The sequence below is a fragment of the Lactuca serriola genome, chromosome 2 (assembly GCF_051521515.1).
Source record: "Lactuca serriola cultivar US96UC23 chromosome 2, Lser_US96UC23_V15, whole genome shotgun sequence".
Lineage (NCBI taxonomy): Eukaryota > Viridiplantae > Streptophyta > Magnoliopsida > Asterales > Asteraceae > Lactuca > Lactuca serriola.
In genome coordinates, this window is record NC_136409.1 from 72,438,111 (window position 1) to 72,510,199 (window position 72,089).

Genomic DNA, 72,089 nt, shown 5'->3' on the forward strand with positions numbered 1-72,089 from the left:
AGGGCCTGCCATTGCTTCCAAGTTGTTGTGCAACAAATTGAGAACTCTAAGAACTCATATGCAAAGCAACTTTAATTGGAATGGGCACAGAATATGTCAACACGATAGGTTATAAACCTCAAGTCGTGTGCTAGAGAAGAACTTCAGGTTTTATTCTTGATTAGTTCTTGAGACTTTCAAGACCTTTAAGACTCCCACTGTCCTCTTGACCTATAAGACTCCCTTGTCAAATATCCAAGAGATAGTGTGGATTCTAATCAAGACAAATACTTCACACAATTGGCCTAAGTTGGTCTTTGTTTTATCCAAAACATCACAACTTACCAATTTCAAATGAACAACAGTAGAAAACTTTTACTCTTACATTTGAAAAGTGTTTTAAACCTTCTTTAAGACATGTCACTCAAATTACAATCTTGGAGTATGACTCTAAGACTTGTAATATGACTCATCTTCTTGATTTAACCATTTCAACAATTCAAGTTCCTCTTCTTAGTCATAAGAATGCACTAAGATTTCCTTAGAGAACTAATTGTGCTATGGTTTCTTAATCATTAAGATGATCACAAAACTGATACTAAAGTACTCTCCCATCTTTTCAGATTTGAGAAACTTCTATCCTTCTGCCTAATTTGATTCTTCTTATTGGCTCTGTCATACATTGGAACCTTTTCCAATGTCTTAGAGTTACACTTAAGCTTGTAAGTATAATCATATTTACTGAACTTTTGTAAACTATGACGAATAGTTTTATCAATCTTTTGTGGTGGACTTGACCAGTGCACAAGAATGTGTACTCGATCCCTTAGTCCTTCACTTGACTCACACATCCATGTGAGCAAGTAATTAGTATTAATTTTCCAATACTTGAAGGTTCTCATTCATCATCCTATACAACTTGCATGATTCCAAGTTTCGGTCCAATTGAGACTTGGGTGATGAGAATCTTTCCTTATTTGGTAAGTTTAGACATTACCACAAATGAAAGAATCAATTTCATATTTCCACTGTTGCTCTTAATGGAATCTTTATAAGCAACAATTTTTCCTCAAATGCCATTGTAAGGATATTTTTAAAATAAATAAAATCAAAAACTTTCTTTTATTTTAAAACTTTGCGGAAAAAACTTATCCTTACAATCCATATGAAAACTTGTTGTTATCTATTCCTAAGCAATATCTCATAACTCCTAAGAAGTAGCTCAAGAATCCGATCTTCAAACTATGCGATAGAAATCCATCTATGCGATCAGATTTAGCATATTCTTTCTTTAAGTTTCTTTACTTTTCTTTGATTCTTAAAACATCACCATGTGACCCAGTCACATCATGTATCAAGAATCTCAGAATAGAAACTTAACAGAGTTAGATAGTGGACTTTACTTGAAGTAGAGTCAAACTTATTGACTTTAACATCCTTAGGTAAATTTGGCAGCTTCGCAATTAATGCCCCTTCCTTTGGCAATATAAACATATGGACCCTTTGATAAAGGTACACGGGACTATCATAGATTAGCTTTTCTCTTTACCATTTGGTCAACCGAGTTGACTATGGCCGATCCCTTTCCATTGGGAAGAGAATGCTCTTCTGGATTTCCTGTGTCACTATTGTCAATGTCCATTAAGTTTTAGGAAGTTGATCTTAGCAAGTAGATAAGATCATTAAGGGTCTTGTCATAGTCTGTTTCATAGGTGTCCCAAAGGAACTCACTATGTGACTTAGAAAGTGATTGAACCACTAACTTTCTCAAGACTTTGACACCTAACTCTCCCGACTTGTCAATATGTGACTACATCTCCAAGATGTGACCACACCTAGACCTTGCCTTGCCAATAGGGCTTGAGTGACCTTAAACTTTTCAACAACTTGTGGGTTAGGGAGAATAATTGGAGGAGGTGAAAGAAGTATGATTTCCAAGGGACATCATCTTCATTTAGGAAAGCTTGTTTCAAGAGATTTGGGAAGATCATAAATGTCTAAACCAGACATGTTTTGGGAGATATTCAAGATAGTTGATTTAAAGTCCTTAATATGACACCCAATATGAAATATTAAGGCTAGGACCCAACAAACTATTTTATAACTTAGAAGAGGGATGTCGTAATCCAAGCTATAAAATATTTGAAGGTAGGTGAATGACGATTCACCAATTTCCACCAAGATAAACGAAATGAATTATTAGGTTTTAATTGGTTTTGAAACTCCTAGATCTTTGAGATTCATTGAACTGTTCAATGGCATGTTTCAATCTCGAGTGTGCCCTTCAGGTTTTGTGACTGGGATGCCGAGGATCACAAAACAAGGTATGAAGTAACCATGAAAATTATTTGGTACCCTTAAGTGTTTACCCCTCAATCGATGTGCCGGTTAACCACACACGCTCCATCGATACTATGATAAACATTAAGTTACCCTTTGCCTACCTTGTTAAATACGAGTTAGTGTGCCGGTTAACCACACACGCTCCACTAACCGACTTAAACAAAGTGCAAAGTGTAATTTCATGGATTAGCACCTTATTCACATTTTCCTAAGTAACTAAGATTGGGTATTTATAAGAGTTTAGTTACTTAGTATTTATCATTAATACTTTTAATGAAGGGAGAATTATAGTCCTGTCAAACCCGTTCGGCTAACGACCCTCCACCAGTCAAGCAAGCGGTGGGTGAGAGTGGACACCCATTAAGTTGCCATTTTATAGGCAACAAACTTATACCCACCTTATAGACCGACTTCGTGAATGAGGCGTACTAGCGGTAAGACTGACTTTACTCTTATACATATATATATTATTAACTTATAATATTATAAAGTATAAGGATTGAATTTTAACTCTTTAAAATTCTAAGGGCTAACTTGGAATTAAAGTATTCATAAGTGAAAACTTTTCAAATTCCAAAACTTGAGGGCAAGTTTTGAAACTATTCAAAACTAATTAATTCCATAACTTATGTGTTTAAAGTAGTTTTAATCCAAAACTCTTCAAGTTCCATAACTTGAGGACAAGTTATGGAAGACTTTAAAATAATAAAAGAATTAACTTTTCTTTATTTTATAACTTATGGAATTAATTAAGGTTACACTTTATTTATTTATTTATTAATGAAGTGACTCTTGAACCTCCATAACTTAAGGACAAGACTCTTCATCTTTTGTAACCATTGCCAACTTTTATGAGTTTTATGAAACTTAAATGTGACTTTTCAAATAACTTGAGGACAAGTTACAAAAACACATTTTAGAATCAACTCTTAGATTAATTTGGATTGAAAACAACTATTTCACTCAACTTTTCTATTAATCTAAGCAACTCATAAGAACAAGATAATTCAAATCAAACTTTTTCATGTAATTAGTCTAAACCTTAAACTAATACAAAACATGAATCTATTGACAATTATCTTTGTAATTGGATTATCATGAACATTACCACTTCAAAAAACAAGTTTATAAGTTCAAAAACAACTTAGGGTAATGTTCCTAGTCCAATTCTAGCCAAAAACCTCGAAAATATGCTGTCTGGGGGTCCAACTCGTCGAGTGCATGAACCAACTCGGCGAGTTGGATCGATTTGATCACTTTTTAGGCATGGACTCGCCGAGTCTCCTGATGGACTCGCCGAGTCTGATGATCAGACAGCAACAATTTCGATTTTTTAAGCAGTTTTGCAAGTATAACAAGAAAACAAGCCTAGGCTCTGATACCACTGTTGGGTTATGAGCATTCTAACACTCCTAAGTGTACATGCAACCCTAAATACCTTGGATCTATGTTTTCTCTATTATACATACAAATAAGAACTTCCAAGGTATTATCCTAATCTAGCATACAAAACAATGAATGTAACAAGATAGAATACATACCTCTTTGATGTAGAAAGTCTTCATGAAGCTTGAGTGCCTAGTGCCCCAAGTGTGACACCTCAAATGGTTCACACAACACCAAATACACTTGGAATAACTTGAGAGAAATCTACACTTCATGAAATCGACTAGCCCTCTCTAGAATGATACTAGCGGCCAATTTTGTCAAGAATAAGATCTTTATATAGTGTTACAATTAGGGTAAACCCTAATTGTCATGACTTTCCATTTCCTTGGATCCATGTGTTCAAATACACCATGGAGCATCCATGGACCATCCTATGGGTTTTAGCCCAACTTGATTATCCATGGAGCATTAGTCCACTATACAAGTATGGATGATTTACACAATCAACCCATATATTTAATTAGTCTTCTTTTGATCACTTAATTAATCCTAGATTAATTCTTGATCAATACTAATTATATAATCTCATTATTCTTATTATTAATATACTAGAACTTATAATATATTAATAACCATAAGTGTCTTATTTCCCTCATTATAGTCTATCCAAATGCATGATGCCATGCAACCCAAATGGACCATGTCGGGTCGGGTCAAGTCTTACCAATTATAGTTATGGACTTAGACATTAATCCAACACTAAGTTTATGAAAAATGAAACCGAGAATGAAAAACATCTTATATCAGAAAACTCGGTTGAGTTTGCTCATCTGTCAAAAGAAAAAAAACCAAAACTCAAGGAAAAGGCCTTGGTCTATCAAAAAGTTCAGACCGTGCCAAATCAGGTTTATGCTGTGACTGGAGTCACTCAAAGGCAAATGCCAGATAAGAACCATAGTTGACGAAGATAATGCTGAGGGATGCGAAGACTATTTCTGGTTTGCTCCTATTGACAATGCAGACGAGACTGTAGGACTATCTGAGAAAACCACATGGAGAGTCAAAGGTAGATACATACCAGAACCCATCAACAAACCCTCCAGTTTCGACATTCCAAGCACAAGTGGAACCAAAGATGTTCCTGAGGAACCAATGGTTGAACCTGATGTTCCAATCAAGAGGGAAGAACCGAAAGTTCTACTCAAGAGAGAGGAAGCACCGAAAGTTCAAACTAAGAAGAGTACAGAATCTAAAATGGAAGGTAAGACAACTGTAACTTAGAAAGAGAAACCAAAGGTCAGCTTCAATGTCCACAAATCTCAAAAGGAGCTAGCTGAACAGAAACACTTGAGAAATCAGAGATATGCCACGAATCTGAATGAACGGAAAAGGCATTGGAATTCTCAAAATCCCAACTATGAGCCTCCCAGGAAAGAATCCATGAAAAGGGAAAGGACAAAATTGAAGGAAAATTTCAGTCCAAATTCCTATTATTCCAAATCCCAAAACCGAAAGTCAAGTCTCAGTCCTGAACCCACTTTCGGTCCTCGACCCAGTTTCGGTCCTAGACCTAGTTTTGGTCCTAAACCCAGATTCGGTCCTCGATCCAGATTCAGTCCTAAACCCATATTCGGTCCCAATCCTAGTTATGGATCCTCCAAGTCCCAAGATGAAACAAATTCTTTAAAGGAAATCAAAGGAAAAGGAAAGCTGGTATCAAACTCTGAGAAGGAAAATAAGAAATCCTCCACTAAACCTAGCAATCAAACGAAAAATCCTAAACCATCAAAAGCAACCCCAACTGATACACTAAAATTTAAAGAAGATAAAACAAAAATCAAGGTGTATACCATTAAAAGAAAAGATCAAACCACTCTTATTAAACGAACTTATTTAGTTGATGCTTCTGTAGTTATTCCTTTCTTTGTGAAAAACTCACCAGGACCCAAGAAACTTTGGGTTCCTAAATCTACTTGAATTTGCAGGTAATCAGTGACGAGCAGTTTGACGACGAATGATATATAGACAGTGGCTGCTCGCGTCACATGATAGGGAGGAAGGAGGAGCTAAGGGAGTTGCGGTCCCTGAAAGATGGTGGGTCTGTGAAGTTTGGAAACAATTCCTATGGAACAATCAAAGGATACGTGTGACAATAGTCAAATTCGGGTCAAGTCAAAGTCAAACAAAGTCAATAAGTTAAACCGAACGACTCAATTAGCTCTAGCATATTAGGGTTTACGTGGTGTATTTACTAAACAATCTGCTATTTTAATGAGAAAGCATCATTTGAAAAATCCATGTGATTGAATTCTTCCTAAGCCTTAAATGCGGTAAACAATGAACCAAAGCGATAAACCACAAATACACACTCATCGGGAGTGTGTAAGACCCTAAAACATGGCTTAATGAGGTTTACGGACTTTGCGTTGCGAAGCCGGACACTCAAAAAGGGCACAAACGAAACCTCTCTCAATCGTTTTCACTATATCTCTTTCTATTTGAAATCTATCCCAAATCTCTCTCAATGGTTCTCATAACTTTTTGAAGTCATTCGGGTCATTCCGACCTTTAACCTGGTCAAAAACCGCTTAAAACGGGGTTAAAACGAGTAAAATACCCTAAAAGAACCGAAAAACCCTTTATAGGGCCGAAGCCTCTTAGGGCTGAACTCCTTGGACCGAAAGCAGCAAAGAACCGAACTCCTTGGACCGAAAGCAGCAAAGAACCGAACCCTCTTGGCCGAACCCGAAGGATGCTCTCGGAACCGAACCTCGCGCACACCCAACCCGAAGTTACTGTTCATTTCGGTTCATTTCGCTCTCTAGGCCCATTTCGCTTCGGCTGCGCTCGGACCGAACCTAGCTTCGTTTCTGGCTGTTTCGCTTCTTGGGTTTTGCTCCTTAATGTTTCGCTTTGTTTCGCCTCTCGGCCAGCCTCAAGAGGACCGAACCTCCGGCTAGGACCGAGAGGTCTTGCTGGAAGACCAATTCTTTCCGGTTTTCGACTGCGACTTCATTTTAGCTTCGTTTTTCATGATTTTAACGCGGGATTTTCACTCAAACTCGTATTTTAACATAATAAACCCTAAATATTCATAATTTAATCATATTTTCATGAAAATCCTTATTTAAATAATAAAATCTAGTGGGTGAATAATTGAGGTGGAGTGTTGACTTTGCTTTACCTTATGACACAAGCAACCACCCCCATACCCACTCTATGACCAGCCACACCTTCCCACCTTACCTAGGTCCCTTCAATGTCCTTTCCACTCATTTAACAGCCCTCCCCACGTTCTTATAGCTGGAACAACCCATCTTCTCTCATCACTTCTCTCATTTGCTCTCATTTCACTAAGGATCCAACTCCACTTTTCCTCTCAAACTTCCTCCCTCAAATTCGAGATTCAAGGCTGATTATCAAGCTTTCTCACACTCTTGGTAAGTATAAATCATCCTCCTTGTGATTATTGTACTTCATTCTACTCAAATCATTGACTGCTTACACAAACTCCATCACTTCGATGTTAGATTCTCGAAAATCTTCAAGGCATCTTTAAGTGTTCTTAGGTTGATCACTTCCATTTTTCAACAACCATCTACTGAAATCACATAAGGTGAGTTCATACCCCTACATTTTCATATTTTCTTATGTTTTAAGGGGGAGAATACAAGTCAAATCATCAAGAACACAACTAAATATTTCTAACAGCTTACATCAGAAAAGTTGGACTCCATTCACGGACTGTTTTGGTCAACTAAAACATTTTTGTTTTCAAAACTGTACAAGGTGAAAGTATTTCAAGTTCTTAGCTTTAAAATGACTACTTGCACATCTCCATACGATTTTTCTACAATTTATGGTGATTTTTGCAAAACTGCCTATCATTTCAAGAACCAAACCGGACCAGTCTGTGTTTATGGATGTTTTCACTTAAGTTGGAGGTGACTAAAAATCATGGAAAAATTTATGAACAAACTAGACTCATTAACCAAACTCTCAGAATTTACAGATTCTGATTTGGATCTTTTATTAAGTTTTTTATAAATTTTCTAATAACAGTGATCGAAGCTGTTACAAACAGAAAAATGCTAACATATTATTATCACCTTGTATCATGTTGAGCAAGGTATATATCCTTATGTGAATGTATGTTATTACAAAAGAACGATATTTTATCTTGGTATATGAACATGCAACAATTAATAAATGGATTTTGATATAGATATACATATGAAATATAAAGGACAACACGATTGTTATAATCAAAGTACATCCATTTTACTCAAACAATTGAACGAACTACGTTGAATATAGATTACGTACGTTACGATTACTACCCTTATTTTTGATAAACTATAATAGGTATGGTTTATGATACACTACATAACACACTCATACAAGAATTGTACATTTATACGATAAGGGATTTTCATTACGTTACATGTAAATTCGTTAAGGACTTTGTGAGACATTCGCTTCACACTTACCATTAAGTCCTGTATTGTAACCAGAGTCTCCTGGAGGAAGAGCGTGATAGTTGTATATAGATCTATATTGGGTTTGACAAACCCACACCTTAACTGCATGCAACAGTTAGACCGGCAGGTCTGGGGTGACAAATGTCATAAACAGTTCCGACGCCTGAAGAACGTCGTTTCAGGCCAACTAGGTCATAGCATGGTTATAATAAACTCACAGAAAGTATTAACAAACATAAGAATTTATGGGAATTTCATTTAATTCAAACGCGTATATGTCGATTTAAACACATATCATTTTCTATTAGTAAGAGAGGTTACTTATACATTTTGGTCTTCGGTTATAAGACTACATTACACAGATTTTAAGGAAAATATCGGATTTTTCTGAAACAAACGTGACATTTACAAGAGAAAGACTTTTATCAAGTTCGAAAACAAAATTTTATGAACTCACCAACCTTTGTGTTGACACGTTTTCAAACAACTTGTATTCTCAGGAAATCACTAAACAGGTACCAAAGTTCATTTTGAGGATGGGACGTTAAGGCGTCAACATATCATGTTTTTGTTAACATATTGTAATTGATTTGGAAACATGTAACTCATACACTGATGTAAAATTTTCAATTATATATATGTTGGTTGTGTTTGCTTAAATTACTATTGCAATTGTGGTTATGATACTATACATGAAGTCCTCCACCCCCGGACGTTTCCGCCATCCTTGGTTTGGGGGTGTGACAATAAAGCATGATAACTAATGGAGACTTCTCGATCAGAAAGGTGGCTTATGTAGAGGGATTGTAGCACAATCTCATCAGCGTGTCACAATTAGTTGTAGGCACAGGTTTGAAGGTATCATTAGATGATGAGGGGTCTGAGATAATGGAAAAACAATCCAAGAAGGTTCTGCTAAAATCTGCACGAAATGGAGAGATGTACCCTCTGAATCTTAATCCAATTCGACGGACACCAGCTATCTGTCTGCTGTCAAAGGCAAACACCGATGAAAGCTGGTTATGGCATCGACGTCTATCACACCTAAATTTCAAAGACATCAACAAATTAGTGATTGGTGATCATGTTCGAGGCCTTCCTCTTCTCAAGTTCGATAAGGAGCATTTATGTGCAGCATGCGAGATGGGTAAGCAGAGCAGAAGAAGCCACCCTACACGCATCAATACTAAGATAGTGGGAGCACTTGAACTGTTACACATTGATTTGTGTGGACCTTGTGCTATAGAGAGTATCGGTGGAAGTAAGTAGATTCTTGTCATTGTAGATGATTTTTCATGCTTCACTTGGGTTTTCTTTCTTAAGCAGAAATCAGATGCTACTCCCAAGCTGAAGGCATTCATCAAGCAAGTGGAAGTACAACTAAAGAAGACGGTCAGAAACATCAGAAGTGACAATGGTCTGGAATTCAAGAACAAGGATTTTGAGGACTTTCTGGCTGATAAGGGGATAACTCACAATTTTTCAGCCCCTTATACACCACAACAGAATGGGATTGTTGAAAGACAAAATCGCTCGTTATGTGAAGTAGCCAGAACCATGCTCAGTTACGCTTCCCTACCTTTATACTTCTAGGCTGATGCAATTGCCGCTGCATGCTATACTCAAAATCGGTCCTTGCTCAACAAGAGATTCTCCATAACTCCCTATGAGATCTTAAACAATAGGAAACCGAATGTCAAATTTTTCCATATCTTCAATTCAAGGTGCTTTATTTTTAATTCTAAAGAGAACCGAAATAAGTTTGATGTCAAAGCCGATGAGGGCATATTTCTGGGTTACTCTTTGTCATCAAAAGCATACAGGGTGTTGAATAAGCGTTCCAGAAAAATTGAAGAGACTTATTATGTCACCTTTCATGACAATTATATGAAGAAGGTTCAAAGAACTGAAAGTTCCATAGGAGACATATTCCCAGAATCTGGACAGGTCTCGGTTCCAATATCCAACCTGTTTGAGGAATACATTTGGCTATTCGATGAACCAGAAAAAGCAATTCATTCAGAGGCAACAGCAGTAGATAACAAAATCAATAATCTCAAGAAGGTCATAAACGAAGCTACTAAAGAGATGGAAAGCGAACCACCAAGTCCTAAGAAGTCAACAGGCTCTCCAAACAAAGATTCAACGTTCCAGGGGGGAGAGCTCAACAACTTCAAAGACAACCGAAGTTTCTGTTGAGGGGGAGAATCCAACTTCATCCCCAGTATCTAAAGGTTCCGATAATAGGGAAAACATTGATCCAAAAATAACAAGTGAAAGTCAAATCGAGGGGGGGAAACCAACTTCCACTAGAAATGCAGACTCTGGTGCTGACAGAGATTTCACTTCGCCAGTCGAGGGGGAGAAGGAGAAAGAAAGTGATAGTTCTACTGACAAAGGTGAGGGTGATCAATCAGATGTTGAAACAGAAGTAGAAGCTGAATTGAATCTAGAATATGATCCAAGCTTTCCTCCATTAGTGAAATGGACAAAGAACCATCCCAAAGAGAAAATTATTGGTGAAACTTCCGAAAGTGTTCTTACTCGATCTCACCTGAAGGCGAAACAGACTGCATTATTCTCTAAAGTGGAATTTTGTATGTTTAATTCGTTTATTTCCAAAATTGAGCCAAAAACTGTAAATGCTGCACTTGATCATTCTGATTGGGTTCAAGCAATGCAGGATGAGCTCCATGAGTTCGAACACAACAGAGTTTGGAGGTTGATTCCTACACCGAAAGATGCTTCTGTTGTCGGCTTGAAATGGGTGTTTAGAAATAAGCTGGACAAAGAGGGGAATGTCATTCGTAACAAGGCTCGGTTGGTAGTAAAATGTTATTGTCAAGAAGAAGGGATAGATTATGAAGAAACCTTTGCTCCAGTAGCAAGGTTGGAATCTGTCAGAATCTTCCTTGCATATGCTGCTCACAAGAACTTCGAAGTTTTCCAAATAGATGTCAAATGCGCTTTCTTGAATGGAGAATTAGAAGAAACCGTCTATGTTGAGCAACCACCTGATTTTGTGAATGAAAAATACCCTGATCATTGCTATGTGCTGGATAAAGCTATCTATGGGCTAAAACATGCACCGAGAGCCTGGTATGAAACTCTAACTCACTTCTTGAAAATGTTAAAATTTAAACAAGGTTCGGTTGACCCAACCTTCTTTTGTAAGAAGGAAGGCGAACATTTGATGATTGTTCAGATTTATGTTGATGATATCATCTTCGGCTCCACGAATCCTAGCTTAACAGCTGAATTCAGGAAGTTAATGGAGACTAAATTTGAAATGAGCACAATGGTTCCAATTAACTTTTTCCTTGGTTTGAATATTAGACAGGGACCAGAAGGTATCTTTATAAACCAGGAGGCATACACCAAGAACTTACTGACAAAATTTGGAATGAAGGGTGATTCAAAAGTGAAGGTTCCTATGGCATTTGGCACTAAGCTAACCCCATCTATGGAGAAACCTGCTGTGGATATAACACTTTATCGTCAAATGATAGGGTCCCTTATGTATCTAACAACTAGTAGACCATATATTATGTTTTCTGTTTGTTACTGTGCCAGGTTTCAAGCCAATCCAAGAGAACCTCACATGCTTGCTGTGAAGAACATTTTTCGATATTTGAAGAAAACTTCATCTCTCGGTCTCTGGTATCCTGCAAGATCTGAGTTCTTCATCCAAGCCTTTTCTGATGCTGATTTAGGAGGATGTGGACTGGACGGAAAGAGTACTACAGGTGGATGCCAATTTCTTGACGGGAAACTTGTTAGTTGGCAGTCCAAGAAACAAACTTGTGTTTCGTTATCCACATCCAAAGCTGAATATATTGTTGTAGCATCTTGTACCTCTCAAGTGGTTTGGATTCAAAGTCAACTAAGAGATTATGGGCTGAGTATGAAGAACATTCCTCTCTATTGCGACTCTGAAAGTGCAATTAGGATTTGTCATAATCCAGTGCAACACTCAAAAACCAAGCACATTGCACTTACGTATCATTTCATCAAGGATCATGTAGAAGACGGGAACGTGGAAGTACACTTTGTTCGATCTGCTGATCAATTGGCTGACATCTTTACTAAAGTCTTACCAGAAGCAACCTTTAACAAAATCTTACAAGGCTTGGGCATGATGGAAGGAGAGTCGGTACCAAATCCTTAAATCTCTCATTAAAAATTAGACAACCGAAATGGACAGACCGCTCAGTCTATTTCGGCTCTAGACTTTTAGGGAACCGAAATGGACAGACCGCTCGGTCTATCTCGGCTCTGTAATTTTCTGGAACCGAAATGAACCGAATGCTCGGTCTATTTCGCTTCACTCACTTAAAGATAAGGTTTCGGTTGTATATTTTGTGAATATCTCTCTTTTGATTTGAACTTAATTATTTTATCTTTCTGTTTTTATTCTTTTTCAAAAAATTTCAAAAATCCAAAAATATTTTATTTTTCTGTTTTTATTCTTTTTCAGAAAATTTTAAAAATCCAAAAATATTTTATCTTTCTGTTTTTATTCTTTTTCCTAAAATTTCAAAAATCTAAAAATATTTTATCTTTGTTTTTATTCTTTTTTAGAAAATTTCAAAAATCCAAAAATATTTTATCTTTCTGTTTTTATTCTTTTTCAGAAAATTTCAAAAATCCAAAAATATTTTATCTTTCTATTTTTATTCTTTTTCAGAAAATTTCAAAAATCCAAAAATATTTTATCTTTCTGTTTTTATTCTTTTTTCAGAAAATTTCAAAAATCCAAAAATATTTTATATTTCTGTTTTTATTATTTTTTTCAGAAAACTTCAAAACTTTCACTAAGTTTTATTTGTCTCGTTTGTATGTCTGTTTGGTTTGTTTGGTGTGTTTCTTTATTCTTCTTAGGTGATATGAATACCAGTATAACCGACTGTGAATCTAAGGAAGGTATGATTCAATTTCAAAATGAACTAGTTAAGGGTCCCTAGAAGCATGTTGCTGCATGTTGTCTTAAGCCTCTACGATCTTGAGTAGGCCTTAATGATTCGATCTATACCTACCGTTTCTTCCAAATCAGGCTAATTTATACTACTCGGTCTAGAGCTACCATACTCTTCTCATATGAGTTAAGAGTTTCTCTGCTCTGTCAGGATTATCTAGCAGAAGGTACATTTGGTTCTTTAGCCACCTCCTTATATTCTTCATCTACTTTCGGTTCACCAATGTAACCCTTGAGACTCTCGGTCTTTACCACTGAGGTTTATGGTTACACAACATCTGTGTTTGTGGTCTTAGATACGTTTACCACGTGCTGAGTGAAACCCAATATCCAACACCAAAAATGAATTGACAGTGAATTATATATTCAAGAACTTACTGGTTACCTAAGGAAATCTCTCTTTTTATTTTTGTGTGATCTTTTATGAAATTGTCCACAGCCAAGGCATTTCTTCCCAAAGAGATCCAGTTTATTTTTTTTTTAGATTTCTGATTTCTCTAAAGTCACACTAAAATAATATATCCAACCTACCTGTTCTACAGACCACATCGGTCTCATAGGTACTTCTTCCAACGTTCGGTTTTATGTTAAAACTCGAAGTTCGGTTGAAAACAAGCTACCCTAAGCCTATGATTAAAAGAAGCCTTTCAATGTTTATTAACAAACAGTTTATCGTATTCTTCGGGAAACCACACAAGCACTTTAAGTCTCTCTTGATTTGAAGGAAGTGATTCTTGCCCGGAATCCTCTGCTTTATGTCTAATAATAAGACATCACTCACATCCCATACACATTTGATTTGTTTCTTTATCTTTGTCACACTTATGCACGAAAATTTTTATTTTCCAACATTCTAGTTACTGTTTGGTATGAGTTTTGGTTATCTATTGCAACCAAACAAGGGGCTATTGTGGAATTTCAAACGCCGATTGAAGATAAGATTTAGGCGCGTGAATTTGATCGGTTTTTAAACCCATGCATGCTGACGTATACCCGGGAGTAACCACACTGTCACATCGCGCTTTTTCAGGCGACGTTTTAGTGATCTCATCATTATCATCACGGTTTTCTCTCTCCAGGCAATGGTATATAAAGGGTTGAACGTTTATTTGTCTTTTACCAGCACTCAATTCTTTCAAACGTAAACAACAAGTAAACACTGTTTATCTTCTTCTCCATTCATTAATGGCGACTTCCTCTTCAGCACATGATCAGACGGCAGCATCATCCTTGCTTACCATTAAACCTAACCAAAATATGATCATCGAACTTTGTTCGTTCTTGTATGACTCATATATGCTGCAGGTTGTGGAATGTTTAAAATATTCCCCTTGGTTTTAGACCTAACCTAGGTTGAAGTAGTCCCAATGTCGCTGTTATCACAGGTCTATTCCACGGTGACTTATGACAAAAACAAAGATCGTATCTATTTTACCATCCACAACAAGAAGACTTTGATTTCAAAGGTGAAGTTCTATTCGATGTTGGGTCTTGCAGTCGATTCTTCTATCATCTCACCAGACTTTATCACCACATCTCAGTTATTTTCAATGATGTATGAGATGGGGTATACCGATGTGCTAACGACGATTACCAAAGTGAAGAAATCTTTTTTACCCTCTCAATGGAATGGCTTGCTCACTCTACTGATTAAGGGTTTAGCAGAACGAAGTGGTGGTTCCGATACTACAAGCAAGGGTTTTCTCGCTATTCTTTACGGCCTCTACAACGGAATCAATCTTGATTATGGCTCCATAATCTGGTCTCAGGTGGTGCAGAGTCTCAATACATCGACACGACATTTAGAAATTTCATGTGGGTGTTTTTGGACCCTGATTACAAGGAAGGCAATTGATTCTTTGGAGATTCCGATCATGAAGGATGCTTTACTTGCTTCTATTGCTACATTTCATACAAATAAGATCATTCTCTCTGATCCGCTCAAGTTTCCTCATTATGGAACTATTCTTGAAACCATGTATCATGGTGTTACGGAAAAGAGCATTGTCATGGCTGACTATAGGAAACTTCCTCTTCTCGGACCGAGAGTTCTGTCTCCTGAGCAGCAAGCAGCTTTGGATGCACTAGAGAAACCTGCCAACAGAGGAAAGAGAGTTTCAAAGAAAGAGGATCCTAAGGAACGTAAGTCCAAGTCCTCTAAATGCAAGTCAAGTGAAGGAGATTCTTCTCAACCGAAACAGAAGAAAATAAAGAAGATGGCTCGCAGACCTAGGGAGAACACTCCTCCAAGCACAGATCCTGCAGATGAGCAAAGTGAGGAAGAAGAGGTTCGTCATGTCTCACCCCGAGAGCCCACTCCTCCACATTCTCCTACTCCACCAGAATCTCCAAATCACAATAGAGTTCCAACTCCACCCCAATCGCTGAAACAGACAGTTCCCCTTTCTGTTCCCACTGTTACTACACCCCTTACCACTCAAGCAACAACTTTGCCAATCCCACCACCAATTACTTCAGTTCCTATTTCTACTGTACCCTTATCTTCTCCACTTATAACCGAATCAACAACCACTACCATTCCCAAATCCACAGTGGAAGTCAATGTATCTGATACAGGGGCTACTACTGAAACTGAACCTCCAGTCATTAACATACCACCTTCACCAACCCCAACATCTGATTCTGGTGCTACTCTTGGGGGAGACGATGAGGATTTTGACTCCATCTACTACAGTCCTTATAGACTTCCAACCGATGATGAAGCTGATGCTCCTGTCACAAGTCAACAAATACAGGGCATTCATGAGAAGTTGGATTGATTGCTTGCCGACAGCAAAGCCTATATTGGTGTTGTTCTCAAAGCATTTCTGGAGACAGCCATTAAACAGTATACTGACGCAATTGATAAATCTACGGTGGCAGTTAAAGAGTCTACCTCCACCTGTAAGCAGGCTACAAAAGAAGTTTCTAAGGTTGTTCATACAACTCAGATTTTTCTTGATTCATTGAAGTCTCATGTTGACACCAATGCAGCAAAATATCAATCCTCGGTGGACTCCTTTTCTAAGTCTCTTCATGATGAAACTACTAAGTTTGAGGCTATACGCTCTGAGCTCAAAACAGAAACCACTTCTTTCTTACAATCAGTGGATTCTCGCTTTGATGCTCTTGCTGCCAATCTTGCAACAGAGAGTGCCTTGAAGGAGGAACTAGCTAAACAGCAAGCAACAGTTGATATTCAGAAAGCGTAGCTGGCCCAAGCAGAGAAAGAAATTTCATTGCTAAAAACTCAGAGGGTTGTGTATAAAAGTTGTGTAGGAGATGTAAAAGACATGCTGACAAATTTGCTTGAAGCACATGATCCAATCTTAACTTTGACTATTCAGAATCATCTTCAATCCAAACTCCTCCCTGCTATTGCAATTCTCAGTGAAATGAAGGGTGTTTCAGAGGGAGTTGTACCTCCAAAACAAGGGGGAGAGAGTAGTGCACACCTGAAAGTCAAAACAGAACCGAAGGTTAATTTAGCTTCGGGTTCTGGTTCTCAATTAAAACAAAAAGAGATTATTGTGGAAAGTGAAAGTGATATTGAAGAAACTCTAGCCGATGCTCTCAAACGAAAGAAAAGAGACAGAGAGCTTGATGAAACAATGAAAGTGGCTAGAGAAGCAGAAGAAAGTGAAAGGAAGAATAAGGAAGATGAGGATGCCTTGCAATGCAAGAAGGCTTTGTTTCCTGAATGGAACAGAGATACACTTATTAATCAAGCAATTGAGTTTCCTTCTGTCTATTGGTTGGAACCAGTTGCTTCGTTTGATTGAGATAACTCCAAAGACTCGTAGTTTGATATGCCTATTACCAGAAAAGCTTTTACATTTCACTGCTTTGAGGCGACTGCTGAGGTTCCACATCCACATCCGAAGGTTGAGAGGGAATTAATTGATTTTTACTTGAAGAATGGTTAACCACAGTACTTGACTTGGAGTGCACAGAAGATTACGAAAGTCAAGGTACTGAAACCTTCACCTGCTGGGAGATTCATAAATGTCAATTTCAAAATCACCCGTGGTTCAGCAAAGACAGAGTCTTTAATCTCTCTGGCAGATCTTCCTAACCTCAATCCGCATGACTGGATTTTGCTATACAACATTCTGCTCTCTAATCTTAAGGAGTATGAGCCGATTTTAGAACATCTTAAAAGTATGTTGGCCTCCTATATTCATGAGCTTGCAACTATGGATCAGGAGATAGCAAAGGTTATGAATAAAAAGCCGACTGTGAAGCCAACACCTAAACCTGGTGATATAAACAAGATGAAATTGGGACAGATAGATTATGCAAATCTAACTGTCATGTTCACAAAAGGTGATAGACACAAGTTTCTGTTTGCTCTGGTTGATTAGCATCTGTTTTCAATAGATTGTTTGGAGCATATCATCAGTATCATACACCGATGCAAGCAGATTTCAGCGGCTGATAAGAAGAACTTTACTGACATGCTTCGGTGGTATATTACTTTTCGCCATCATATATTAGCCATTATACCGAAGGTGTTCAAGACTGTGAAGAAGCCTCCAACTGTTAAAAAGGAATGAGGTTTCTGCTCCAAAGACGCAAAGGGGGAGATTGTTGAGTCCATTTGTGTTGCGTCTTGGGCCATACATATATTTTGTATCCGGATTGGGCCTGTCCATCCGTGTCTATCTAGATTAGTTTCATTGTTATCTAGATTAGCTGTTAGGGTTTCAGTATATATATGCATGCATGTATGCGTATATTATAAGTTAATTTTTACGTTGATTCTTGTAACCCTAAATACCTCTACAGATTGAAGTTTTTTATCGAGCTCTTCTGAGGTGTTATTGCATTAATCATTCGACATATTCAACACCATACTTGTGTTCTTTATTACGTTCTTATTTAATATACTGCTTAGAATCATACGATCCTAAAAGAACATTCTTCTAACAATGGCCACCCAAAAACTCAAGGATTAAAGGTATGCAATTCATACTTGGAAATGGGTGTTACACGATAAGCCTCAACATGTTCAGTCGAAGGTCTACTAATTTCTGTCAAACCAGTCAGATCCAAATGATCATCCCTAATTGAAATGATAATTTAGGTATAGAACCATAAAAAAAAAGTACATTGTTTTAAGCTAATGCAATCAAATCTCTCTATCATCTTTCTAGCATCTTCTATTAGACCTTATGCTAGGCTTTGTATATATTTTTTATGGAATTTTATAAGTTTAATTTTGTACCACAAATCGTGTACAAATATATTTTACCAACTACCAATTGGTCTCTATATTGAAATTTAATTTCAAAACTATAGTGAAAGATTGAAAGTATTCATTAAAAAACTCAATAAACCTCATTTCATAACTCATAAAAAAACGATGCAAATATACATAAGGTAGGTGTCGAAGTAAGTTTTGGTCTAATAAAAAAAGCGCGGTATCGGTACTCAATAGGGAACTTAAGGGATAGGAATGTACTTTGAGTTCTCAATTCTATTGCATTATCAAAACAAATTATTATTTCTTATTCATTATCTATTTTTTCTATAAATAATATCCTTAGTGTTCCTAGCTATCCACTCATTTTTATCAATCTACTTTAGGGTAATACATATGAAACATATTCGAAATACATAGATGTTGGAGATGAATAACGAAATCTAAATTAATGTGTTCAAAAACAATAGAAATAAGCTCAAAATTAAAGATTTTTATAAATTTTATAATTTTATTACTCCTAAATTATTCTACTGATGTCTACTATGAGACTTGAACGCTCAACCTCAAAAGAGGTACGACAAAACTAAATACTGCTAGGCTAAAAATTCTTTGGTAGAATTCAATATTTATTATTTATTAAAGTTTAAAGGTTAATTTCTACTAAAATTGCGAGGGGATACATCGCTTTTAGTTGAACAAACTGCTAGTTATATAAATGTAGTACAGACTGCTAGTTGTCTTCAATTATAGCTAGATTTATAAAGACTTTGTTTGGGTCAACCCAAATTTACAACCACACCAATTTTACATCACACAATAGTCTTATACACCTTATCACCAAAAGACTCTCCTCCAAAATTTCATTACTCACACTCTTTTACTCTGCAAAACTGGAACTGTTTTTCTTTTGAAGAAGATAGAAAGAAACAGGTAATTTCTTTTACGAGGTATTTACTTACATATTGGCTATACTTTATGCCATTTCAATTCTCTTTCACTATACTATTCTTGTTAGTGTACATGTATTATTTTTAAGCAAAACTCAAATTACGAAATTGATTACGTCTCTTCATTTTTAGTTGTTTTATCTAAAACTATGGCAATAGTTTAGGTTTGTTTAAAAACATAGGACAAAATATATAAAGCCAATTGTACAAATAATAATGAAGATGTTAAGATTACCCTCTTTTGATCTAAACACTTTTCTCCCTTTTATTATTTTTTTGTTTATGTGTTGCATTGATATCCAAATAGCTTGCTCAAACGCAATTGAAATCTTTAATTATATATTGTTAGCTAGTTACAGTTGGTTTGGACTAACCATCTTTTAGTAAAGTTTTATATTATTGTGATCCGTGAAATTGATTAATCTAACTATTTTTAAATGTATAATTTGAATTATATATATATATATATATATATATATATATATATATATATATATATATATATATATATATATATATAGGAAAGAGTTATATGGAAAATGAATGATTAGAGCAACACATATTTGAACCAATGAAAACATGACAACACATCACTTCAACAATAACTTCCAAAATACATTACTTGTGAAGAAAGAAATAAACACGTGTCATTTGATTATTGGTTCCGGTAGATGTTGCCCTAGTTATTTGTTTTCCATAGAACTCATTCTTATATATATATATATATATATATATATATATATATATATATATATATATATATATATATATATATATATATATATATATATATATATATATAAAAGTTAAATAGAGAACCATAATTATTGGTTTTTCAAGGAACCAAATCTTTTTTTTCAATTTCTAGAGCTTATTCTTTATCGAAAAAAAATCTAAAAATATCTAAATTCATATATTAACATTGTGAATGTGAAAAATATTTTTCAGATTCACCGTGTGAAACCGGATTCACGTTGTGAATTTTCAAAGATTCACATTGTGAATTTGACGTAAAAAAATCGAATTTTATATCATTGGAAAAATAATAAAAAGTTATGAATTTCTGTATTTTTAGTTTTTTTTTTTTTTTTTGATAAAAAATAAGTTCTAAAAGTTGAAAAAAAGATTGGTTTTTTGGTTCCTTGGTTAATTATGGTTCTCTATTGAATCTCACCTCTTTTATATATATATATATATATATATATATATATATATATATATATATATATATATATATATATATATATATATATATATATATATGCAAAAATAACCACCCCTTATCCGAAATGTACATTTTGGAACAAGAAAAAACATTTTTCTAACTAACTCCGGATTGACACCTCGGATTCTATCGGATTATAAAAATAAATAAAATAATAAAAATAAAATAAAATAAACTCTAAAATTTAAAGAACATTTCCGAAATCTGAAGAACAATTCCGGAAATTTGAGAAAAAAAATTTATTTTTATTTCAATTTTAAAAAAAGTTAAACAATTATATATATATATATATATATATATATATATATATATATATAATCATGCATTTTATTAAAAAAATTATTAATATTAATACTTAGAAATGAACATTTTGGATATGAATAAGAATATTTTTTCAAAACTAATTGGTAAAAACCCAAAAAAAAAAATACCTGAATTTAAGGATCAAACCCGAAGTTGAACATTTCGGTATGGATCACTCCTTAAAAAAAATTGAAAAGTAGTCCCGATTATGAATAATAGTCCGGAATGAGACACTTAAAAGAAAGTAGTAACTTTTCAAAAACTAAAAAAATTTATTAAAAAAAAGATTTATAAAAATTAGTTTACTTAATTTGCGTAATTTCTTTTATGTGGATTATAATCTCATATACTATATTGATCGAGTAATATTGTCTTCCTAGCTAGTTTAAAAATGTCAAAGCAATTGAAAAATATTATAAATAATATAAAAGTTCACTTTACTATTTCATATCTTCTATTATAATATAGAAGTTAACTTTACATCAACCTCACATTATACATATATTTTAAGGAAAATAACTTTGGCTTGATATTATAAAAGCTCTAAATTATTAATTTGTAATTGAAAAAAACCATAATATTTTTTTTATTATTGCTATGGTCACAACTTTCTAGCAGAATTATCACTCTAGCCCATTTAACGAGTTTCATGGTTAACTTGGTTAATTTTTTTTACAAAATTAGTCATAAAAGTTCATATTTGGTTCCTGAGATTTGGAAAAAATTACACTACATGATTTTTTTACTTTATTTTTCGTTTTTTGTATACTTTATCTATTTTCGTTTTTTTTATAAATATATATACATTTTTTATTTTGCTTTTTTGTATATATACTTTATTTATTTTCATTTTTTAACTTTATTTTTCATCAATTTGATTTATTTACCTTTTTACCTTTTGTTTTCTATTTTATAGTGTATATATAGAGTATATTAGAGTTATTTTTTGGTTTTTTTTCATATTTCTTTTCGTATTATATTTTAATTTTTTCATCTTTTTATTTTTTTCTTATTTGTTTTCCAGTTATTTGTTTTTATTATTATTATTATTATTATTATTATTATTATTATTATTATTATTATTATTATTATTATTGTATTTTTAACTTATATGGACCGTGTATTTTGAAAATCTTCCAAATTTAAAAAGCATGCACTTCCTAAGCCATTTTACAATGTAATATACAAGAAAAACCGATATTTATACATGAAATATAGAATATAATTCCTACATAATATATGAACTAAAAAACACACATCACTATTTGGTTTCCTAAATGCTCGATTTTTACTTTGCAAATCGTTGAGTCCATTCTGCAGCTAATGCATCATGTTTATTTCTGTCTACCAAGTACGAATGAGCAATTTCTGGAACTTGAGGTTTATCTGCAACAATTGAAAAACAAAATTATCAACTTTATCCAAATTTCATATTTTTAAAGATGCTAAAAGATTATAATATAACAATTCAGATAGGGAATTTAAGGATAAAAGAATGAAATACATACAAGGGTTAGGGTTGGTGAAGATTGATCTCAAAGCAAGTAGCACCTTTGAAATTGTTAAAGCACGACTCCAACTATTTCTTCCAAGATATCCAAGCTAACATTGTCTGTTGAATCTACATTGCAATGTTATATTCGTGTTTTGAAATACAAAAAATAAAAACAAATAACTGGAAAACAAATAAGAAAAAAATATAAAGATAAAAAAATAAAAATATAATATGAAAATAAATATGAAAAAAAAAACTAAACAAAAAACTCTAATATACTCTATATATACACTATAAAATAGAAAACAAAAGGTATAAAAGGTAAAAAAAAATTAAATTGTTGAAAAATAAAGTTAAAAAATGAAAATAAATAAAGTATATAAAAAAAGCAAATATATATATATATATATATATATATATATATATATATATATATATATATATATATATATAACCGAAAATAAATAAAGTATACAAAAAACGAAAAATAAAGTTAAAAGCCATGTGGTGTAATTTTTTGCAAACCTCAGAGACTAAATTTGAAAATTTTAGAACTGATTTTGCAAAAAATTTAACCAAGTTAACCATAAAACTCGTTAAGTGGGCTACAGTAATAATTATGTGAAAAAGTTGTGGCCATAGCAATAATAAAAAAAATATTAGGGTTTTTTCAATTACGGGTTAAAAATTTAGGGCTTTTATAATATTAACCCAAAATAACTTTCGAGGGTAATTAACTTTTGTGTTTGTACTCATTTGGTCCATTTTTATTTTTTTATATTCAATATACCATCGAACTTGTTGTTTGTGTTCACCATAACCCTTTTGACCGGCTTTTGACCCGTGATAATCGGTCAAAGGGTTATGGTGAACACAAACAACAAGTTCGATGGTATATTGAGTACAAAAAAAAGGAAATGAACCAAATGAGAACAAACTCAACAGTTGGTTACCCACCTGAGTCATTTTCCATTTACTCATCTCTTACTGATATTAATGACTTTATGAGATTCATTATTGCTTCTCTTCAAAACATAACCCATGAAAAAACACTATTTATACATGTACAACTTCGTAATGCACTTGAATATTTATTAGGGGAATCTTGACTAAGCAGGCACATTTCATGACTACATTTACATTTCCAATCGAATGATTTATCATATCATGGATTTTAGACAAGTCTACAAACGAGTGGAATCACAAGTGCTGTGATTTTTGAGTTTACTTAGCTTTAAGATTGAATTCATGGGATGAGATACAACATCAATATGTACAATATCATGCTGCTTTTACAGACACATCACCATAATATACCTTGAGGTAAACGTTTATGCTGATAAATATAACTCTCATACACAATCATATCCTTTTGAAGAGAGGTGTTGATAGCTAACCATAGTAAGCATAGCATAGACCATGTTTTAATAAAGTTACCCCTCTGAAACGCTCTTCATATACGTTATAGCCAAAGAAGGTTGTAGTCTTTGATAATTTTGCAACTTTAATTTCATTTAACTTTCGGGGGAAATAACTCAGGAGGATAACCACATGTTGAGTTTGTTCTCATTTGGTCCCTTTCCTTTTTTTGTACTCAATATACCATCAAACTTGTTGTTTATGTTCACCATAACCCTTTGACCGACTATCACAGGTCAAAAGCCGATTAAAAGGGTTATGGTGAACACAAACAACAAGTTCAATGGTATGTTGAATACAAAAAAAAGGAAAGGAACCAAATGAGTACAAACGTAAAAGTTAATTACCCTCAAGAGTCATTTTCCCTATATTTTATAAGAACTGCGAAAATTATGTTAACCCACTAAAAAGATGTAGAAAATAACACATTACACACAAATAACAATATTAAGGTTATAAGGTCAACCAATTTACTTATCTTAATTAGTGGAGAACCCATATTTTGCATGGGGTAAAATTATAAAGGCATAAATATAAGGACTAAAAGTGGCAACAAAAGAAAACTATTGTGGTTAAAATCAAAATAAAAAAAGTTACTATAAATATAGAAACTAAAAGTGACAACAAAATAAAACTATTGTGGCTAAAACTATCGTCCCACTATTTTGGCAGAGTTTTTTGCGTCCGCTCCTCTCACACCTCTACTTAAACCCGACAACGGGATCCGTCCGATTGCAGTAGGCACTATATAGAGACGCATGGTTTCCAAGGTTGGCATGAAAGGTGTGGGTAAAGAAATGGCCAAGTACATTAATGATTTTCAGTTCGAGGTTGGTGTATCCAGCGGTGCTGAGGTTATGTTACACAGTGCCAATAGGGTGTTGAGTGAACACCATGCTGATGGGTCTCTTGTAATGCTGACTGTAGATTTCTCGAATGCCTTTAACCTGGTAGATCGATCAGCATTGCTCCACGAGGTTAAGAAGATGTGCCCTTCCATTTCTTTGTGGGTGGATTTCTTGTACGGGCAAGCAGCGAGGCTTTATATCAGAGACCAACATATATGGTCTGCCACTGGGGTGCAGTAAGGTGACCCCTTGGGCCCTCTTCTTTTTGCCCTCGTTTTGCACCCGCTTGTACACAAGATTAGAGACAATTGTAAGCTCCTTCTCCATGCTTGGTATCTAGATGATGGGACTATCATTGGGGATTCAGAGGAGGTGGCTAGAGTGTTGAACATTATTTGATTGCATGGTCCAAGTTTGGGTCTTGAGTTGAACATCAAGAAAACGGAGATTTTTTGGCCCTCCTGTGATGGTAAGAATCTTCGTGCCGATTTATTCCCAACGGACATATGGAGACCTCCATTTAGGGGTGAAGCTTCTTTGGGGGGGGGGGGGGGCTGTTAGTAGAGACGCATGGTTTATTAGCGGGATGACCATGAAGAGAGCGGTCAATGTTGTTGATTTGATGGGCCTTCTTCCACAACTATGTGACCTGCAGAGTGAGCTCCTTTTGCTTCGATCATGTATGGGCATTGCAAAACATTTCTTTGGTTTAAGCACATGCCAGCCGATACATATAGAAGAGGCAGCTTTGTTCTTTGACAAAGGATTGTGCAGGTCTATCAAGGATATGGTGGTATGTGGATGCCCCTTCTTTGGAGACATTCAGTGGCGCTTGGCTTCCATACCTATTCGTTTCGGTGTTTTGGGTTTGTACTCGGCATATGAGGTTTCTTCCTACACATTTGTAAATCTTGGGGATTACAAGACCACATCTTACGTGACAGTGGCGTATGTAGTATGGACTCGGATTACCTATGTGTTATGAATCGTCTTCGCAATACAATTCTGGGATTTGACTGTAGCAGTTTCACTAATAAGGACACTGCCCCCCCTAAATCCCAAAAAGCTTTGGCGTGTGCCCTTTTTAGCAAAATCGTCAAAGATATGGAAGTCGACTTCGACATGACTGTCAGACATAAAGAAGTCTTTGAGTGTCTGTGGGCATCTCATGCTCAGGATTTTCTGCTAACTATCCCTATTGATGGTCTTGGCCAGCATATGTCTCCTATGAAGTACCGAACTATCCTTCGGTACCGTTTCATGATTCCCATATTCCCAATTGACGAGATATGCCCAGTTTGCCGCAAGGTATGTTTGGATACCTTTAGGGAACACGCGGTTCATTGTAGAGAGCTCCCTGGTTTCTAGTACAGACATGATATATTTTGGGATGTTCTCTTTGATGCTTGTTGACGTGCTGGTATTTCTGTGAAGAAAGAAGCGCTGGTGAACTCTTTGACGGACCCCGCAGGATAGAAGGTCCACGCTTTGAAAGCCGTTGCGTGCAAAGTTGTAAAGCATGAGAATGCATGTACAGAAAATCAACATGTGTTTGTTCCTTTTGCATTCAATACATTTAGTTTTCTCGCAACAGAAGCGGTGGAGCTCCTCAATAGAGTCCAATGGGTCATGCATTCTAATGTCATATCTCCTAGATCCACAAATATTATTTTCATAAGAATTGGTTTTGTCATCCAGAAATGGCTAACGGCGCAGCTTGTTGCCCGTTTGCCTTCAATCGATATGTATTGAACTTTAAAATTAAAAAATATGTGTATAAAGAGATTTTAAGTTTACCATTAAAATGTTGTTCTATATATATATATATATATATATATATATATATATATATATATATATATATATATATATATTGCTCTTCGGTTGAGGTTTTTCGGTTAACCGAATAAGAACAGTTATATTCGATTTTATCAGTTAATTTTCTTTAATTTGAGTTGACCAAATAACATATAAACTCTTTCCAAGCCCGTAACACTGTTGTCTTTTAGCAAGTCCACAATCTAAATTAAACTTACATTTTGCTTCACCTTGAACCATAATAAAATTTCACACATACACACACACATAATATATATATATATATATATATATATACACACATACATACATATAGGGTAAAGTAAATATACCTAACAACCTTATATAAGCTTAGGTACCTAACCACATTATACTACATTGTTTTGCATTATATTTCCATTGCAATCGTCTAAGGTTCTTAAACTTCAACTCTTAACTTGATTTACTTCCAAGATTTTCAAACATTCACCATTATATTCTTCCTACACCATTTGATTTGTAACGTAGTATATGAAGCCCACCAGGGGGTCTCCGATAGAAATACATCATTTGAAGGAAGATAATGGTGAAAGTCCAAAGATTTTGGAAGCAATCAAGTTATGAGGTTAAATTTTAAGAACTTTGAGTGGTTACAATGCAAATATGATACAAAATTACGTGGTATGATGTGGTTAGGTACCTAAGCTTATATAAAGTTGTTAGGTATATTCACTTTACCCATATATATATATATATATATATATATATATATATATATATATATATATATATATATATATATATATATATATATATATATATATATAAGGAAAAGTGAATATACCCTTGAGGGTATATAAACTTAGGTACCAAACCCACCAAAATACGTCGTTTTGTTTGATATATTCGTTATAACGTTCTTAAACATCAACCTCTAACTTGATTTACTTTCAATATTTTTGAAATTTCACTATTGTTTTCCTCTTACATCACCTCTTTTTGGGGAACACCTACTAGTCTATATAAGACTGTGAGACGCAATCATTGCCACTCATTTGATAGATAAAAATAAACATTTTTAAAATGCAAAATAATTGAAGATTTTTGGAAAAAAAATTCAAATATTATTTTCGGAATTTATATTTTCCAAAAAAATATATAAAAAAATATTTTTTTACATATTCTAGTAGAATATTAGAATATTCTTCATATCTGACAAATCAAGTAAAATATTCTAACATTCTAAAAATCACATCAAAATATTACAGTGTAATATTCTACTAAAATAATTCACGTATTTTCAAAAAATACGGTAATTTTTATTTATTTATTTATTTTAGGTAGTTAAGGTTTCGAAAATAATAATTAAAAAAAGAATTTTTGGATTTTTCTTTTTATTTTGCATTTTAAAATTATATTTAGATTTGGTCTCACAGTCTCACAAAATTAATATGACTTTAAATGAACCTAAACATATATATATATATATATATATATATATATATATATATATATGTGTGTGTGTGTGTGTGTGTGTGTGTGTGTATGGGCATTGCAAAACATTTCTTTGGTTTAAGGACATGCCAGCCGATACATATAGAAGAGGCAACTTTGTTCTTTGACAAAGGATTGCGCAGGTCTATCGAGGATATGGTGGTATGTGGATGCCCCTTCTTTGGAGACATTCAGTGGCGCTTGGCTTCCTTACCTATTCGTTTCGGTGGTTTGGGTTTGTACTCGGCATACGAGGTTTCCTCCTACACATTTGTAGCCTCGAGGGCCCAATCTTGGGGATTACAAGACCACATCTTACGTGACAGTGGCGTATGTAGTATGGACTCGGAGTACCTATGTGTTATGACTCGTCTTCGCAATACAATTCTGGGATTTGACTGTAGCGGTTTCACTAATAAGGACATTGCCCCCCCCCCCCCCTAAATCCCAAAAAGCTTTGGCATGTGCCCTTTTTAGCAAAATCGTCAAAGATATGGAAGTCGACTTCGACATGACTGTCAGACATAAAGAAGTCTTTGAATGTCTGTGGGCACCTCATGCTCAAGATTTTCTGCTATCTATCCCTATTGATGGTCTTGGCCAGCATATGTCTCCTATGCAGTACCGAACTATCCTTCGGTACCGTTTCATGATTCCCATATTCCCAATTGACGAGATATGCCCAGTTTGCCGCAAGGTATGTTTGGATACCTTTAGGGAACATGCAGTTCATTGTAGAGAGCTCCCTGGTTTCAAGTACATACATGATATGGTTTGGGATGTTCTCTTTGATGCTTGTTGACGTGCTGATATTTCTGTGAAGAAAGAAGCGCCGGTGAACTATTTGACGGACCCGCAGGATGGAAGGTCCACGCTTTGAAAGCCGTTGCGTGCAAAGTTGTAAAGCACGAGAATGCATGTATAGAAAATCAACATGTGTTTGTTCCTTTTGCATTCAATACATTTGATTTTCTCGCACCAGAAGCGGTGGAGCTCCTCAATAGAGTCTCATGGGTCATGCATTCTAATGTCATATCTCCTAGATCCACAAATATTATTTTCAAAAGAATTGGTTTTGTCATCCAGAAATGGTTAACGGCGCAGCTTGTTGCCCGTGTGCCTTCAATCAATATGTATTGAACTTTAAAATTAAAAAATATGTATATAAAGAGATTTTAAGTTTACCATTAAAATGTTGTTCTATATATATATATATATATATATATATATATATATATATATATATATATATATATATATATATATATTGCTCTTCGGTTGAGGTTTTTCGGTTAACCGAATAAGAACAGTTATATTCGATTTTGTCAGTTAATTTTCTTTAATTTGAGTTGACCAAATAACATATTAACTCTTTCCAAGCCCGTAACACTGTTGTCTTTTAGCAAGTCCACAATCTAAATCAAACTTACATTTTGCTTCACCTTGAACCATAATAAAATTTCACACATACACACACACATAATATATATATATATATATATATATATATATATATATATATATATATATATATATACACACACACACATACATATAGGGTAAAGTAAATATACCTAACAACCTTATATAAGCTTAGGTACCTAACCACATTATACTACATTGTTTTGCATTATATTTCCATTGCAATCGTCTAAGGTTCTTAAACTTCAACTCTTAACTTGATTTACTTCCAAGATTTTCAAACATTCACCATTATATTCTTCCTACACCATTTGATTTGTAACGTAGTATATGAAGCCCACCAGGGGGTCTCCGATAGAAATACGTCATTTGAAGGAAGATAATGGTGAAAGACCAAAGATTTTAGAAGCAATCAAGTTATGAGGTTAAATTTTAAGAACTTTGAGTGGTTACAATGCAAATATGATACAAAATTACGTGGTATGATGTGGTTAGGTACCTAAGCTTATATAAAGTTGTTAGGTATATTCACTTTACCCATATATATATATATATATATATATATATATATATATATATATATATATAAGGAAAAGTGAATATACCCTTGAGGGTATATAAACTTAGGTACCAAACCCACCAAAATACGTCATTTTGTTTGATATATTCGTTATAACGTTCTTAAACATCAACCTCTAAGTTGATTTACTTTCAATATTTTTGAAATTTCACTATTGTTTTCCTCTTACATCACCTCTTTTTGGGGAACACCTACTAGTCTATATAAGACTGTGAGACGCAATCATTGCCACTCATTTGGTAGATAAAAATAAACGTTTTTAAAATGCAAAATAATTGAGAATTTTTGAAAAAAAATTCAAATATTATTTTCGGAATTTATATTTTCCAAAAAAATATATAAAAAAAATATTTTTTTACATATTCTAGTAGAATATTAGAATATTCTTCATATCTGACAAATCAAGTAAAATATTCTAACATTCTAAAAATCACATCAAAATATTTACAGTGTAATATTCTATTAAAATAATTCACGTATTTTCAAAAAATACGGTAATTTTTATTTATTTTAGGTAGTTAAAGTTTCGAAAATAATAATTAAAAAAAGAATTTTTGGATTTTTCTTTTTATTTTGCATTTTAAAATTATATTTAGATTTGGTCTCACAGTCTCACAAAATTAATATGGCTTTAAATCAACCTAAACCTATATATATATATATATATATATATATATATATATATATATATATATGTATGTATGTAAATTACACGCATGGTTCCTATGGTTTGAGGTAATTTGCACGCATATATATAAAAAAGTTTAATAGATAACCATTATTATAAAGGAACAACGGAACCAATCAAAAACGTCAAAATTTAAAGCGATCAACGGCAAAAAGAAAAGTTGTAGACTTTTACAATAGACGCACTTCCACCAGTTATAACAAAACTAACTTCGTTTTTTAGTTTAATATTTTTAAGCCATATTTTTTATAAAAAAAAACCGAATATATCATTGTTCGTGATTTTTCGTTCTCTTCCCATTGAGATCCATATTGATATATAAAAATTTATTTTTTTTCTTCAAAAAACCGACTTCATTTACTTTGTTTCTTGAAAATTACATCTATTTTTTTATAGAAAAAAATTAATAAATATATCAAAATTCATACTTATGGTTCTCTTTAAACATAGATTCAGAGTGATGTTAAAAAAATCGATATTTCAGTTCAGAATTACATTGTGAACCTGTTTAGATTAATATTGTGAACCTATTTAGATTCATATTGTGAACCTTTTTAGATTCACAGTTTGCATAATAGCATAATATTGTGAACCTATTCAGATTCATATTGTGAACCTGATCGAGCTTTTTCACATTGTGAATGTTCAAAATTGAAATATTTATAGTTTAGACTCACAGTGTGAATCTACACTGATTGAGGTTTTTTTTTCGGTGTTGATGTTTATTAATAAATTACAAAAAATTAATATTCTTGGTATAATTAGTTTTTTCTATAAAAATAAACTTAAATATTGAGAAAACCAATAAAATGAAACGAGTTGTTTCCGAAAAAAGTTTATTTTTTATATATCAACATTGATTTCTATGGAAAGATGAAGAAAAATCGAGAATAACGGTATATTCGGTTTTTTTCCGATAAAAAATGTGGCCTAAAAAAAGTTTAAATGAAAAAAAGAGGTGTGTTTTTTTGGTAAAGAGGTTGATTTTTTGGTATAATCTGTTGTGTGTATGTTCAATGTACAAGTCTACATCCATTTCTTTGGCCGGTTATCATTATGATTTCCGACGCTCACGATTGGTTCCTTGTTAATTATGGTTATTTATTGAACCTCATCACACACACACACACACACACACACACACACACACATATATATATATATATATATATATATATATATATATATATATATATATACACGCTTCCAGTGAGAACACAAAAAACTGGTGATAATAGCGAGAATAATTCTTCACCACTTATTTCGTTAATAACACAAACGTTAAAACCCAAATACTATGCCGTGGTGCATTCGCATTCGACCCACGTCCGAAGTAAGTAATACGGACTCCAAGATTTAATCATGCGCGACGAACGTCTATCAAACGTCAGTTAAGTGATTTTTGTTATTTATTTTCATTTATTTTTGTTTATTTACAATTTTTAAATTTTTGCTAAATAAAATTCAAAAAGTATTAATAGATATATTTTTCTTTATTTTTTATTTTTTATTTTTGATTTTTTAAACTCAATATCGATTTGAATTTTTAATATTTAAAAATTATATAATTTTAATTAAGAAAAATATTAAGGGTTACAATATTTTTGTCGGGTTTTCTACGCATTAAATACACTCTAAAACTAGGCAGCAGAAAAATTGAAACAACGATGTACTTGAGTGTACATGCAACCTATGGATCTATGGCTGCATGCTAATTACATCAACCCTAGAAAACTAGAAACAAAGAAGAAAAGATACCTCTTATGTAACCCTTGATCTTTATGCTTGGGATCTGAACCTCCATGAAGTTGCTTGGATGAAATGACCCAAACCATAATCTCTTTAATGGTATCACACCCAACGACACCAAAGAGTATAATAAAATAACTAGGAGAATGGCCAATTTCCCAAACCCAAAGGGGATAGAAATCGTCCCTAAGAGGGAGAGGATGAAGGGTTGGCGAATACTTCAAGCCAAGGTGCAAGGAGGAATGAAATCCTTAAGGCCTTATTTATAGCCTTGGATGCCTCCTAGGGTTTTGTACTCCTTCCCATGTGGGATGGAGGCATAACCACGAAATTTCACCCATTTCCCATGTGAGATGGAGTGAATTTCATCTAACCCTAATTCCATAAGGTTGTGGAACATTCCTGATTCTCCAACTATCGATTAATGAACATTCAACCCTTTAATTAATTAAACTGTTAATTAATTCAAATACTATATTTCCAATTAGTTTCTAATTAATTACTAACCATAATAATTAATAAACCAATTTCTCCTTTAATTATTCTACTCAATTTGGGTCTTGAGGGAAACTCAAAAGGACCCTGCTTTTATTAGAAATATTACCAATAGTTAATGACCTTGGATACTATTCCAACAATTTTCTGTTTATACTTTTTTTGAATCATATTATTTTTGGTTCATAAAATTTTCATTCAAATTATTTTGAATCAAATCATTTTTTAATCGTATTTGTTTGGATCATTATATATTTTGAATTATTTAATTTTGAATCATAAAAGATGTAATTAAGGATTTTAACATATTTAAGTCTAAATATTTTTAGATCATAACAAATGTAAGGATCATAAACAAATTGAATCAAAAGTTTTATTTGAATCATAAATATTTTGAATTATTACATTTTGGATCATATTATGTTCAATAACTTTTAAAAAAAAATTATATTTCTTAAAATTAAAATTGAATATTTCAAAAACTTATTTTTCAAAATTTGTTTTTACGAAGTCACTAGTATATTAAGTAGAAGTATCCCTTAAACTGTTATGATTTTTGGAGAATTTTATTTTCAGGGTTTTTTTTTCATAATAATAAAAATTTAGAAAAAATATTTTTTTTTCAAAATTTCATGATTGTGCTCTTTTTGTAAGAATTAACTTTTAAAAACTTTGGTTTTTTAAGATTATTTTTTCAAAGAAAAAAAAGTTAATGAAAAAAAATGATGTGGGTGGAAACAAAACCCACCAAATAATCAAGGGATGGAGAAAAGAGGAGGGGGAATTGATCATGCTTAGAGGTCTGATTCTGACCGAAAGAGTCAAGGGATACACATAAGTTTTCAATAGGGATGAGCATTTGGACCGTTCGGGACGGTTCTAGGAACTGATAGGAACCAAAAGTGGTAGAACTAGCAAAAACTAGAACCGTATGTTGCTATTTGTCGATGACCGATTCCAACATTGAAGAAACGGCAAGAACCGATTGGAACCGAGAACCGGCGGTACGGTTCGGTTCTTAATTCCGGCCGACTTCGGTTCTCGGCCAGGTCCGGCCGGTTCCACACGGGTTGGATCCTTTACTCATTAGTAGTTTTCAAAGCAAACATGTTTCCTTATACTATGTTAATTATTACCTTAATATATAAAATATATAGATTTTTTAAAAAAAAAAATTAATTTTCAAGGAGCTATTTTTGTCAAAAAAATTATTTTAAACATATCAAAATTCATAATTTTTTCATTCTCTATAAACAGACATCCATATTGATATAGTTTTAAGATAAAATAAAATTTTATTTTTTTATAGTTTCAAATCTCATTATTCATAAGTGAATAAAAATACATCGGATTCTTATTATATTATTATTGTAATACATTCGTTATTCACTTATGAATAAAACATATAATTATTATTATTTCGTTTACAGATTATGTATCATTTATATATAAATTTAACATATAATGGAGTTTTCTTACTTAAAATACATTTTATGTACATCATATTTTATCACATATTATACATTCTTATATAAATAAAACGTGTATTAAGTATCACCATATATTATAGAGTATTCTTATATAAATAAAATGTGTATTAAGTATCGCCATATATTATAGAGTAAATTACACGAATCGTCCCTCGTGCAAGTGTCAAAATGCATGTTTGGTCCCTATTTTTAAAAATTAACTTGGACCGTCCCTCGTTAGTTTAATACTTACACGCTTCATCCTCCGGACATAAAACGACCATTTTTCCCTTATTTATTTCTTGTTTAATTTAATTTAATTTGTTTATTATTATTATATTAAAAAGAAAAGAAAAAACCAATAAAATATCCATACCCCGACCCTTTATCCTTTTGTTCATTCCCTTTCCCTTTCCCAACTTCATCTTGTTTTGATTCTAAACCTTTCGTCTTCCTCTCCATTTCCAACAAACACCATGAGAAACAACACTACCACCGGTCAACACCAACACCACCACCGGTCAAGACCATCACCACCGTAGCTCATCATAACCATTGTAACTCAATTTTTAGACACAAAACAAAGAAGTTGGGGTTTTCAAAACTTAATCCTTGAAATATAACTTCATTCCAAGCCATACCACCGACATCCCTATTAACCTCCGTCGGCCACCACCAGGACTGTAGGTAGGAGCACAAAGGTGGCCGACGGTTCCATCTCTATCGATCTTACAAGAACCACCACAATTAATCTTCGTCTCCCTTTCCCTCTTTCTCTGTAATGCATTAGCATAAACACAGAATCAAATCACCGACGTTCACCACCACCAATCCTGTAAGTCGCCGCTAACATCCTCATCACACCAATGTTTTGCCTTAGCAACCCTAAAGACGAGTTAAACGATCCCAAATCATGGTCAATCAGGATACTCGTTTTCAGGTTAAACTAATTCGAGAGTTGAGACTCATTGAACGGAACCTGTAAATCGAAACCTACATATGGTCAGAGAAGAAAGAGCAACGACCCACGCCTGAAGAAAGAGAAACTTGCATCTTGGCGGTCATCACACATGATCAGAGAAAATGGTGATTAAGATAGGAGAAATAGGTTTAGATCGAACCCCACCAAAATCATCTCCGTTGACGGTCCTCCCCTAATGCGATTCAAAGAACAATGACAGTTGGTGGTGGTCAGGGCTTGGATTTCTTGATGTAAGGAGATGGGGAAGAGTTTCCGGAAGAGTACATATTCAGTGGCTGGATTTTGACATCAAGGGGTGTGCTTCGGTGGTGGTTTTTCCAGAACTAGTGGATCGGCCATTCTTGAAGATTTCAGTGAAAATGGAGAAGAGAGATCGGTCAAATGGAAGGTGTGGGGTGGGGTGAGCCTGAACTGGGTAGGTTAGGGCTAGGGATTAAGTAAGGCATGGTTTTTTTAATTATTAAATTAATAATGATAAAAATAACATTAAATTAATTGGAAAAGAAATACAAAAGGGTATAGTAGTCATTTTATATATCATAAGGGATGAAGCGTGTAAATTTAAAAGAACGAAGGATGAAGTGTGCAATTTTTAACCAAACGAGGGACAGTTCGAGTTAATTTTTAAAAATAGGGACCAAACGTGCATTTTGGCACTTGCACGAGGGATGATTCGTGTAATTTACTCTATATTATGTATATGAGTAAACATTTATCAGACTTTTGTTAAAGTTGTTTGTTATTTATATATGAATAAGTATTATGTCAAAAAAAGACATATTTACTGAAAATATGTTTGGTTGGAAAATACATGCGTATTTGTATTCTTTTCCGGCCAGCACCATTGAAGGTTTAGCAGCAAAAATAAGTGTTTGTCAAAGAGTGATTCCCCTATTCTCAATTTTTTTTATTTTCTCACTTGAATTTACTTTCTCTCTCTCTTTCTCTCTCTGACTTTATATATATATATATATATATATATATATATATATATATATATATATATGGAAAAGATCAATATAATTTGTGCAAACATAAAAAAAAATCTAAAAACCATAAAAATATTTAAAAAATACTTTAAAATATCTATTTTTTTTTAATTTACAAACCTAAAATTTGCTACAATCTAAATAAAATCAAGGAGAAAAAAAATTATTTTTTAATAATTTTTTTTCAAATATTTTGAGTGATTTTTAGGCTTGTAAAGTAAGAAAAAGAATAGATATTCCAAAATATTTTTTTCTTTTCTAAGTTTTAGGTTTCTAAAGGTTTACTCATTATATATATATATATATATATATATATATATATATATATATATATATATATATATATATATATAAAGTTTCCGTTGATATTAGGAAAAAAATAGAGATTTTAAGATTCCACTTCAGTCATATATTTTTTATTTGTCGCTCTAGAGCTCCAGCGTACTAGTGCAACAGGAAATAAATAATCAGAAAAGATTATTTAAGACTGTTCATTCCTTTATCTCTCTTATCGCCACCACCACCACAACTACCACCACCTCTACCACCAACCAACCCCACCACTGTCATCTCAATCACATATTCAATCGCTACCTCAACCACTACCTCCTTATTTGCCACTAACCATCATAATCATATATGGCGACTCAATACGTGAATATACATATATGTATAATCATTTATGATTAGACATATATGTATAATCTTATATGATTATACATGATGCTGGTACGCTGGAGCGTTAAAACGGCAAATCAGAAATATGTGACTAGTGTTAAAACTCAAGATCTCTATTTTTTAGAAACTCTAGTGAAATGTCACACACACACACACACACACACACACACACACACATATATATATATATATATATATATATATATAGGTTCAATAGAGTTTCGTTATTAATCAGGGAACCATGGAACCAATTAAAAACTTCAAAATTTAAAGCGATCAATTACAAAAAATAATTATTGTAGACTTTTTCAATAGATGCACATGCACGGATTATAATAAAACTCAATTCCTTTTTTTAGTTTAATTTTTTAGGCTATGTTTTTTATTGTAAAAAAAAACCAATATACTGTTGTTCATGATATTTCGTTCACTTTCCATAAAGATCAAAATTGATCTATATAAATGAACTTTAACAAAAGTGTCGTTTCATTTTCTTTGTTTAAAAGTTATGGTCTATTTTTTATCAAAAAAATTAAAAAATATATTAAAATTCATGTTTTTATGTTCTCTTTAAATATAGATTCATGTTGATGTTTAAAAAAAAAATTCAAAATATCAATTCAGATTGTCATTGTGAATCTGCTCAGATTCATATTGTAAATATACTTATTTTCATGGTGTGAATTCTGAAAAGGAAATTATATATTGTTCAGATTCACAATGTGAATAAATCAATTTGTTGATTTCACAAAAGTAATTTACATGTGCTCGAAACATTAAAATGTTATAAAACTACATCAAAATGTATTTCGATTCATATGTAAATTTCACTTAATTTGTGAATAATCAAAGAGTTGAAATAGTAAGTTAGATTCACATTGTGAATGTTAAAATTAAAATATTTACAGTTTCGATTCACGATAGGAATCTGAACTGATCTGGTTTTTTTATTTTTTTTAAATCGATGTTGATTTTTATTAATAGAGGACAAAAAATAGAGATTTTTTTGTATAATTAGTTTTTTTGGATAAAAATTAACTTAAATATTAAAAAAAAAAACAACAACAAAACGAAGTGACTTTTGTTCGAAAAAAAAAGTTTTTTTTTTATCTATCAACATAGATCTCTATTGAAAGAAGATGAAAAATCATGAACAACAACATATTTGATTTATTTTTCGAAAGAAAACATGACTTAAAAAATGTTTAAAAGAAAAAAGAGTTTTTTTTTCTTTTTTTTTTGTAAGGGCATCTCCGGCCCACCCCAAACTCCATTTTTTCCTCATTCTTCTCTAACCTAATCCATTTTCATCTCCATTTTTAGAGATATGGATAGTATTCCTTAATATTTGAGATTATACTTTTCATATCTCCAAAAACTGGAGTTGAAGTTTCGACTGCCAATTTTAGTCCCTCTCCTTTTTATTTTATATAGTTTAGTTTATTTTTGTCTACTATTTATAACTTAAATGCAATATTTAATATTTGTAATTTTATATCAATTAATCGTAAATATAGAATTTAATATTTATTTATCGAATTCATATAAAAAATTAAATCTATACTAAAGACTTGAAATACTGTAACATAATTTATAAAATATTATAATCAAATATGATCGTGATCTTGATATATTTATTATAAATATAATCCTATTTATTTATAATTATTCATAATAAATTAATATTTAATTTAAATTTATTATATATAAACATTTGATTTATGATAATATAATTTGTAATATTTTTGTAACGAAAAAATATAACATATAGTATTTGTTAAAATCTAATTATAAGAGGGGTGTATTTGACAATACATATAAGTTATAAAAATGGAATATTCTAGGAATATACTTTTTGGAGTAAAAAATATGACTGAAAATGGAGTAGGGTTGGAGATGAAACACTATTTATCCATTTTTTACTCCATTTATGAGAGAAAAATGGAGATGGTTAAGAGATGGTCTAAAGATGTGAGTTTTATGGTATAAACTAATGAATGTGTGTCCAATGTACAAGTATACATCCATTCCCTTGGCTGTTTATAATTATTATTTTCGATATTCATGGTTGGTTCATTGGTTCCTTCTTAACAATTTTTCTTGATTGTAGGTCACCATATATATATATATATATATATATATATATATATATATATATATATATATATAGAGAGAGAGAGAGAGAGAGAGAGAGAGAAAGGTATAGGTTCATTTGAGACTATGCTAATTTTGTGAGACCGTGAAACGCAATCTAAAAAAAATGAAAATGCAAAATAAAAGAAAAAAATACAAAAAATCTTTTTATAATTATTATTTTTATCAATTTATTTACATAAAATAAATAAATATATAAATAAAAATTACCATTTTTTTAAAACCAATATATGAAATATTCAATAGAATGTTATATTGGAAATATTCTACAGTGATTTTTACAATGTTAGAATATTTTAATATTCTGCTAGATTTATCAAATATAGAAAATATTTTGATATTCTACTATAATATTTTAATATTCTAGTAGAATATTTCATAGTTATTTTAACAAAACAGTATTTTTTTTATTTTTTATTTTTTTTGTAAAATATAAATAATGAAAATAATATTTAAAAAAAATCAAAAATTTTCAATTATTTTGAATTTTAAAAATGTTTTTTTTATCTACAAAATTAGTGGCTAAGATTGTGTTTCACGGTAATACAAAATTAAGTCGGCTCACATGAACCTAACACAAACATATATATATATATATATATATATATATATATATATATATATATATATATATATATATATATAGGTTTATGCGAAATATAAATATTTTGCAAAAACGTGAAAACAGATTTTATCTTATAAAAATCACACACATGTACTATAAAAATTAAGTTTATTAGCAATAAATTAAAGATAATAAGTTTATATTGAATTATGTTATAATAGTATAGATTTAAAGGCGATTTTAACAACTATTTTTTTTTCATGTCTTTAACCCTTTTAAAATTCATGTTTTTATGGTAAAAATGTCAAAAACCATGCTCTACTAATATGAAAAAGTTTCTCATGTATCATCGATTATTATCATATAGTTCAAAGTTTGGATGAATTATTGTCCAAAATGTAAGGTTGATGTGACACAATCTCATATTTTTTTACTTGTTTTCGGGTTTTCGTAAATTATTTACATTTTCGCATGAGCGTTTCGCTATATATATATATATATATATATATATATATATATATATATATATATATATATATATATATATATATATATATATATATATATATATATATATATATATATATATATATATATATATATATATATACTCAATTTATTTTAAATTTATTAAGGTTTATTTGATCACATATACTCAATTGTCCTCTAAACTTTCGTCTAACTAATTTGTTACAGAGGGAATCAAACTAATAATTTCAATGGCAAATAACGATATGGAGGTTGGAGCAGGAGATAGAATTGGGCGTACTGTCCAATTGCTACTTGATTTAAAAGAAAAAGGACGGGATCTTGACAATCAACGTCTACCATCAATTTTCATGGTTCCTAAACTGTACCGAGATATCAGCCCAAGATCTTTTAATCCTAGGCTGGTCTCTATTGGGCCTCTTCACAGAAAAGATGAAAATTTGCAAAAATTTGAAGTTCAAAAATTGAGTTATTTACATAATTTATTGGATTATTCTGGTTCCAACCCAGAGCACACGTTACAAGAATGTGTGCAAAAGGTGAATATGAAAATTAAAGAAATCAAGGCATGCTACGAAGAGTCAACGACCTACGACGACGATGAGGAACTTGTTAGAATGATGGTAATAGATGCTTGTTTTGTCATTTATTTCATTCATCTTATTTCAGGAGAAGGCGGATTTCAGGGAAACTGGTCTATTATCCCATTAATAATTAATGATATGGTGTTGATAGAAAACCAAATCCCATTTTTTGTTCTTAAAGACATCTTTGAGTCTACTTTTCTTCAGTTTAAACCAAATACCTCTCTCGCCAACCATCTCAAAATACTTCTCCAATATTACAATCTTTTTAGTGAATATAAAGTAACAGACAATATCAACCTAGATAGGACTCATGATCATATACTTGGCCTTCTGCACAACTGTTTCGTGCCTGTGCGTCTCCCATCACCATCTTTTTTTCTTAAAGGAGACTCAGCCTTGGAACAAGAAAGACACTCAGCCATGGAACTGGATAGAGCAGGGGTGAACTTTAGACCTAATCAAGATGCAAACTGGGCAATGGCAATGAAGCTGGAATTACCTAAGTTTTCATGCTTCCCATGGCTTTGCTGTAAGCCTACTCTGTGGATGCCAAAACTGTATGTTCATGATTATACTGAGGTGATTTTAAGGAACCTCATACTATACGAGCAGTCTAGTATAGTTCCTGAGTACGTTACATCATATATGTGGGCCATGGATATGCTAGTAGATACTCCAGAGGATGTTGCCAAGTTGATAAATTCAGGGGTCCTGATCAACCACTGTGGCTCCAACGAAAACGCTGCAAATATGATAAACAGCATATGCCAGGATGTGTCCTTAGATGGTTTTTATTACCATCAAGAGTGGGAAGATCTGGATACCTATTACAAGAGTTGCTGGCCCAATGCCGCTGCAGCGTTGAAGCGAAAGTATTTCAGCAGTCCATGGACTATAATTGCGCTCTTTGCTGCAATCGTTTTGTTTGTTCTTACCCTTGTTCAGACCATCTATACAGTCAAGCCCCAAGGTCCATAGTTGTAACTAAACAGTAGTTTCTTATTATGTTTTCATCTTTCGTTGTTCACGTTTTACTTCAATGTTTGTTTTTTTTCTTCTTTTCGTCAAGTTTGTAAGTCACCCATATTCAACAAGTATAACTTTAATATTTGTCGGTTTCAATATATTGTTATTATTTTAGCATCGAAGCAGCTAGGTTTGAAGTCGACATTCACATTTCTTTTTTGAGTTTATGATGAGTTCCGGTATCAATAACTAAAACTTAGTATTGTAAGTTGCAACATTAATTATAACTCGAAAAATAGTCAATTATATCAGTATTTTTTAAGACAATACTTTAATAAGGTAACGATTCAAAAGAGTTTTGTTTTTAAAAAATAGTTAGCCATTAGTGTACTTTAAAACATATTTACTTATTAATTATATTATATTATATTACTTATTAAGAAACAATTAGGTAACCAAATTAAAACTCGTTTGGCATATAACCAAGTGAAACTTTGAAAGACTCAATAGGACCATTACCAAAAACATAGATGCAGCAGCTTTACGAAAAAAAAAACATATTACCCTACGACCAATAACACTAAATGGTTGCCAGTTGCCTAGCTCTGATGTGTATTGTGATGAGATTCACTATTTTCTTTGATACAAGAAGGCGTTACACATACTGTGAAGTGTGAAGAGACGAGACTGTAAAAGTTATATGAAGAAGGACGATCCCAAGCAAGAAATTACTGTTATCTTGTACACAAACTCATCGGTACCACAGCTTGGCTTCTGCATGCATACATGGAGCTATAATCATCAACGATATGGAAACGTTAACAACGAGGGAGAAGATCGTTTGAGGCCTCAAAGCAATGATGGGATAAAAAGTGCGACTGGTACATTGTGGACTATTGGTTTCTTTTCCTTTTTATCTTTAAAACTAATACAATACAGTAAATAAATTCTGAAGTACCATGCATTAGTTGGTAAATATTATATTAATACAATACAGTAAATAAATTCTGAAGTACCATTTAGTTGGTAAATATCATAATTTTGTGATCATTTTAATTGTAAAAGGATAAACGATGATTTATGTGAACCAGTGATTAAGTTTGTCAAATTAAAATGAAAGTTATTGTTTGCAACTGTTAATGTTTTGATTTTATTATTATGTATAATGTTTAACTTGTTATGAGATCATGAGTCATATGCATGCAATTTCAACATTTTAAAGGTTAGTTTTATTTTACTTTTATTGAGAAATATTTTATTTAATCGTATAAATAAAAGTAAATGAAATTTTATTTACTCAAAAAATAAATAGAATTTTATGTACTTATAATGGAATGCGTGCAAATATTAAACGGGAAATTCTAAAATATTAAAATGTATACGATCATTAAAATAAAATGGATCCAGAGAGATTTCATAAACATTTTTATCCTCAAATTTTGCAAATAACTTGATGTTATGTTCTTTTAGCATTACAGATGAGAAATATTTTCTTTCTTATAAAAATAAATTTACGCACCCAATTATTCAACAACAAAAGCAAAGGGAATAGAATATGGACAAAAAACAACCCAGAGATAGCTACATAAACAATTTTCATTTCATTTAACACCATTTGTAGATATGTATCACTCTTTCTCAAGGTTGCTTGACGAATAACCTATAAATCAGACCAAAGAAAGATTATGAACATCACAAAAGTATCGGTCCACAGATAAGTTTAATAGGAATTAATAAAACTTCAATCCCACTGCTATGTTATAAACAACATGTATTTAGTGTTATGTATACATAAACAAAGAACATACATGCAATGGTATCTCACTGGCATCCATTGCATAAATCTGGTGAAGCGAGGTTTGAACAATAAAAGTATCTACTACAATCAAATGGAGCATTAGAATGGAAAGAAGAAACAGGTCGTTTATGCAGCCAATAGACAATAAAATAGGGCATTAGAGAACCATGATAAATCCACATGAAACCTTAAATCCAATAAACACAATATCAATAAACAATATATGTGATTAAGGAGAATGAAGAGACAGTGAGACTCCCATTCTGTGAACCTTATACATATAAGAGAAAATTACAAAAATAGCCAAAAAAAATCGAAATTACAAAAATAGCCACCCATTTCGCAGATGAGAAGGTCCCATCTGCGAAATGGGCTTCTCATCTGCGAAAGTACAAGTACCTAAAGCACAGTTGTGCTTTAGGTACTTGTACTTTCGCAGATGAGAATTTTTTTTTTTTTTTTTTAAATTTTTTCTGTATAAATAGGGTTAATTTCGCAGATGGAATAGGTCCATCTGCGAAATCCTCTGAGCCTATCTGCGAAATGGTGTAATTTTTAAATTTTTTTTTTTATTTTTTATTTTTTTTTATTTATTTTTTTTTTTTTAAGTTTGACTATGAAATGAATTGGTTTGACTACGAAATGGGCTTTGCTATATAAAAATTTTGTAGAAAAAATATCATTTTGGTTGTTATTTGTTTGTCTTGTAAAGAAATACTCTCTACAATTTGCTCAAAAAATTATTGAATATTTGGTTTGTCTTGTAACCGGTGGGAGATGGCAAGTTAATGGAACTAATCTGGAATACATATGTCCACAGGGAGGTATTTCTGAACTTGCTTTGATATTTTCTGAGTATATTAGTTATAGTGATTTTGTATCTTTGGTAAGAAGCAAAATTGGTTTGTTAGACAAATATAGAATTAGTCTTCGTTTCCACCATCCTGAATTAAATTATTATATAGCTATAGTTGAAGACGTGGATGTTAGAATGTTGATAAACGTAATCAAATATAGTGGAGGAAGGGCTGTGAAAGTGTTTGTGGTGGTTGATGAAGTTGAGGAGGTTAATGGGGGCGGTGAAATTGGAAACCAAGTTGTTGGTAATTTATGCAGTTATCAAGGGAGCAACGATCCGATAGGTACTTTCAATACTCCTAGTGTACCTCAGTTTCACAGTGTTGCTGAAAATGTTAATGTTAGTTATTCACCTATTCACTATGTGGATCCCGAGAATTACAAGTATGTTGGTGATGATGATGTTGGTACATATCTTAATCATGTGGGTGGTCGTTGTGATGATGTTGCTGAACAAGTAGTTAAACTTATGAATAGGCGTGTGGTAGATAAAACTAAAAAGAAAAAAAATTCAACTCAAAAAAATGAAAAAAATCATGTTTACGGGCATTATGTTGATGTTGGTGATGTATGTTTAGATATAACCGAGCTACAAAGTAATTCCGATAGAGATGAGTTGGGTGATGAAGTTAAAGCTAAGTATCCCGATAACCTTTTTCACGGTATGCCCCCTGTACCAGCATGGCCAGTTGATATTAATGAAGATATCCCAACACAGATGGTAGACATTAATCTTCAAAAGATTCAATGTGAGAGTATATTTAAAAACAAAGAACTTTTAAAGCGGTGTATTGGTAAAAAATGTCTTCGAGAAGGTTTCCAGACGAGGACAAGTAGATCCACCAAATCAAGGTATGAAGCTGTGTGTGTTTCGAAAAATTGTTCTTGGTTACTAAGAGCAAAAGCAATTAAAAATACTGATGGACTTTTCCAAGTGAATAAATTTGTTGATGTACACACATGTTCTTCAACATTGTTGCAACCTAATCATCGACAAGCAAACAAATATGTTTTGGGTGAATATGTTGCTGATGTTTTGGCTGAAGACTATAGTAGAGTTTATCGGGGAAAAGAAATTGTTAATGATATGAATGCTCAATTGAATATCAATATCTCATACCATCAGGCATGGCGTGCGAAGCAATATGCATTGTTGTCGTTAAGGGGTACGAAAGAGGATTCTTTTACCAAACTTCCGGCGTATTGTCACAACTTGGCCAAACATAATCCGGGTACTGTCACACATATTAAAACAGATGCTGATGATCGGTTTGAGTTTTTGTACGTCGCACTCGGTTGCTCGGTTAGTATTATCATGTCCTAATTTTTTTTTAATATTTATTTTGGTGTATTTGAATAGATATACAATGTATTGTAGGTACGAGCTTTTGTCAATTTTTGTAAGCCGACCCTAGTAGTAGATGGAGCTCACCTAAAGGGCGAGTTCAAAGGTATCATGCTACTTGCAGTTACTAAGGACGGACAAAATCAAATATTACCGGTTGCATATGGTATATGCAAAAATGAGTGTACTGATTCTTGGACATGGTTTTTTCAAAAAATACGTGATTGCATAGGAAATATGTAGGAGCTTACAATTATATCTGATAGGTCTCCATCTATAGCAACATCCGTTGCCAACATTTTTCCTCACGCTCATCATGGAATATGTGGTGTCCATTTGTATTTCAACATAGTATCTAGATTCGGCAAGAGTAAGACGGTTAAAGGAATTTTTTGGGAGGCGTGTAGGGCGTACACAGTTGATGCTTTTGATGCTGCCATGGATGTTATGAAAAAGACAAAAGAACCAGTATGGGAGTACTTAAAAAGTATAAATCCAGAAACCTGGTCAAGGGCACATTTTAAAGGGAACCGATACAATCTTATGTCGTCCAACAGTGCGGAGTCTATAAATGCATTATCTAGACACGCACGTAAGGTGCCAATACTTATGTTGATTGATTTTTTTCGTGCTACAATGCAACAATGGTGGTTTCAAAGACGTAACTTTGCAGGTATTACGTAAATTTGTAATATTAATGTTTTATTAGTTTCGATGTTATTGATTTTAACTTCTTCATTTTGGCTGTTTTTTTAGCGGAAGCAACAACAACACTTACCCCTTGGGCGGATGAAGTTGTAAAAGAAAACAAGAAAACTTTTACCAAATGGGATGTTCGCATGATCTCAAATATGAAATGCGAGGTCAAAAAGGGGGCACAAAATGTGATTGTTGATTTTCAACATATGACATGTACATGTAGGCATTGGCAACTTGATGGGATACCTTGTGGTCATGTCATAAGATGTTTAACAGTGAACAATTACCAAGACTGCTCGAGGTTTGCATTAAATGCTTACCTTACCGAAACACTGAGGAAAACATATGAGGAATCAATAAACCCTCTGCCGAAGCCATTCGAATGGGAGATCCCCGATGATTTGATGATTGTTAAGCCACCTATAATGGATAAACGTCAGCCAGGCAGACCAAGAAACACAGACCGCATTCCATCCCAAGGCAAGGGTCCAATTATAAAAGAGTGTTCTACATGTGGTCAACTAGGACACACGAGAAATAATTGTACTGGAAGGACATCTGGTAGCAGAGTAGGTCACATAATTTCTACTGCAGAAATGGCATATAATATTGGTGGTTCAGCGGGTTGCTCACAAACCCATAACGCTGATTTTGATATAAAACAACCTTGAAATTTAGAGTAATGACGAGTTGTTAGCTTATTATGTATTGTAATATTTTTATTAACTCTTACAAGACATTGCTATGCTTTCATATTTTAGTTAAGTTTGTTGATTATAACAATGAATGAAGCCTTTATATTATAAAATATAGTTTGCAGATTTATTTTAACAGTTACAACATGTTATTTAAAAAAAACAACAAACGATCCTTTGGCAACCTAATCTGTTTCATGATAATATTACAACAACTTTATAACTAATTTTTAAATTCAGGGAACTGCAACGGGTACTTCTCTTTCTCCATTGTTATATAGTCATCCCTAATTCTCATTTTGTCTTCGAAACAATCCTTTTTTACCATAATGTGTATCAACTGCTCATCCTTCTCAGCAAGCCGTTTTTCAGTCGTTTTGATTGCCTTCTTACTCTTTTTTATCCAATCTTTATGATCTTTGATTTTGTTTTTATTGAGGTCAATCCATTCTTCAGCTTCTTTGCATTCCGAACCTATATCATTAGCAAGTTCAGTGAGAAGTCGGGATGACTCTTTGTCCTCTTCTTGTTGTGCTTCAGCCTTCTTTAATTCTTCAAAATTTTCATGTGACATATATGACCCAGCTGAAGAGGGTGTAAAAAAAGGGTCTACCGAATCACAGTAGTAACAATCTACTTCGTTGCATGAGCAAATTTCGAATTTGTGTGAGGAACTCATAATAAAATCGATATTGTATTAAACTGGAGCAATAAGTGGTATTTATACATACTAGATAGTAATGAGAAGTCCAACTTTGAAATGACTAGACAGTAATGACAAGTCACTGTAGTAACCTGCACATCCCAGTGGGTCCCTTAAGTGACAAGAGATAAATGACAGTTTGACATGACAAAACACTGCATAAAGCTGAAATTCGTAGTCCAAATATAACCATTTCGTAGTCAAAGTATTATTTCATAGTCTATTTATTTATATAAATAGATGTTTAAGATCTATAAACCAAACACCCAAATCACCTAAACGAAACGAATTCCCATTATTAGAAATGTCGTCGAGTGCAACAAGTTCTTCGAATGAAGTACCTGGTTCCAATTCTGAAAGGCCATGGACGACAAACGAGGTGTTAGTTCTAACACGGTGCTGGCTAAGTGTTAAGGATGGTGAACCGTTACTTGCTCCCCCGCATTGCCTAATTGGTGATGAATGGAGTCGCATCACATCTTTGTTTAACCATGAGATGGGAGAAGGGCAAAAAAGAGAAAAAATCAGATGTTGTTACTAAGTGGACGGATGTAAAGGAAGAAGTGACATGGTTCAATCGAGCATGTAGTTATGCGAAACGTAACAATGTTCGTTGTCGTGACGAAGAAGAGTTCTTGGAAGTTGTTACAGAGTGTTACATCTTTGAGCATGACGGCAGAGACTTCGAATATGAGGAAGTTTGGAAGGTTGTTAGAGATAAACAGTATTTCAAGTAGACCGCTCTAATTTGTGTTAAGAATAAGCCATGGACTTGTGTTTTACGTTAATGCTTTGTTCGTATTATGTCGTTGTTTTTCATGTAATTGTTGTGATGTTTTAATGGTTCATGGAATCTTGTTACTAATGTATTCTAATATATTTTGATAACTAATGCAATGGCCATTTATTAACTCAAGTTAATCATACGAGTTTCTCACATAATAAACTAAAATATATTAACTCAAGTTAATCATACGAGTTTCTCACATACTAAACTAAAATATATTTTAAACATATGAAATACATACGAAATACATGAAAATAACCTAGTACTCACATAATAAACTAAAATAGATTTTAAACAAACGAAATACATACGAAATACATAAGAAATACATGAAAATAACCTAGTACATGAAAATAACCTAGTACTCAAATAATAAACTAAAATAGATTTTAAACAAACGGGATATATTTCAAAATATTCCAAGGGGCTTCAAATTGGAATTCCAACCCGTTACTTAATGACTTGTATTCCTCCTTAGCATCTTCCAAGATGACATCCTCAGTAGCATTTAAACGGGTGTCGTTAATTTTGGTATAAAGATCGTTGAATAATAGAACTTCGGTTTTCATTTCATACCATCTTGCTAAGATGTCTAGTTCGTCACGATCGTTTCTTGTAGCCATTCGGTTTTCAGCATTGAAAATATTTGTTAAACGGCTCGAAAACATTGGATCGTTCAACTTGCTTGTCTCGTACACATGAATATAAGCATGTGTAAGAACCAAGAACTCTTCATTGCTCCATGATATAGAAGTCATTTGGATTGAAACAAAGAGAGTAGAATCTAAAAAACAATATTTGAACAACTATATTGGTTAATTTAATAAAGTATTGCATGTAACTTAGGGTCAATTTATAGTAGTTTCTACACAAAATCGCAGTCCAATCTTCTAATATGTCTGCAATTCATAGTCAAAATTAACTGACGAATGCAGTGTACTATACTTATAACACAACAGATCACTGTTCGAGTTGACAATTCATCCCCGGTTGAATGACAACACAATACATTGCTGTTTGAGTTGACAAGTCATTGCACCAGGAAAGTAAGGAGTAGTTATAAATAGATTTCAATATCCGTTGTGATTGTATTCTATTACTTCCCTCCTTGCAATTATGGACTCACCACGTATATGGAGGAACGCAGAGGAGGTCGCTTTGGTTCAAGCTTGAATTACAACTGTAGAGGTGGATTTTCCACCGGGTCCCCCACAAGTTCGTGCTGGATCATTTTGGTCTCGTGTCTGTCATTTGTTTCACCATTTAATGAACCGCACTCAATATCGAAGAAGAAGAGATGTCAAATCGAAGTTTCTGGATATGAAAATGAAGGTGAAACAATTTCAACGTATTTATAACGAGTTGGATAACGAACATGCAAATACGGATGAAGACATTCTACGGCAGGTGGCTTTGGAACTATAGCGTTTTCAATATGATGGTAGCGAGTTTACCCACTTAGATGCATGGAATGTTTTAAAGAATGTCCCTTATTTTTAATATGCATGTTGGTTAAGTTAATTGTTTTTCGTTATTTAAGTTGTTTGTTGTTGTATGTGTCTAGTCGTTACTATTTAATAAACGTCCATTTCTTTTAATGTATGTTGTTACCTCAATAGCAAATATTTAGAACGCAATAAAATATAAATGGGGTACATAAATAACTAACACATAATACGACATAAAAAATAAACTGGGTACATGGATAACTAATACGTAACACAGCACTAAAATAAAAACGGGGTACATAAAAAACTAATACATAATACTACATAAAACATAAATGTGCTACATGAATAACTACTGCATTGAGGGAAGTAACAGGACCACCGTTTCATTTGGTATTTCCCAATGCTCATGTGATGGTATAGCATTCACCAACTCAGATCCATATGCAAGTCGATACACATAATTAGTGAACTTGTAATCAACCATTCTCTGAATGAACTCAGATGTACGGGTTCTTAGACATGCTATTGCGTGGCCACATGGTATACCGCTTTTTTGCCATTTACCACAACTACATACCCTTCGTTCAAGTTGTACGTTGCTGGTGGCAAAAGTGTCATCGACTTCAAATGTATCCCCATACAAACGTCTTGCATTACAATTATAAGACTTGTTGAGACTTTTTTGAACCTTACTCTCAACGTAAGGGGTCAACCCACCAGGCAACCTCCCTGTAAAATTTGATATTTTAATAAAAATAGTAGCACAATAAAAAAAACAAAATATAACAATCTCCCTTACCAGCCAGTTCGGCCCGTTCAGCATACTTTGATTGTATCGACGTGGTGGTTAACTCAATTATCGTTGTTATAGGAAACTCACGTGAGGATATAATTTGCAAAATTTTAGGGACGTCAATCGATTTAACATTGTAACGTATTTTTGGGAAAAATGCTCTTGTCCATTTTGAAATCGGTATATCGTCAAACCAGTAAATTGGACTCATAAGCAAGGTGCAGAAAGGTGGTTGCCTACATGTACTTTGCAACCTTTCGAAAACAAGTAAAAATCATCAACGCTATATGCATTGCATGACTTCCAAAACAACGATTCGACTTCCGTATTGTTATGTCCGATAGACTCACGTATCTTTCGAGCTATATCTTTAGGACAATATCCATGATAGGAATCCGGGTAGGCACTGTCAACACCAAAGTCTATGTTATCACACAGGTTGCTTATGAAACCAACCTCTATGTCCTCACCTAAACAATCTCTTAACCTCATCATGAACCATCTCCATGATTCTTCACACTGTAAGGTTCCGAAACCAAGTGCTAAGAGTAGTGGTTCATGATTTCCATCTAAAGCCACTGCGAAGTACATTGTTGTCAGAAAGCTCCCAAGAAGGGGTAAATAACCCACATATATCAGCGGTATCATGCACCTAAGGAAGGTACGAATCTACATAAAAACGAACACATATTAGTGTTATGTAAGAACTAATCGACATACATTACCATGAAATATTGTATAACTCAATAAAAGAAGTATGTTATACCACGCAACCTAAAGCCACAAAACAGAATTGAAAGCGGTTGCTATCGGTTTTCTTAATGGCTGTGAAGGTATTAGGATTTGTTCTTTGAAGGTTATGCAAGAAAATTGGTAGTTGAGAAAAGGTTCTTTTGCTGTAACTACTCATTTTCAATACCGATAATTGTGCTCTACAATGATCACACAAATGGAATTATAAATAGAAAATATTGTATCTCTACTGATCAAAATTCATTGTTTAACCTTTTAAATTCGTAGTTGAACATTTTGAATTCATAGTCAAACCAGTTCATTTCATAGTCAAATTTCACTGACCGACATGACAATATTACAGAATGTACTTGTCTGCATTTCATAGTTGACCTTTTTGAATTCATAGTCAAACCAGTTCATTTCATAGTCAAATTTCACTGACCGACATGACAATACTACGGAATGTACTTGTCTGCATTTCATAGTTTACCTTTTTGAATTCATAGTCAAACCAGTTCATTTCATAGTCAAATTTCACTGACCGATATGACAATACTACGGAATGTACTTGTCTGCATTTCATAGTTGAAATTTTTGAATTCATAGTCAAACCAGTTCATTTCATAGTCAAATTTCACTGACCGACATGACAATACTACAGAATGTACTTGTCTGCATTTCATAGTTGAACCTTTTGAATTCATAGTCAAACCTGTTCATTTCATAGTCAAAAAGAATTGTCCGTAATATGATTTATTCTATAAATGGGTGTCACTCATTATGAAAAAATTTAACTGAGAAAGTAACTCCGATTTAAAAGAATAAGAAGGCTAATGGCATACTGCAATTGCGGAGGAGAACGTATCCTTAGGATTTCGGGTACAGCTAAAAACCCAGGAAGATTGTTTTACGCTTGCCCGTATTTGGTATCATGTTCTTACCGTCATTCAAATTTAAACCCTCGTGTTTACATCACACAAATTTATTTTCTTACTGTGGATATTAAATTTAACAGGGACCAAAATGCGGGTTTATCAGTTGGGTTGATGAAGAGAAGGACCAATCTTCTATGGTAATAGCTAAAGTAGCTAACTCTAATAAGCTCTTTCAATCAGAAAATAAGAAGTTAAAGATAGCGTTGGTTTGTAGTTGGGTGTTGTTCTTGGCAGTTCTTGTTTACAAGTTGTAAGCTTTTCAATATTGTTTTTATGGTTTTGAAGTTGTTAGGTCAATAAATTGTTGTATTTGTAACGTTAAAACAAATGTTGTAGTCGTTCTTATGTTGTATGTATCGATAAGTAATTAGTAGGTCATTAAATTGTTGTAATTGTCGTAATGTTATATTTTTTGTCATCCGTTGAGTAAACTCTAAAGATAAACTAATAATGAAATCCAACATTAATTTGTATATACATTTATATAATCCAACTACAGAGGAGCAAGACTAGACCCCCAAATAATTTTTACCATCCGGAGACGGAACTCTAAAGCTGCGTTCTTTGGGTCAATAAGAACACGTATTGGTTGACCTGAAACCAATTGCTCCATAAACATACAAAGAAAAACACCGCAATCTCCCAAATGACTACTTTGTTGGGGAACGTTTTCTTCATAAATGAATTGCATATTCAATGGAATCCTTGGGATGTTCCTCCGGGCCCAATACTTAATCTTGTCCAAATAATTTGCCACCCGACGTTCAAATTTGGAAAAGATTCCTTCGGATTGGAATTTTTCATAAGCACCTCTATCAAGACTGTCATAAATATGCACTTCCATTGACGCTAATCGTAGTTCCCCAAATAGCCAATGATTAGGGGATGAATGAATCAGCAATAAGACCTGTATAAGGATCAGAAAATAAAATTATGTTTATTTACATCACAATACAAAAACATCACAATACAAAAACATAACAAAAAAGCGATATTATTTTCAATATAAACTATTAAGTTTACCGTATCAACATCCCACCAAGCAACCATGAAGTTGGGGTATGTAGCAATACCAGCCATAAACGCCCTCCAGTCCTGTCCTTCTTCCAAAGCATGAGAAACAAAAAAATTTGGAGGCATTATTGTATGTCGGTCGCTCTCAAACCGCCTCTCCATCAAAAGTCGGTACCAAATGGTTATATGCTGCACACATGATACTTTTTTTATTGACTAAAAAACAATTAACTTTTAAAAGAATTAATTAACAATTTATTTACCGCTGACTCCAACCATCCGTCGTGTGTATGCCCAAACAATGAGCTCCAAAAATCTCTATCTAACACGAAATTAAACAAACGATGCTGCACATCGTATGAATGCAATACATAATTTTGGATGACATCCTCACCGCCTGCTACGTAAGGTTGCAGGCGCAACATGGAGAAGTCATGAGCAACACCAAAAAACTGGAGGAGGAACGGGGCTTGTTGATTTCATATCAACCTTCTTTTTTGTTCTTCTTTTTTGCTTCGGTGTCGTGTGTAACTAAAAACAATATTCAAATGTTTAAATGTATATCTTTCAGATAATTCACATCAACATAAAATCATCAGTTTATAAATAAAACGAATACCTCGGTGTAAGGAGGGCACAAATATTGTGATGGTTTTCGACTCCTCGGTTTATCGGGTGTAACTTCTTTGTCATCATCATCATCATGAAAATAATCTACATTTCCCGTTATTATTAGTTCGTCTTCGTCCGGCACATCATCATCAAATTTGTTCCCCGCATTGTCATTCCTCTCCTCCCACTCCTACATTAAAAATAATACTTTATACTTAATAACGAAATACACATAATTTAATAAGCAATAATATCTAAATAAACAAAATATTTATATTAATGTAACTATAATAACCTCTTTAACTTCACTATAATCGTTTACATCAAACACATCATCATCAAATTTGTTCCCCGCATACTCATTCCTCTCCTACAACACCTACATTAAAAATATAACTTTTTACTTAATAACGAAAGACACTTTATTAAAAAGTAATTATTAAAATCGTAAAGGTAACATCTATACCAACCTTTTCGTCTTGAGTATCACCAAAAACATTTTGAGTTGTATTGTTTTTATTCATCACTTTATCTTGTACAACCTATATTTTCAAATATAAATAATATAGCGTGTAACTAACCTGTTCATCATAATTTCTTTGTGACACTGTCGTATCATCAAAAAAAATGTCGTTCCAAAATTGATCATTATTCACTTCTTCAACAAAAACCTCTGTAGGTTGTCGGTTTATAAACACATGCTGCTCCAGTGCATGTAGTCGTTTCAACACCTCGTCTAGCTTCTGTTTCCCACTGCCCCGACCTCTACCATGAGAGCGACCACTGGACGACATACTAGACGAAGATTCGTCTTGTCTCCTAAAATGGTCCCGTACTGGGGATGGAACTGTTTTCCCTTCACCATATACATACTCTTGAAATGACATATAATAAAAAGATGTCATCTCACCATCACCCGGTAACATGTTTTGTCTTGGTGGTAGCCCCTCCTAAAAAATTAAACATATTAAAAATGCATATAAAAATATAATAATCAACTTTATTAATAATAAATGAAATATTTTTAAACCTGCATCTTTGACCAAATCTTGTTCACGTCAACCCATTTCAATTTTTTTGTTCCACTCCATCTTTTCATCCGAGGCAAGTCTTTATTTTTTCTCGATGCAAATCCACATGCACGAACAGCCGGAATCATCTCATATATCCATATCTACAATTTTTTACAATTACAGTAATAAAAGTTAAAATTAAAATAAAAACATAACAATAAAAGAATTTAAATATAAGAAAATTTTTATACCCTTATTGGAGCCGTAAATCCCGAGACGGAATACTTTAAAATTTGACCACGCTCAGGAAGTGATAAATGATTATGTATCTTATTCCATGTATCCTCAAGGTCAACATAAGTAAAATCCCAGAGATAGCTACCCCAAGCGAAGCTAACAAAACAAAAAAACAAAATTGATTATTATATAAATTATAACTTTAATAAAATATAACTTTTAACGTAAAGAAAATATACCTATTCCAGAGATCCAAATTCTCAGCCAAATAAAACCAATCTTGTGGCACCCGATGGTTAACTTCTTTGCCCAAAAAACCTTCACACAAAATGTATATCAAACATACTCTAATTGCATCAACGTCGTCAAGTGCTAGGAATGTTCGATTTAAAATTAAACTTTTCAGGTCGCCGATTTTCACTGAACTATTAGTATGGTCCGGAAATAGCCGTTCACGCAGTAAACATCTTTTTTTACTGCTTATTAATTTTTCCGACTCTTTTCTCCCAATGTTTTTTGGATACTCCCCAAAATTGAAGCCGGTAATCAAACAAAACTCTTCCGGCCCATAAACCATTTTCGTATTGCCTACTCGAAAATATAAACGTTTTATTCCATCTGGAGATAAAACAGGGTCTGATCGGATCTGATGAAGGAACATTTTATGAAACAATAACGCGTCCCCTTGTAAACGAGGGACATCAATAAAATAGCCAAAGACGGTATCTCTGAAAATAGCACGTCCGGCATCATCTAAAACTTCAAAGGCTTCCCATATGTTACCGCCAGAGCCTTTTAGGTTCGCAAAGGCTTTCGTATTCATTAAACTAAAATGATGCTGCAAAAAAAACACAAAAACAAATTAGATAACTAAAAAATATTTTTTTTAAATATATGATTACGAACTGCAAATACTTTCTTAATTACTAATATATATATTTTCGATAAAAAACAATAACATACACATATATAAACAATTTTCCAAGTTATACAACAAATATATTTACGATAGAAAACAATATCATACATAATTATATAAATATTTTCAACTTAAACAAATTTTCAACTTAAACGACAAATATATAAACAATTTTTATCTTTCTAATTAAAACTAACATTATGTAACCATATAAACAAAAAAATTTAAAAATAAAACGACAACCAAACTAACAATTTTGCAAGTTATACGACAACTTTATATAAATTTTCAACTTATACGACAAATAAAAACAATTTCTAACAATATATATACGACAAATTTTCAACTTATACAAATGTTATACTTATACGACAAACACAAACAATTTCTAACAATATATGACAAATTTTCAACTAATACAAATGTTATACTTATACGACAAATATATATACAAACGACTATTTTGCACTTTATATAAACAATTATAGGATAAGAATTTACAAGATTTCAGGTTATACAACAACTAAAAAAACTACAAAAATAACAAATTGTAAACATTATTTACGCAGTCTCTACTTGTCTCTACTTGCATTTAAACTTCAAGTATACTAAAAATATATTAAAACTATCAAACACAACAAAATTACCCTTTTTTAACACTAAATAATTCAACAAATGATAAAATAAAAAATAACTTTAAACATTAAAAGAGTTAAAATCTAACCATATTTGCGGGATTGTTGACATAATCCTCCATTTTCTTCAAAAACTAGCCAAAATTCCGAGAGAAGCCCAAAGTTAGAGAGAGTTTTTGTGTAGAGAATGGTGAAAAACGAAAAAAAAAAATCGTTTTTATACCTAAAAAGAGGGCATTTCGCAGATGAGGTTGTAATTTCGCAGATGGGGCTTCTCATCTGCGAAAGTACAAGTACCTAAAGCACAGTTGTGCTTTAGGTACTTGTACTTTCGCAGATGAGAAGCCCATTTCGCAGATGGGACCTTCTCATCTGCGAAATGGGAGGCTATTTTTGTAATTTCAATTTTTTTTGGCTATTTTTGTAATGCAATTAGTGTAATTGGCTATTTTTGTCATTTTCTCTACATATAATGCTTCTAAGTGAAAACATTTTCATGCATCCTTTCTTTATATAATCTCACTACTGCTCCATGCTTTTCCCCTAAAATACCAATTATCTAATCTTAATATGTTTGTGTTTTGTTGCTTGTGTGGCATTTCATTTGTTAGTATGTACCAATATATACACAATATTAAAAATAATAAAAAAAACATACCAATACCAATCTACAAGCCATGTGGTCTGCTAACTGGTTCAAGTTCTTCAACTATGACATTGTTCCCTTTTTAACCTGCATAAAGAAGTAAAGAACAGGGGAAATAGACTTAAGTTTGTGAAGTCTTATATAAACTCGATTAAACTTTTGTCTAGTGTTGAGAGGCTTACAACCATGCATATGTTATTCTTCTCTTCACCATTCACTTTAACTGTATTGCAATAAAAAGGTTTGCGTGCTTGTCAAAAAATGATGTCAAGGAAGACAAAACTATACAAAATACTACGAATAGAGAATCAAGTGGCAATAAACATATACAGAAACAAAATCATTTTATACTATTCACAAAAGGAATTGAATCACCTGGAAAAAGAACAATACAAATAGCATTCAAAGATTCGATCTTTTTTGGATGTTTCCAAAACTGCCCTGCAAATTAGAAAATGAAACTTACAAGCAAATTCAAACACACTTTTACTGATATAGCCACATATAAACACAAAAACTCATTTGTGGTAGATAGTAAAGTACTATACACCAGGGGGATTTAGGTGGTTCGCCGGGAGTCCCGGGCCACTACTCTATTTTGGTTTATAAGCCTTTAGGTAGATGTTGCCACCAGAACCATCTCTGGCTCCTGTACCTCCATTACCTAATTTTCCTAAAAATACAGAAATCAACTTCAAGATTTCTAAATCAAAGAAAGTTTAATATGAATTTTTTTTAATGGGACCTTTGAGGGATTACATGGTGTGGAGCTTAAAAATGAAATAACATGAATGAAATAATCACGTTCCTCACTAAAAAAAATGCCTACCACTTCACATACTAGTTGAATTAAAACCATGAGATGTAAAAGTAAAATTTTAAAAGCTACCTTTAAGTCAAGTCTGGTAACATTTCATTTCTACCTTTGTAGTGGTGGTGATGGAGGCTGATAGAAACGGGGAGCAAATACTTGCATATGTTTAAAGCTTTGAATCAAGATGAAAATTTAACTCATGAGATAAATTAGAAAAAAATGAAATTCAAATTAGTTAATTCTATAAAAAATCAAGAAGACAGTTGCATTTACTTTATTACCTGCGTTTCCAGCAATCATCATTGATGCAGATAGGGAAAAAGAGAGACAATGGAAATATTTCATTTCATGAAGCAGTACGTTGTCGACTTTAATTAAGGCATAAGGAAGATACACGGGAAGGAGGTGGTTATAGTTCCGAAAATGGATTCTAGGGTTTGGGAAGAAGCCGGAGACGTCTAGGGTTTATGGTGATAATGAGGAAGAAGATGATGGATGGTGGTGAAGGTTGGTTGAAGGAAAAAGAAAATCAACGACTAATGGTGTTTAAAAAGACTAATGGTGTTTAAAAAGAGTTGAACCATGAGGCGATGGTGGATTCGATGGAGAAAAAGGGTTATGGCGATTTGAGTGGGTTATGGTGCAACATTTGGAGACAGATGAGAGACAAGAGGCATTGAGAGTGAGCAGACGTGTGGTCGTTGACGGCGGAAAAGAAGTTGCGATGGTGATGGATAAAGAAAAATTGAAGATAGCGGAGCCATATGAAGAGGTTAATGGGGATATTTGGTGAGTGAAGTTGTGAAGATGAAACAGAAGAGGCATTTGACCGATTCAATTGGCTGAAATTTAGTAATTTAATTACAATGTGGTCAACTTTTACGGATTCATTTGAAAAAAACATCCTTATCTTTTACCTTGAATATTCAAATATTGTTGCTCCACATTGTAGAGGTCAAAAGCTTGCGAGATATAAGTTAAAGATAAGGAAACATATGCATTAAGTAATTGTATTTTCAGCTTCATGTTTTGTTCTACTTAAAAGTAAGACTTTCTTATCCTAAAATATGTAAATTTTTTTATGAGAACATTTCTTAAATCGAAAACAAATATGAACCACTAGTTTAAAAGTTTGAATGTATTGTTTTAATTAATCGACAAATAAGCCCCCTCCCACTACACCCCACCCACTACCACTTTACTAATATTAAATATGACGTCTCTCAACTTAATTAGAAGCTTGACCATCGTCGGAGTCGCCGGACCACAACTGGAGTTGTTGTACCATCCACGAAGTCGCCGGAGAAATGTCGATGTTGTCGGAAGCATCCAACCATTTCCTTTTCTCTTTCACCCGATCCAGTTCTTCGCCACGTCCCAGTTATTGACAAAAAAAAAGTTTCTGGTATGTCCTGCTTTTCTTGTCCTACTTTCGATGCTTTTGATTATATAATTGGAATAATATAGGAAATCAATGTTATCATAGGAACTGATGTGGTATACATATCCTGGATCCATGACTTTTTGTGGGCGAACCTGTCCAGCCCCAAAATCCCCCATTATGGATGAGTTTTTCCGTTGGGTTCATTTAACATCTTTTCCCCACCGTTTTCTAGTGTGTAAGTTACTTTTATCAATGACAATTACAATTAAGCTCCACGTTGGGTAGGCTTCCTTGAAAAGAGCGTCATGTGTGAAAACATTAAGGCAAGCTCGAGAATGTTGAGTCCTCTACCAATTAGGGCTAGTTTCATAATCTGATATGGTTAAAAAGGAGAATTGCTTTAGATTAACTAAGAATTTAGGAATGTGATTTGAGAATCGACCAATAAAATAGGACTAATACCACAAGGTATTGTAATAATTGGAGGCGCCAAATATCTCATAAGGAAGAAACCCAAACTTAATAATCGATGCATTGCTATTAGAATTACCACACATTGAATACCTTTCATTCTACAATATTAATTGTTCTATTACGAACTCTATATCTATCTCTGAACTCCTCCCAATTGTTACCTTTTCCGTTATTTTCCTCACAATCGTCTATTTTTCTGGCGACTCCAAATTTGGTCCATGAGTTGAAAATGAGGCGGCGATAGGTGCAGATCGGAAGTTGATTTTGGTTCCTTTAAAGATGATTGTGGTTTTTGGGGGCGATTTGGATTTTGAAGATAAAGTGGTGTATCTTTTTATCTTTCTGTAGTTTTTGGGGGCGATTTAGATTGGAGTTATAGTCTCTTATCCTCTAAGAAAGTATTTGATTTAATATTTTTTTGAAACGATTTGATTTAATTAATATGTCAGTACATATCGTGGCTCTCTCCTTACCATTCATTTCCTAATATTTTATATTTTACGTTTATTTTACTTTAATCGTGGCTATCTCCTAACCATTCATTTCCTAATATTTTATATTTTATCATTATTTTACTTTAATGTCTTGCATTTGTGGTAGTATACTTTAGCATCAATTAGACTATATATACTCATATACAACTACAATACATTATTTTCTAGGAACATACATTCAAAGGGTTTTACACAGATACAACTATAGTACATTATTTTCCAGTACAGTACAATTTACATTTCTGGAAACTTACATTCGAATGGTTTTATAAATATAAAAACTACATTATACTACTTCCGAGTACAAGAAAACTTATATATTTTTAGTCTTAGGGTATCCTTGACTACATTACATTTAAAAGAAAACATTGGATTTTCTGGAGAACACTCTTTCGTCTTACAAGGAAAATTGGTAGATTTTTCTCATACAAACGCTTATGAACTCACCCACTTAATTGTTGACACTTTTTCAAAACTACTTGTATTATCAGGAAATCAGTAAACAGATACTTCTAAGGATTTTGCAGATGCGGCGTGGCAACGTCGCTTCACATATTTTTGCCACATGTATTTGGAAATCAAACAAACAATAATCCGAATACAATGTAAAAACTTATAAATTATCAAAATAATGTTTGTAATGCTTTGATCTTTATTATTCAATTGTTATGATACTGTACATGAAGTCATCCACCCCAGACGTTTCCGTCGTTCTCTCAGTTTGGGGGTGTGACACATAGTATGTGGCAGAGTATGTATCATGTGTAAGAGTTAAAGCACAACATCAAAAATCATATGGGAGTTTAGAACCTTTACATGTACCTATGGGTAAATAGGAAGACATCACCATGAATTTTGTGAATAAACTGACTAGGACGAAGAACAGTCATGACATGATTTGGGTAGTCGTGGGTTCGTTCATAAAAAAGTGTACACTTCATAGCAGCGAATGAGAGATGGTCTATGGATAAGCTTGCAAATTCTTACGTGAAGGAGATAGTAAGACTTGATGGTGTTCCATTAACGATTATATCTGATCGTGACATTCGTTTCACATCAAGATTCTGGAAGAGTCTATAAGACGAAATGGGTATGAAGTTTTGCTTAAGTATAACCTACCATACGCAGACTGATGGTCAGAGTGAAAGAAGGATTCAAACACTTTAGAATTCCAAGGTAACTGGGATGAGCATTTACCCCTGGTAAAGATTTCCTACAATAATAGTTACCATTCGAGCATTAAGATGGCACCTTATCAAGCTTTGTATGGTCAAAAGTGGCGTACGCCGTCTTGTTGGCTTGAGGTCGGAGAAAAGCAGTTTATGGGCCTCGAAATAGTCCATTAGAGTACTAAAAATCTAAAAGTTATTAGAGAAAGAATGTTAGTAGCTCAGAATCGGCAAAAGAGCTATGCTGAGAAAAAGCAACGATCAATGACATTTGAAGTTGGAGATTCGGTACTGCTTAAAGTCTCACCATGAAAGGGACTTATAAGATTCAGAAAGAGAGGAAAGTTGAGTCTAAGGTTTATTAGACCATTCAAGGTTCTTTTGAGGATTGGGAACCAAGATTACAAGCTGGAATTGCCAGAAGAACTAGATGATATTCATAACACCTTCCATGTGTGTTATTTGAGGAAGTTCATTGGAGAAGTTCCCGATATAGTCCAATTTCAGAGTTAAGGATGGATGAAAATGAGAGGCTAATGGAAGAGCCTGAGGCAATTGTTGACCATAAGATGAAGAAATTACGACACAAGATGGTCGACTTAGTGTTTGTGCGATGGAAACATTCGAATAGGCCGAACCTCACCTGGGAAATAGAGAGTGACATGATGAGTCGCTATCCACATCTGTTTTCTGATGCATGATTCCTAGACAAAATCATCCTAAGGAGGAGAGAATTGTAACTCCCGTGTTTCTGGCTAAGCATTAGTATGATGATGTAATAGTTAGGGTCAACAATTGTAACAATTTTAAAGTAATAAAGAAGAATTATTTGAGTATTATGTGATGTATGTGCATTATATGTGCTTATAATGATATAATAAAATAATAATAAAAATATGAATAGAAAATAAAATAATAGATAAACAAAATATCTTTAAAGAAATTTGAAGTAGTTGTAACAAGGATTTCAGGGATATAAGGAAGACTGAAATCCGACTTATAACGAAGAAGTTATGACCTGTCGAAGTTTTGCGACAAAATCGGCACGCCGCTGTGTATTGTAAAAAGTGAGTTTCCCATAAAATCCTTTTTATCCTTAGCTATCTAAACAAAAGTCGTAGTATACGTTAAACCGAGAGTGTGCATATAGAGAACGTCCAAATCTGGCTTCGTTAGATCTTTTTAATAGGAGCTCAACGATATTAAGACAGACGAAAATAGACATCGGATGACAAAGTTATGGATTTTTAACGGACTTTATCTGTATAAGCCTGTTAAAATATAACTTTAAAAATAAATCAAAATTAGCCGACAGAGCCTAAACAAAAGTTTTAGATCACGTCACTACTTATGCGTGGATATAAAGAACATCGAAAACGGAGCATTTATGCCAAAGTTACGAAATTTAGAAGATCAATTAATTTATGAGAGGATGCAAGGCTGATACGTGACGCAATCCGAACCTTCCTTTTCTCCCCAAGGCTTCACTTTGGATGCCAAAACCTGCCCCTTATACGCATAATGTAAGGCTTTGGACGCCTCGTGTACTAAGTACGCCCAACATACTCTGAAGCTACGCCTAGTGTAGTCCAAAGATCAGTCTATAAATAGGTGTGAGGATCACCCCATTTCTTCACACTTTCCCATTCTTTCTCTCTCAAACATCCTTCTTAGTCCCTCCCATTCCCTAGTACTTCCCAAGTGCTAGAGGCAAGTCTCGGAGTGCCAAAAGGCTCCGAGAAGAAGAGCTTTTGGCTCAGAAGTCCTGCCCCTGCAGAGCCTGGCTCCTAGCTAAACCCCCTTGTAAGTGAGTTATGCTTACCCTACTTTAAGTATAGCTTATGCTTATGTTCATTATCATTATTATGAACCTATAAACAATATATGTGATAAGTATTGTAAAATATACAAAGTGTTATTATAATACATTTTAATTGCTCGTGGTGCGGGGAATCTTGTTTGAACGGCCGTATAAGGTTGTTGGATTTCAGAACAACTTTAATGCGAAAATTGTCCTGCCCTCCGGTCTTTCATGCTTGGCCCCTGCTTGTACATAGTAGTTTAAAAGTATTGTTTAACACTTATTGATGAGAATTGTTATCGAGAATTAAGATGTGAAACAATAGATTTGAGTCATGAATGATAAAGAACACACGCTGTAAATATTAATCAGATCTTGTTTTATTAAGACTGATTACAGAATAAGCTGAAGAGAGTTTTTGTGTTTCGATCTCTCTTTTACTTCAATCCTAAGTCCCTATTTATAGAGAACTTACAAAAAGTATACTAAGTCTTATACAATGAAACTTCGCATGCTACACTTCGCATGTAAAATAGACTTAGTAAAATAACATACAAAATGCAAATCATTACAAGACAAACTATTCGACTTTTACAACTAACATCTACATTCTCCCCCTTTGTAAACAGTCGATACAATTCACCATAAAAGCCTTTGAATTGCAGAGTGAATCGTTCTTTGCACTTCTCCATACCAGGAGATCACCTTCTTCAAGTCCTTCTTGTCACCTTCGTTGTTTTTCTTGCAATTATTCATACGTACAATGAAGTGCGTATATTGCGAAGAATTGTATCATTCAATCTCTGAAGCTTTGAACAAGAACTTCTTCGGTTTGGCCTTAGTGTCTCTTCCCGAAAATACCATGCCAAAAGGTTTAAGGCATATCTCTCCTACAACATACTTCGATAAAGCTGATTGTGTCAAAGTATCTTCACATGGAACTTTCACTTCTCTTCCAAGCACATTCACTAACTCCTCATCAGTCAGTACAAGACAATCGAAATAGTTGTCGATATAAGTCTTCACATGTGCGAATCCAACTTTGAAAACATCTGTCTCTGAGCCTTTTAGTTTGTTCTCTTCCATGTGCTTCAGAATAAGAGCTACTTGAATAAGATCGTTGCAGTTCATCAATGGAAAGTCAGCAACAATGAAGTCATATTGTTGGTTGTCTGCTCTGATGACAAAATATCGAAAATTTTGAAGCATGTCTTCAAAAAAAACATCCTTCTTTATCGTGAGCACCTTCTTGATCTTCATCAGGGACCAGACTTCATCAGGATTCTTCCCAAGAACATCATGAAATCTGATTTTCATGTGAGTGTAGTCATCCGGATTATCGAATTTCTCACTGATCTTGTATTGAGCCATAATGAACAACATTTCATTAATAGGGAAGTCCAGCTGACAGTAATCTGAGTTCGCAATGTCGTAACTTCTTTTGGGCTTCTTCTCGAACTCATACATTTCCCTTCCGTTTCGTAAGAGTAAAGTTTCGCAGGATCACCTTTGTTCATTGAGAGAGGATCACTTGCCCGTTGTCGCATTATGCTCTGGACTTGTCTCATTCTTTCAAGTTCAGCCTCAGCATCAGCTTTTAACTACTCTTTCGACTTCTCATACAGGATGCCCTTTCCTTTTCCAGTTACATCCTTCTGAGGTTGAGAACTTGAACCTCCTTCGTTTCCTCCAATAACAATTCCCTTTGAAATTATTTTTGTAGTAATTGTTGTTGAAGAAATCGGTTTAGTAGGAATTGGAAGAGTTGCAACTAGTTGAGTCGAGATGACTTTTCCCACTATTTTAGCATCAGCTTCTTTGCTTCGACTTTTCTCTCCCCATTGCGCCCCTGTGAAAACAGATGGAGCACCCTTCGGAAGTAAAGAACTGAAGTTTGAAATCGGGGCAAGAGCCTTCTGAATGGCTTGTTCTAAAGTGTTAATCTTTAGAGACAAAAATTCGGGAGTAATGATTTGCGAAGTGGAACCTTGCTGTTAAAGATCACTATGCAGTAAAAAGTAACTGTCACATCTCCTCGAAAACCGGATAGAATATCAACCATTTTTAGTAGGCAGCCTGTCAAGTAACCGTTATAGTATCCGAATCGGTAAAACCCTTCGCATGGAGGCAAGGCTCTTTCACTTTTGGGATTTAAAGCGAAGTCATATGCCAGACTTGCGAAATCATCAGTCTGAGTTGGTTTTACTCAGAACCTCAAGGATTTCGTGTGTGCATTGTGCCAATGAAATAAGATAAGAATCAAGAAATTTTTGGAATGTGGTGATGTCAAAAAGTGAATTTGACATAAATGCAGTAAAACCCCAGGCAAAGGTTGCTTCGTTAATTATCAAGAGAGATAATCAACAGCTTGTGTATTTTCCCGTGAATTACAATCGAATACTTGTAAGGAAGTTTCGAAGAGCTTCTTTTAAAAGTCATTTTGGGTTGGTTTGAAATTTCATTACATATCAGCCTTAACATAAGGTGAGAAATTGTAAATGAAATTACTTGTTTGACCAGTGTAGTCAGTGACAAGTTGGCATGTGAAATTATTTATCATGACAAGAATTTGCGAATGAAACTTACACTGAAATCATATTCAAGAGAAAATTTGTTTTGGATCTTGTTGGGTAACAAATATTCTTGGTTGTAAATATTTGATCAAGACCACGCATGCGAATTGAATATGATTTGAAGTTTCAAAATTTTTGATACTGAAACAAAGGTTTCGTAAAAATCTAGAACAAAGTTCTCCGTCAATTCCTTAAAGATATATGAATTTTGGGTTTCACTTTCATCACGGACTCATGATGTTAGATCTTAAACACAGAGTTGTGATTTGTCTAGGTTTTGATTGGTTTTATCAAAGACCTCAAGGACAAATCTTTTCAAAATTTTTTTTGGATTTGAAGAACATTTTGGTTTAAAAAGATTGGTTAAGAAGCAAAGTGTACCTCTATTATTATGTGAACAAAACAGAAAACTCTTAACTCATTTGAGAAGAGTAAGGTAGCTCTTGTTGATTTATGCGAATACAAGCCTTGTTGGGTAGAAATGTTCATGAGATTATTTCATCAAGGCTTTCATTTTTCACACATAGAATCATTCGAGGCTTGAGGTCTACATACAGCAGCATGCTTCTAGGGACATCCTAACTAGTTTGTAAAAGAAATTTAATACCTTCCCATAGAAACACATATGTATGACCTCTTCGCACTGCATCCCTGTATTAAATTCTCAACACACAGTTTAAAGAACAAAGAAAACAAATATTTTTGTGATTTTGGAATTTTTCAAAAACAAAAGAACAAAACAAATAAAATCTTTTTGTATTTTTGATTTTTCAAATTTAAAGAACAAAACAAAAAAAATAAAATCTTTTTGGATTTTTAATTTTTCAAAAAAATCTTTTTGAATTTTCGATTTTTCAAAACTAAAACAGTATGCGTAAACCTTACCATAGTGATTATGAGCCATGCGAAAACTGTGGTTGCGAAGCCATGCGAAGCCTTCTGAATGAACAGTAACCTCTGAACGATTCCGACTCTTAGTTGTTGAACAAAGCTTTTACTCTTGTGTTGACAAAATTGAATTCGCATTAATCATCCCCAAACCTGCTAAAATTCGAACAAATGATTTTACATCAAGAGGTTTTGTAAAAATATCAGCAAGTTGTTCAGTTGTTTTGACAAAATGAATTTCAATATTCCCGTCTTCCACATGATCTTTAATAAAATGATATCGAAGAGCAATGTGTTTTGTCTTTGAATGTTGTACTGGATTGTGACAAATGCGAATTGCACTTTGCGAATCACAATACAAAGGAATCTTTTTCATGTTTATTGCATAATCACGAAGTTGACTCTGAATCCAGATAATTTGCGAAGTACAAGCAGCTGCAGATATGTATTCTGCCTCAGCGGTTGATATAGCCACACAAGTCTGTTTCTTTGATTTCCAGCTCACTAACTTTCCATCCAAAAGTTGACATCCACCAGTCGTACTTTTTCTGTCCAAAGTACATCCTCCTAGGTCTGAGTCTGAAAAAGCTTGAATGAAGAATCCTGTTTTCGCAGGATACCATAGTCCTAAAGAAACAGTTCCCTTGAGATATCGAAAAATATTTTTCACTGCAGTCAAATGAGGCTCTCTTGGATTAGCTTGAAATCTAGCACAACAACAAACTGAAAACATAATATCAGGTCTACTTGCAGTTAAGTACAATAAAGACCCTATCATGCTACGATACAGTGTTAGATCAACAGCAGGAGCATCTAACGAAGGAGTTAGTCTTGTTCCTACTGCCATAGGGACTCTGAGCTTTGTGCTATTTAGCATTCCAAACTTTTCAAGCAAGTTCTTCGTATATTTTTCTTGATTGATTAAGATTCCTTCTCTGTTCTGCCTTATATTTAAACCAAGAAAATTATTAATTTTTTCCATCATGCTCATTTCAAACTGACTTTTCATTAAATTTTCAAATTCAATTGACAATGCTGGATCAGTTGAACCAAAGATAATATCATCAACATAAATTTGAACAAGCATTAGATGACACCCAACTTTCTTGCGAAATAATGTGGGGTCAACTGATCCTTGTTTAAATTTAGATTGTTTCAAGAAATTTGTAAGTGTTGCGTACCAGGCCCTTGGTGCTTGTTTTAACCCATATACAGCTTTGTCAAGGACATACACATGATCAGGATACTCACTGTTTACAAATCCTGGTGGTTGTTCAACATACACTGTTTCTTCGAGTTTTCCATTTAAGAATGCACATTTAACATCCACTTGATAAACATTAAAGTCTTTGTGAGCTGCATAGGCTAAAAATATGCGAACTGCTTCAAGTCTTGCAACAGGTGCAAATGTTTCTTCATAGTCAATACCTTCTTGTTGCGAATAACCTTTTACTACTAGTCTTGCTTTATTTCGAATAATATTGCCATCTTTGTCGGTTTTGGTTTTGAAAATCCATTTTAATCCAACAATTGAAACATCAGAGGGTTTAGAAACTAATCTCCAAACCTTGTTTCGTTCAAATTCTGCCAATTCAGATTGCATAGCAACAACCCAATCTGAGTGTTCCATAGCATTCTTGACAGTTTTTGGCTCTATTTTCGAAATAAAAACATTAAACATGCAAAGTTCTTGGTTTGCATTCAGTACCTCATTTTTCGCACGAATTTGAGCTCTAGTCATCACACCTTCTTGTAGATTTCCAATTACCTGTTCTTTTGGATGATTTCTTGTCCATTTCTCGAGTGGTGGAAAATTTGGATCAAATTCTAATGGTGCATCTTCAAACATATCTTCATTTTCAGATCCTGCAACAGAAAAATTATCATTAACTTCATGAAATTCGTCATTATTATCAAGATTAATTGTCTCTGTTTCATCATGCTCCCCCTCAACATGATCTGTATCTTGATATTCTTGTCGATTTTGCGAATGCTCCCCCTTAACTTGATGTTCTTGTTGTTTTTGCAAAGGCTCCCCCTCAACTTGATGTTCTAGTTGATTTTGCGAAGGCTCCCCCTCAACTGGATTTTCTTGTTCCTTGTGAATATCTGATGTGCTTTCACAAGTTATCGTTGATTCATCAGTATGTTTTGAAGATTCTGATGTTTGATTATCAGGAACATTATTTTCTGCATCAATGGCCCTGTCAGGAGTTCCAAAAATCAAGTCATAATCAAAATCATTTATTTCAGAATTATCAATTGGATTATTTGAATCTACAAGTATTGGTTTATTATCAAATTTACTATCAATCTGTTTAAGATAGTAATCATCAAATGTTAAATTGAATGTTTCTTCAATTTTTCTTGTTCGTTTGTTTAGCACTCTGTATGCTACTGAATTCTGTGAATATCCTAAAAAGATGCCTTCATCAGCTTTAGCTTGAAACTTGGACAAATTATCTTTTAGATTCATGATAAAGCACCTGCAACCAAAAACATGAAAGAATTTTACATTAGGTTTCCGATTATTGATTATTTCATATGGAGTCACATTAAATCTTCGATGAATGAATGATCGAATTTGAGTAAAACATGCTGTGGACACAGCTTCTACCCAAAGATATTGAGGTAGATTCGCATATGTCAACATTGTTCTGGCAGCTTCGCATAGAGATCGATTTCTTCTTTCAACTACACCATTCTGTTGTGGTGTATACAGTGATGAAAAATTATGCGAAATGCCTTTGCTTGTGAGAAAACTGTCAAGAGTTTGATTTTTAAATTCAGAACCATTATCACTTTTAATTTTTCGCACATTCTTCTTCAGACTAACTTCAATCTTTTTGATAAAATCAATCATCGTCTGAGCAACTTCAGATTTCATCCTGAGAAAAAATACCCACGTAAATCTAAAGAAATCATCTACAACAACTAAAATATACCGCTTTTTGTTTATTGTTGCAACAGTTGATGGTCCACATAGATCAATGTGAAGAAGTTCCAATGGCTCTACTATTTTTGAATCTATCACAATCGGATGTCCCTTTCGATGTTGTTTTCCTTGTTCGCAAGCTGCACACAAAGAATCATTGTCAAATTTCAGTACTGGTAAACCTCGAACTAAATCTTCAGTTACTAGTTTATTTATATTTCGAAAGTTCAAGTGTGACAATCTTCTATGCCAAAGCCAGCTAAGATCATTTGATGCTTTTGATAGTAAACACACAGCTTTTTTTCCCACAATCGGTTTGATGTCCAGTGTAAACATATCACCATATCTTTTGGATTTGAGGAGTATTTCATTCGTCTTGACATTTGAAATGATACTACCTTCTTCATTGAATATAACTTGATTTCCAGTACCCACAACAAGTTGTGATATACTTATCAAATTATGTTGAAGTCCTTCAACATATGCCACTCTGTTGATTGTGAAGTTTCCATTTGTGACTTTCCCATATCCTTTCACTTGACACTTGTGATTATTTCCAAATTTGACAACTCCAGCATTTTTCAAGCTTCTGTAATCTCGCAAATTTTCTTTCCTTCTAGTCATGTGACGAGAGCAACCACTATCAATGTACCATTTCATGTCATATTGCTCGTCACATATCACCTGCATTTATTGAAAAAATTTAGGAACCCAAGACTTTTTGGGTCCATCATTAGTAGAATGAAACAAATTTTTGGAATTTAAAAACCATGTTTTCACTTTGTTTGTGACCGAATCAATTATATCAACATCATCAGTTCTAGATTTTGAAATATAATCATTCAATAATTTTGGATTTCCATTAATTGTAATCTTATCCTTCACAACATTCGCATTTTTGATAACTGGTTTCCATTTTTGAACTGGAAGTTGCGAATTATTAGATGATGTACTCTCAGTTGAAGAATTATTTGTGTATGTATCAAATGCACTTTTGATTTGTTCTTCTGAAAATTTTCCATTTTGATATTTCTTTCCTTTTCCTTCAAACCAATGATTAAACGTTCTAACATCAGATTTTCCTTTTGTATATGAAACTTTGTTTGGTTTTGATATTGAAGGATTTGGAAAATTTGGTTGTTTTGGTGAAAATTTCTTTTTGACTTGAGTTGAGTTCTTCAAACTTGAGAAAGTATTTGTGAATTTGCCAACATTTTGAAACTTTTGATTATTTGCAAATTTTTGCGAATTCTCAAATTTTCGATTGTTGTCATATTTGCGAACATATGGAGCCTTGTCAACAGAGTTGATTTGTTTATGAAAACTTGATGATGTTTTTGAAATTTGCTCTTTTTCATCTCTTGATTTTTCATTAGACACAACTTGCCAGAATATTGCTTTTCTTGCTTTTCTTTTTGAAACATTATTTTCTGTTGAAAAATTTCCAACCATCAATTTGAATTCATGAGAATTTAGTTTCACTTCAACCTTTGGTTTTTCATCTTTTTCAAAAACTTTGTTTTATTTTTCACCTTTAACCACCCATTTTTGTGTTGATTTTTGTTTTTGAAACACATAAGTATTTTTCGTTAAATTGTTTTCTTCTGTGTTTTGATTTGCGAAAAAACCTTCAGTTGTGGACTTTTGATTATCTTTTTCAATCATTCTATTGAATTCAGGATGAACTTTCTCAGCATTTCCAGTAGTGACAAAAACTTGATTTGGAAAAATTGTTTTATCAGTACATACAAAATTTGGATATACCACAGTGTTGGTTTCCAAATAATGTGCGCCTTTATCATTTAAAATTTTATCAAATTATTTTGTATTTTCAAAAACTTGATCAACTACAATCCTTTGAGGTGTTTCAGTTGAAACTTTCTTTTCTTCTTTATTTACATCTGTGTCATCAGATTTCCAGCTTTCAACTTCCACATTATCAAACATACAATGTTGCGAAGTTGAAGA

General features: G+C 33.2%; 1 protein-coding gene across 4 annotated transcripts; it reads left to right on the top strand.

The window, feature by feature from the left end:
- The first annotated feature begins 19,073 nt into the window (after nucleotides 1-19,073).
- Nucleotides 19,074-41,888, top strand: LOC145086380 (UPF0481 protein At3g47200-like). 4 transcript variants are annotated; one of them, XR_013700416.1, is made up of 2 exons: nucleotides 19,074-19,303; nucleotides 23,442-26,415. XR_013700416.1 is itself a non-coding variant. In XM_079024128.1 (2 exons), the coding sequence occupies exon 2, from the start codon at nucleotides 40,392-40,394 to the stop codon at nucleotides 41,724-41,726; it is 1,335 nt and encodes a 444-aa protein (XP_078880254.1). In that variant the 5' UTR covers nucleotides 19,112-19,303; nucleotides 40,369-40,391; the 3' UTR covers nucleotides 41,727-41,888. The 4 variants fall into 4 exon arrangements, 1 of the variants encoding a protein (XP_078880254.1); XR_013700417.1 differs by having other exon boundaries at nucleotides 23,461-26,415; XR_013700418.1 differs by having other exon boundaries at nucleotides 24,435-26,415.
- The last annotated feature ends 30,201 nt before the right edge of the window (nucleotides 41,889-72,089 follow it).

Bases quoted from the DNA above. Each gene is read 5' to 3' on its own strand.
- LOC145086380 (XM_079024128.1), top strand. From the start codon at position 40,392: ATGGCAAATAACGATATGGAGGTTGGAGCAGGAGATAGAATTGGGCGT.